We start from the raw sequence: 72,089 nt of genomic DNA, 5'->3' as shown, positions 1-72,089 counted from the left end.
TCATAATGTCACTGGGGGTTCTCTATAGCATCTCATATCAATGTGGTCTCTTAAACCTCCTGTCTGTTTTTCACAGTTCCTTATTGCTTGGCAAAGTCTTCTCAGCTGCAATTCTTTCTTTCAAGTTGGGCCACCATGTGTATAGCATTAATTTCTCTGTCTGCATGTAATCTATTCAGGGTCTCACACCAGCTGAGAACCACATATGGGAGTCCAGATTTAAAGGGCCTTTATATTTTGTGCCTTACCAGCCCAGAGGAAACCATTTTCCATTTGAATTTTGAGTGTTTTCCCTGGTTGCATAGTCCACTAGAGATGGTTGTTTAGGAAACCACATTCAATAAGAGGCCCATCTGGCACCAGGTTGAGCCAATCAGTAATTCTCTATTGCCTCTCTTTTGCCCTTGCTTTCAGCATCACTGTAACGTTCCTTATCCATTCCCCTATAGGTTTAAGCCACATTTCTACATCCTACTGTCATGGGCCCAGCTATCTAACTTTTGTATTTGCCAGAGACATAAAAAAAAAAATCCCCCACTTTTCCCAACTGTCCCTTCAACTTTGTGACCTAGCCAAATAATTTCCTCTTTCTGGGTTTCTGTTTCCTCACTGGTAAAGTGGAAATGATTGATTAAATGAGATTCTTACATTTCTAAGTTGTTGCTGTTTTTTTTAAATTTCAAGACCACCATCTGACCTCCCCACCCATGGAGAGTTTTGTTTTGTTTTGTTTTGTTTTGTTTTGTTTTGTTTTGTTTTAGGAGGTACCAGGGATTGAACTATGTGGGAAACAGGAACTCAACCACTTGAGCTACACCTGCTCCCCTGCAGAGTTTTTAACAACAGAAAATGGGACCCAGCATTTCAAACAAGCTATAGGTCTCAGAGCTGAGATGGACATCGTTCATATTGACATACCACCTATTTCTGTCTTCTAAACAATCTCATTCTTAACTCTGCCCAGAACCTCGACATTCTTCCCTTTATCACAATTCATTGCTAGAAGAAAAGGAAAATGAGACTGTAATTGAAAGGATATGAGCAACTTCAAACACATCTTTAATAAAATGCTTTGTGCAGACTCTCCAAATATAAAGAGCTTTTGCAAGCACAAGGTAAGCATCTCAACAAACTCTATTTGATTTTCAGCTGAAATCTAGATTTTTCACCTATATTTTTCTACTTGGCCTTCTTGAAGGATGTATTTCTTCTCTGTTCAATCCATTCACAAACTTTTTCTTCCAAAAATAAGAAGCCATATTACAAAGCAATCTAAAAAATTACAAGTTTGTCTTTGAATTGGAACAGGAGCCTTCTGTTAAAGGTATTTATATTCATCATTTATCATGAGTGTGCAGGGAAGTTACAAAACTGTAATGCACAAAGCTGCAATGTCCCTGGTCTAAAATTAGGAAGCTAATTGAGCAAATGTGACCAAGGAGAGCAGCAAGGTAAGGGGTACAATTAAAGAAATAATAACCTACAGAGGTGCTTGAGAAGTAGAACATGGCCATCAAATTGCAAGGGGGTGGAGGGATTAGCAATAAATCACGAGCTCTGGATCAAGTAAAATGGGGCCAATGGAAATTACAAGCAAGTTCCCAGAAGCACAGCAAAGGCAACACTCACTTCAATTAAGCAAGGGTAAGAATTGTGAGTCCAGGCACGCCCTATTTTGCTTAAGATTCTAACTGAGACCTACATCCTAACTGCAAAGCCATTTTTACTTTAAAATCCTCATGTAGGTTAAAATAATTCATTAGACTTTAGTTAGCCATTGACCTGCAAATGCATTTACCTGGTAATTGTTACTGGTCCACTTAATTTAATCATTTGATTGTGTCTCTAAGCTTCAGAAGAGTGCACTGACTTTTGCCATCTTAAAAAAAAAAAACAGAACAGCTTTATGTTATATGGTGTAATTGACATAAAATAGATTTCACATATTTTAAGTATACAAGTCATGTGTTTTGACCTATGTATACATCTATGAAAAATAACAATCAAGATAATGAACACATCCATCTCCTCCAAAAGTTTCTTTATGTCCCTTTGTAATTTTTCCCGACCATCTTCCACCTGACTTGCTTTCTGACCCTCGATAATTTTTTCATTTCCTAGATTATTACATAAGTAGAACTGTGCATTATGTAGTATGTTTTAGTCTTGATTCTTTGAATGTATCTATGATGTTTCATGACCTAATAGTTCCTTCTCTTTTATTGTTGGGCAGTATCTCATTGTGTGTGTGTGTGTGTATATACACACACACACACAATTTGTTTATCCATTTACCTGTTGATGGACATTGGGGTTATTCTTAGGTTGGGGCTTTTTTTAGTTTCCAGCTGATAAAACAAAACCATCCAATGAGTTGTCTTACAACAGGAATTTATTGATTTATGGTATCAGAGGCTAGAAGGCTTGCTTCTTCCTGGGGTCAGTCTTTTGGCTGGCCAGTAATCCTTGAGTTCCTTACCTTTTCATCATATAACAATGCACGTGGCAGAATCTTGTCCTTTTTCATCTAGGTTCCTTTGACTTCCAGTTTCTGGCTTCTCCATGTGGCTTCTTTCTGTGTTCAATTATAAGGACACATATAAGGATTTCAGTCATATGGAATTAAAGCTCACCCTCATTCAGTATGGGCACAGATTAACTAATAACACCTTCAAAGGTCCTATTTACAAAAGAATTCACACACACAGGACCAGAGTTTAGGACCTGAAACTGCCTTTTGTGGGGGGCATGATACAATCTCCAACACGGCTATTACCAATAAAGTTGCTATATACATTCTTTGCATGGACATATCATTCCTCTTCTCTTGAATAAACATTTACGAATAGAATGACTAAATATTATGAAAGATGCCTCTTTAACATTTTAGGAATTTCCAAACTATTTTCCAAAGTAGTTGTGATATTTTATATTCTCAGCAGCAGCATATGAGAGTCCCAGATTCTCCATATCTGGACCAATACCTGGTGGTCTTTCCTTTTTTTAAAAAAGATTCATTTATTTATTTCTCCCCCACCCCCACCCCCGGTTGTCTGTTCTCTGTGTTTATTTGCTGTGTCTTTCTTCTTTGTCTGCTTCCGTTGTTGTTAGCAGAATGGGAATCTGTGTTTCTTTTTGTTGCATCATCTTGTTGTGTCAGCTCTCTGTGTGTGCGGCACCATTCTTAGGCAGGCTGCACTTCCTTTCGCGCTGGGCGGCTCTCCTTACGGGATGCACTCCTTGTGCGTGGGGCTTCCCTATGTGGGGGACACCCCTGCGTGGCACGGCACTCCTTGCGCGCATCAGCACTGCGCATGGGCCAGTTGCACACGGGTCAAGGAGGCCCGGGGTTTGAACCGCCGACCTCCCATGTGGTAGATGGACGCCTTAACCACTGGGCCAAGTCCGCCGCCTCTTTCCATCTTTATTGAGGAAAGAAAACATAAAAAACTTCAGAGATGCCAGCTATGCACAAATTGAATGCTTACTACATGTCGTATATACGACTAGTGCATATGATCTCTCATGACACTGCTATAAAATAGGAAGAATCAATTCTATAAACCAGGGAAGCAAATCTGTTTGCTCTGATCAAAGATAAAATCTGTGAAGGTAGGACAGAATTTGGGTTCTCAGACTCAAAGAGCCATCTTCTAAGATGCATTCGATCTTCAGAATATCTGAGATGGGGAGGGGGAGACAAAAGCCCTGAAACACTAGAGCACCTAGATTTTATTTGAATCCACAGTCTTAAAGGCCCTACAATAAGTCAGTTATTGTTTTAGATGCTTACATGAATATTATCTGCTTTAAGGCTCATGAGAAGCTTATGAAACTGGTGATTTATTTATTTATTTATTGTTCATGTAGATAAGAAAATAGAGGATCAGGGAGATTGAAGGACTTGCCCCCAGGGTTACACAGCTAGTAAGAAGATGCATATGACATAAATAATTATATTGTCTACTTCTAGAGCAGTTTTTTGCATTATGGACTTGGAATTCATGCTTCAAGCTGACTAAATATTTCCCATAAAACCATCTGTTTCATTTCCCCATGTAGAGATTAAAATTGATATGCATTAAAGCAACTACTATATGATGATTACATCATACTGGTAGATCTAGTTAAGGAGAAAAGGAGTTGACAACTCAATGGTCTTCCCCCAGCAGATGCCTATTTCCTCCTGTCTGCAGAACCTGCACCCTTATAGAGAGGTTGAAAATATTGGGAACTTGCTTTTCCAGTCTACCTTGCTGCTGTAATCCAGTATTGACCAATGGGATCTGAGGAAAAATAGAGTAAGGGCTTCTGAAAAAATATTCCTCCTTAATAAGAAGACATGCACAGGAGGAGATGACTTATTTGCTGGATGTAGTCATGTCTAAAACCAACCATGTGGCAGCCAACCTGCTAACCTTGAATGGAGAAGTTGCCAACACACAGGGGATGGTGGATCAGAAACAGAGAGCACAATGATAAGCATTGTTGAGCCATTGAATTTACTAACCTTGATTATGCCCTAATGAAATTTCTCATAATACAAGATGAATTTTTCGTACAGCTAATCCACTTTTAGCTGGCTTTGAGTTCCTTGCTGTAAAGCATCCTAATTGATACAATTTAAAAATTACATGCCAGGCACCAGACTAAGCATCTTCACATAAGTGATCCCCTTTAATCCACAAGACAGGGCCATGAGATAATTATTGTTATTCTGAATGAGAAGACAGAAGCTCAGAGAGGTTAGTGACCTACCCAACTTTACACAGATAACGAGTGGTGAAAAGTCAAACCAAAGACTGTTTGAATCTAAAGCCCATGTATTTTTTATTACACTATGACAACCCATTGGAGAGATTGTGGTATAAATGCAAATTTAATTAGAAAATACATTAACTTAATTAATTATGAAGACAGAAGCATGCTGGCTATTTTATTAAGGTGACACAGTTCAACTGTACTTTTATATATATCTTGAGTCTTATAATAGCAATATTAAAAAAGTTCCATATGACCACATTCTTACCGTTATGTTTTCCAAAACTATATCCTTAGTCACTGCTGTATGTCCAACACCAAGCTAGGCTCTGAAGGATACAGAAACCTGGGAAACACATCACTAAAAGACAATTTCTGCCCAGTCTTTAAGTCAGTAATCCATATATGAAATGTGCTTCAGTAACATTATTGTATTAATAGTGAGTACACAGTCTTTATATTCACATTGTATTTAGAAGTTCAAAATATTTTACCACACTTTATTACTCCGAGTAGAATGACTAGTTTATGGTTAAGTGTAGTTTCTGTGTGTAAGTGGGGGATAGCATAGGAGGAAGGGAACAACCTGATGGATCAGCTAGGATACCTCCAGGTGCAGGTGGAAATCGTTTCTGATGGCTACTGTGATTCCCTCCCCAGGGTGTTTCACCTGAGCATCCAGGGACTGGATAGAATTGTTACAGCAGGCTATGAGGCCAGTAATCTGATTGAATTTTTATGAGTATAGAGACTTACACTGAAATGAATAGAATAAAAAATCAGCATGTGGTAGTGTAATTCTCCCCAATACAGCAGGGTCTTGGTGGAAAATAACAAAACAAATAAATTCAAAAGGGAAATTTTTGTACCAAATCAGCCAATTCAAAACAGTGATGTGTATCAGACCACAGAATACTCTCTCCAAGTGGATGTTGTAAAAACCTTTTCCACCTGAGTCATTTTAAAAGTAGCCTGGTTTAAAATAATTAGAAATTTACTCCAGGGAAAAATCCATTAGTGGCCACGGAGGTACAAGATGAATTGATGGTCACTTAAAGTATACTTTCCAAAGCACAACTTTCTGGGAATTAGGTTTTTGTTGATACCTTAATTTTTTAAAGTTATTAGTTCCTAGGCTCTGACATTCTCTGGCTGAATATTAACACAGAAAAATGCTTTCTAGAGTTAAAACAGATCTCTCCATGGCCAAAATAAAAGCCTTTTCTCTGATCTCTCTCCAATATTACAGATATCACTTATTTGTGGCAGGTGGGGAGGGGAAGACAGTTTCAGTATCTTCATCAGCTCCCCTGGAAGAAGCTTGAAGGGATTGGAGGTGTGAATTGATGGCTTCTGTCACCCATTAGTTGACACTTCAGGAGGTCAGGCTCTCCTGGTTTATCCATGTTCTGGAACAGCTTTTCTCACAGGCAGGAGAAAAATGTAAGTTTTATGGGGAGCAGATGCCTTTTTTGTGATATTCAGGTGGTTTAAAATGATGCCAATTACAATACTCTTAACAACTAACTATAAACGCATCCTTATATTAAAAGATAGGATTCAAATCCAGGATCAGGGCCAGGCTAAATATCTGAAACTTTAAGACTGGAGAATGTCTCAACAACAAAAAACCCTGTGACTAGTGCAGCTAACTATGGAGTCTAAATTGTGGCAAGTAGAAGAGAAAGATGAAAGGTGCTGTGGAACTGTTCCCCTAAAAACAGCTTTAATTATCACTAACTAGTAATTCTGTGATTTTGCTCACCACATATGATTTTCCTTTCCTGTCCTTCCTATCCTTTCCCTCTTTCACTTTTTTTCCTTATTCACCCATCATTTATTGAACATATATCATGCTCTAGACATTCCAGAGTACAAAGATGGACCATGTACACTCCCTGTCAACTTGGAAATCTTTCATTTTTATTTGTACTTGTTAGATAAAATTTAAGGTGCTGTAACAAAAGACCCCCAAATACAGTGACTTATGTAAGCTAGAAGTTTATTTATTTCTCATGCAACAGTTTGAAGATAAGTGGTCCAGGGCTGTTTGGGGAGCCTCTGCCCCACAAAGTCATACAGGAATACAGGTTTTTTTCTAACTATGCCATCTACAAGGAAGTTGTATCCCTTATCAAAGATCAAGATGACTAAGAAAAAAATAGTGGATGACAGTTAATTTCTTTTTAGAGGAAGGATGCAAAAGTTGCACATTTATCATTTTCCTAAGCTAGGAAATATAGACTCTTCAGACCATGTGACCTGCTGAAATCCAGAAGATTTTATGCCTAAAGGGAACAATGGATGCTGAGCAAAATTAGCATCTTTATCATAATGACAAAGTGGAAAATCCACTGAAAGAAACTAGAATACCTCAGTAACTTACATGGTCAGTAAGGAAGACACTTGGTCCTTGATTTCTTCAATTATAAATTAAAGATTAATCAAGATATTTCTAAGGTCTGTGAAGTAGTCTATGAATCACCCTCATTCATCCACATTTTTACTATGGCTTGTATTTCAAAAATCAAAGAAAAAGGAAGTGAATTTCAATTTATTTACCAATAATGAGCAGTGCATTCTCTTTTTTTCATTTCTTAAATTTTTCACTTTTTAAAATTGAAATGTTGTCACTTTTACCTTCATAAATTGTAAAATACCTTTTCCATCATTCCCCTTGAGCTCAGCCTCCTCTCATATTAGTAGGTAAACTGGTTGTTCCTTACAAATGAGTCAGTTCAGAGAATATTTTTGAGGAAAAATTTATAAAAGCAAAGTAGGATGGGTTTTTAAATGACAATTATATGCTATGACCTCCATAGGGTGCTTTGAAAAGCTCTAACATATACCTTGGAATCTAGAAGGCCACATTCATATGCAGGAACTGTGTAAAAGCCCTGGAAAGAACTTAGAAGGTCATAATCTCTCATCTCCTACTGACCTTGAGGCTTTGCCCAAGCAGAGAATCAAGACTAAGGGAGAGTTGTATACTGCCTACTAGAGCATAGAAGATATGCTCAATACACAGACAGAGCTGGTTGGCAAAGACTGATAGACTTCTAAGTATTCAAGGTAACCTTTGTCTAATCTTAGCTGACCACTAAGCTAACCAAAAAGACACCTCAGTGCTAGCACATGTACTGGTGGTTCTACCCAAACAATTAGATAGAAAAGGAATAAAAGACATCAAGACTGGAAAAGAACAAATGAAATTATCTCTATTCATATAACATGATTTTTCATATAGAAAATGATAATGAATCCACACACCCACACAAGAAAAACTATTATAAGTAATAAAAGAGTTCAGCAAGGATGCAAGATACAAGATCAATATACATAAATCAATGGTATTTCTATACAATGGTAGTGAAAATTTAGAAACTGAAATTAATAAACCAATTCCACTTACTGTAGCATCAAAAAAGTTAAGAAAAATTTAACCAAATAAGTGGAGCCAAATTCACTTAAAACTACAAACAATTATTGAAATAAATTAAATAAACTTTATATAAATGGGAAGAATATCTTATGTTTGTAGATCATAGACTTAATTGATCTACAGAGTATAATATCTATCAAGATCACTGCTGCCTTTCTGCAGAAATTTTACAAGCTGATGCTAAAATTCATATAGGAATGCAATGGACCCAGAATAATCTTGAAAAGGGAAAAATCTGGAGGACTCATCATGTCCCAACTTCAAAACTTACAAAATCAGTAATCAGGAGCATGATATTGGTCTAAAGATAGATATATGGAATAATAGAATAGAACTGAGAGTGCAGAAATAAATCCACATATTGTATGATTCCTTGTATATGAAATGCCAAGAATGGCACAATCATAGAAACAGAATGTGGATTAGGGACTGGGGAAGCACCCTACTGATGTTTCATTCCCCAGTCTTCATTTCAAGTTGTTTTGGCCAGCCTCTTGGTAGTTACAACTGATATCACCAAGTAGGGAACAGACATTAGAATGGGAAACAACTTACCACCTTTATTAATAGAGAAATTGATAACTCTTTTTTTGGCATAGATTTGTAGTAAAACTGGATTGGAGAATTAAAGAGTTACCTGAAGCTGGAAAGAGCAACACTTACCATCTTACCCCAAATGTAGACCTTAAAACCTCGGGGAGAATTGATTCTTCAAGGAATACTAAGTAAACTTGCCCTACCAAAGGTACAGCTGTGGCAGTAAGGGAGTGTGACTTGACTTAGAAACACAGTCTTGGCACCAATAGAGACTCTCAGAGAGTTCAAGAGAGAGAGTGAGGGAAGTGGATTTAGCTCAACAGAGCATCTGCCTATCACATGGGAGGTCCAGGGTTCAAACCCAGGGCCTCCTGATCCATGTGGTGAGCTGACCCATGGGGCGCAGTGCTGAAGCCCACAAGGAGTGCCATGCCATGCAGGGGTGTATCCGCATAGGGAAGCCCCATGCACAAGGAGTGCACCCCATAAGGAGAGCCACCCAGCACAAGAAAAGTGCAGCCTGCCCAGGAATGGCACCGCACACACGGAGAGTTGAAGGAGCAAGATGATGCAACAAAAAAGAGACATAGATTCCTGGTGCCACTGACAAGAATACAAGCAGACACAGAAGAACACACAGTGAATGGACACAGAGAGCAGACAACTGGGGCGGGGGGGGGCAGGAGGCAGGGAAGAGGGGAGAAATAAAGAATAAATCTTTTTAAAAAAAGAATTCATTAGCAAATCAGAATATTATTAAAAGAGAGAGAGAGTGAAAGTATATATCCTGCCATAAACTACAGAATTGGGTGGGAGAGAATGTAAACTACAATGTAAGCTATAATCCATGCTTAGTGGAAGTGCTCCAAGTGTGTTCATCAATTGCAATGAATATGCAACACTAATGAAAGAAGTTGTTAATGTGGGGGATGGTGGGAGGTGTGGCGAGTGGGACATATGGGAATCCCTTACATTTTTTGTGTGTAACAAGTTGTATAATCTAAGTATCTTTTAAAAAAATAGATTAATTAAAAGAGAGAGAGAATGAAAGAGGGTCTATGTTGCCTTTCAATGCATTGATCTCAATGTACCCAAAGGATGACATGCTCTTGTAGTTTATATGTCTGATTTATTTCTTCTCCTATATTGGAGAGAAGCTAATGAGAGGTACAGAGCTGTAGCTTAAGAAATGTAGTCCTCCAATGTTTCCTGTTACCACTAATTTTCTAGTTTTATAAAGGTCAGTGCAAATAACCCAATGACTCCCTCTTCCTCCTTTGAATTTGTATAATGCTAAAGTCAGTGTGACTAATTTGGATATTGCTTTATACCAATATTTACCACAGGGTCTGGTACAAAACCAGAAAGAGAACAGAAAGGGAATTAAATATATTCACTAAAAATATTATTCAAAATGAAGGGAATAATAAAGCCATTTGGAGATAAACAAAAGTGGAAAGAATCTGTCTCCACTAAATTCTGTACTAAAAGAAATGTTAAAAAGAAGTTTAACAGGCTGAGGGAAAATAATACCAGACAGATATCCCAAACTTCAGGAAGGAAGAAAGGAAGAGCAATATATTTTAACTTTCTATAAAAGAAATTGGACTTTTAAAAGTAATAATACAACAGAAATATATGATAACAAAACCACAAATGGCAGGACAAGATTGTATATGAATGACATTATACTGCTGTAAGTATTAAATTAATTGTGAAGAATAATATTATTTGAATGTAGACAGAGAAGATGAGTTAAAATTTCATACTCTAAGCTCTAGAGCATGACTAAAAATAACACAAAGAGTTATAGCTAGAAAGGCAAGATAAGAGATAAAAAGAAATATTGAAAGTATTTGATTCACCCCCAAAAAAGGCAGGGAAATAAAAATAGACATAGAAAATATAAAGAAACTAAAAAAATTTTTTCCAAGGCACTAGACTCAAACCCATCTATATAAAAAATTGCATTAAATGTAAATAGACTAAATATTCCATCTGAAAGGAGATTGACAGACTGGATATAAAACAAAACCCAACTGTATGCTGTGCAAGACAAAAACTGGTTGAAAATAAAAGGTTAAGGGAAAGATATACAGTGAAAAAATTATGAACATGAAAACTGAGGTGGCTATATTAATGTCAGCCAAAGAAAGCTGTAAGGGAAAGAGTACTCACAGAGATTTGTTTTCAAAAGTGACACTTATATTGATAAAAGGATCAATCTGTCAAGAAGATATAGAAATTCCAAATGTATATCCATTTAAAAACAGAGTTTTAAAATATATGAAACAGAAACTGATGAAATAAATCAAATAAATAAATCCACAATCTGGGGATTTAAAAGCCCTTTCTCCATAATTAATATAAGAAATTGGGGGAAATTTGTATATAAGCAACATTCATCAGGAAAGATCGTATCTTGATCATAAATTGAGTCTCAATTCCTTTTAAGGGACTGAAATTCTAAAGATATGCTCTCTGACCACAACAGTATTAAGTTAGAAATTAGTTACAAGAAGATATCTAACAATTAAAAATATTTAAAAATTAAGGAAAAACTTCTAAACAATACATGGGTCAAAGAAACAAATCAAAAGAGAAAATATAAAATGTTTTTATAAAATGGAATTAAAAGCATAACATACTGGAATTTGTGAAGGAAGTAGGTCTCTCATATATTCATATATTGCTGATGATAATGTATTTAATAACTTTTCAGAACTACTTAGAGATTTCTTATAAAATTAAGTGCACAAGTCTTAACCTAAAAATTATACTCCCAGATACCTAACCAAGATAAATGAAGATATATCCTCTCAAGAAGATGTCTACACAAATATTCATAGCAGTCTTATTCCTGATAACTATAAATTTTAAACAGCCTTCATGATCATTAACAGAAAACAGATTTTTAAAATATATGCTATGTACCTAAAATGGAAAACAAGTCGACTATAACAATGCATGAACCAATGAAATGCACACCATCATGTATGACTCTCAAAAACATTGAACAAAAAATGCCAGATAAAAAAGATGATTCCATTTATATGAAGTTCTTTTATAGGAAAATTAATCTATAGTGACAAAAATCAGAAAGTAGCTGCCTCTTGAGTAGGTTGGTGGGGATTTTGGGGAAAGGTCATGAAGGAACTTTCTGTGATAAGGTAAATGTTCTCTATTTTGTTTTGGATGGAAATTACATGAATATATGCAATGACCAAAACTCTACAAACTGAATGCTTAAGATGTTCATTTTATTGTATTTAAAATTGAATCTTAAATAAAAGTCAAGCATTTTTAAAAAATAACCCAGCTATTAAAATCAAGACAGTAGAAGACAAACAATTGTCCAAACATAGTGAAATGCAAAATAATAAAGATGACTGCTGAAGCCTAGACCTTATTGCTGAATTCTTCATTATATCTTTTTCGCCTGGTCTAGGAATAGTTTGTCTTCATGAAGTTGAGTGTTGTAGATTGCTATCAATATAATTTTCTGTAATCTGAGGCATCAAGACATGGGTAATGGACATTTCAGTTGTGGGTGAAAGCTGTCCTTGCTCAGGAATTTCAATTCTCTTTTGTCTTTGGAGATCCCATTTAATATGTTTTACTAGGGATTCTTCTATTCAGTATATCTCTCTTGTGGGCTTGAGTTTAAAACAGGTCCTACTGGTCCTAATTGATTCTCTATTACTGCACCATTTAATCTAGTATTTACTGACCAGCCACATGGAATCCTTGAAATGTGACTAGTTCTAATTGATTTGTGCTGTGAGTGGAAAATATAAGGAAGATTGAAAAAAATAATGTGAAATCTAATTTTATATCTATCATATGTTGAAATGACAGTATTTAGAACATATTAGGTTAATAAAATATATTATTAAATTTTTGCCTGTTTTTTTTTACTCTTAATGTGACTTCTAGAAAATTTAAAACTACATGATTCTCATATTATACTTCTGCTAGATAGAGAAATTCTAAGGTTCTGTGGTGGTATTTAGGGACATCTACCATAAAGATGATTTTTCTGACTTTCCAGAGCTGACCCCTCACCAGATCCCCTTAAGTCTGCTTCTTATAATTTAGAGAGAACACAGTGTGAATTCTCAAGACTGTATCTGCTTAACTTCTTTCTTCATTACTGCTTCTACGGTTTAGGGGCAGGTAAGAAGTCGCACCATTAAGCATGATGCACTGACCCTTCTGTATCTGCCCTTGCCCACCACTTTTTAATTTTCAGCTTCAGTTTCTTTTCTTATTTCCTGATTTCTGCTACTCTGCCGCTGCTGCTGCTGATTTCTTTAGCTATTTTTAAATGTGCTTCTGTTTTTGTTTTGTGGTGATTATTTTTAAATTCTATTTATTAGGTATTCTGGGAGGAAAAATTCCTGATCTAGCTTTATTCTGCTTTCATATCATGGAAATCTCTGAGTATTTAATTTCAAATGTTCTTATTATAATAAAACCATTCTTCTTGGCTATCTTCCCCATGTGTCTTAAAAAATATATATATTCTGAGCACTCCTTATTGTTTAGGTAGGTATCTGATTATTTGAAAATATTACATAAAGAAGTAACTATTTAATTTATCTTATATGTTGAAGAGTATCAAATAAGATATTGTAAATGGAAGTGTTTTATATATTCTCAAACATTACACTGATTAAAGGAATTGTGACAATGATACGGATGATGATGATAAAAAACAGGATGATTGTCTTTCAGTAATAAGGAAGTGAAAAATCTCAAGAGATAATATAAAATTGCCCCTCTCTTGTTGAAATTTATGGTAACATTTGTGACCCTATGGATTTTCATGGAGGGAAATGTGTTCAGATGCTTCCTCTCAGCAAGATAAGGACAAGGCCTGGTAGAAATATAAGAAACCAATGAACAACCCAAGGTGGCTGAATTTGCAAAATGCAAAGCCACAGTTCATTTTCAGTTAAACGATCCTCAGTCATAATCAATTACTAAATGAAGTTAGGTTGGTCATCACAGAAAGAAAAAAATGCAGAATCATTTGTGTTATTTTTAGCAGCAGTGAAATAACAATATAGAGCACCATGTAATTTTTCTTTAGTTTTTGTTTGTATGAGTTAATTTTCATAGATCAAAATAAATAATTCCTTCTTTTATGTAGGTTATATTTTCCCAAGTTTCTAGGCTTTTACTGGAGCATAGTTCCATTCATCTTTCATGACATTACAACTTTACTACTCTGACAGCAAAATCTTGGGTAATCCTGAAAATAAAGAAGGCAATTTCTTGGGAAAATGAAGACTGGATTTTAATAGCGTTGTTGAAATTTCAAAGAACAGTGGATAAATGTCAACTTTCCAGAATGCCATAGGAGGCAAATTCTTTTCAGCCACACTCTTGATTTCCAAATTCCTACACTCCCACTGACTGAGTGACCTTAGCAAGTTTCCTAAATTCCCTAAGCTTCAGTTTCTTTACATATAATGGTAATATAATAGAACCCCAACCCCTCCTTTGAGAATTGATCATGTCCCCAAAAAAGATATATTCAAGTCCTAACTGCAAGTCCTGTGGGTATGAATCCATTTGTAAATAGGACTTTTGAAGATTCTATTACCAGTTAAGGTATGGTCAAACTGAATGAAGGTGAGCCTTAATTCATTATGGCCAAAGTCAATATAAGCAAAGGCAACTGGATATGGAAGTAGAAGGCAGAGGTAGCAGAATCCAGAGAAAAAGTGATAGTCATATAACACAGGATTGCCATCACCAAACTTTGGGTAGAACATAGTCTTGCCAACACTTTGATTTTGAACTTCTTGTCTCTAAAACTGTGAGCCAATAAATTCATGTTGTTTTAGCCAACCCCTGTGTGGTATTTGCTATATTCAGCCCTAAAAATCTACACACCCTCTCATTGGATTATTGTGAGTATTCAATATGTTAATAAATCTAAAATAGTCTTTAAAGTGGCTGGCACCTAGTAGACATTCATTCAATGATGTGATATAATGAGGTAATGATAATGTTTAGCCTTCATTTACTTTTCTACTCATTCTACAAACTTCTGGTTGAGTGATATCTGTGTGTCAATCATTAGTTTAGATCTTGAAATGGAAATGGAATTATTCATTTTCCCTCCCAACCTTCTACCACCACATCCAAGGTATATCAGCTCTATTTCTTAAGTATCTTGAAATTCTCTTCATCTCCTTTTTAATCACTACCCCAAACCTTATTCTGCCTAAGTTTGAGAACTAATTTTTTATCTTACTTGATGTGCTTCCAGGGACTCTGAGTCAGTCCATTTTATTCCAGTCTGACCCCTTCCAATACATCCTGCACTCTAATGCAAAAGAGATTATTCTAAAACCTGTCATTCTCCTACTTCTATTTTCGGTGGATTGACCCCATCTATGATAAAGCACAAACTCTTGGCATGGCATCTTTATCTGTTAATAATCTGACAGTTGACTTTATCTTCGGTCGTATCTCTGGCCACATTTTCTAACATGCATTCTACCTCTTTAGCTCTACTGAAACACTTAAACTTTCTGAAATGAGCTACATATTCTCATCTCCAAATCTTATATGTTGACCAGGCCTCTTGTGAACTCTTCTTGAGCATTATCCATCTTCAGATAGTTAGCTTTTTCTCCTGCACGCTCTCTCCTGCATGCTCTCTCCTCCATGTGTAGCACTAATCTGAGCATGAATCACCTTGTATTGGGTCTGTTTACCTATAGCATCTCCCACTAGACAACAAATTATTTGAAGTATGCAACTTTGCCTTACACAGAGAAGCTTTATTAAATTAGTTAGCTTTATTAAATGAGTTAATGAATGAATGAATAAATAAATAAAATATAGTATTTATTCAGCATTTAGAATATAATATGCATTTCCCAGGTATAATGTATTAATGTTAAATACAAAAAGGTAAAGGAGAGTAGTCTTTAGAAAAAGAACATATTTTAGGAAAGCTAGTCTCAGCAATGTCAGATTTGAGACTTACACTAGAAAGTCTCTGATTCTGCACCATAGTATCTGACACATTACCAAATCTGGCTTTGAATGTCTTTTGAGGGTCCAACTCATTTCTTCACCTTCCCAGGCAGCAGAGTAATACATTATTTCAATGAAGAGCCTGCTAACTTATAAAATTCCACTGCACAAGTATTGCTAACAATGACAATAATATTTAATTCAAATGTGAAATTGGTCAGTCTCTGTTCTGTTAAAAAGATTAGATGGCTAGTCTAAAATCATTTGGATATCACTAAATGATAGATTGATGTATAATAGAGAAAATGACATACAGACATACATGACTGAAAGTTTTATTTGCCAGATGAGTAATAGGCTTAAAATAAAATCATAATTCATTAGATAATTTTGGTGGGATTCTCTGCTAACTGCCAAATTGCTCATTAATTCCTACTGGAATCAATTACTTAATATGCTATTTTGAGAAGCAGCAAGATGGCATCAGTTTAAGGGTGCACTCACCAGCTCTCAGGCAAAAAAAATGGCTGAATGGGGGCAAGATCCTGTCTGAGTGAGCTGTTTTGGGAACCCACAGAGCAGGAGGCTTCAGCACATCAATCTGGAGGGAAGTGGACAAAGAGATAAAAAGCCCAAGGGAAAACCACGAGTTTCTCATGCCAGTGGCTGGAAACAGTGGGTGGCTAAGCCCCACCCTCAAGGCAAAAGGCCACTGCAAACTCCCTGACACCCACCAACCACCAACTGGGAGGGAGCGTTCTCTGGGAGTAAGAAGGCTCTAGTGAAGGGTAGAAAAGGTTTTCCTTTCTGTGAGTTTGGTGACCTGGACCTCCTTTGACCTTTACAGAGCATACCAGCTGGCAAAAGCTGGCCCTGGGAAGAGGGGAGACGTGAATCTGCTTAGGCATCCTGATTTACCTAGCTAACCTGGGAGAGAAGGACTTAGGTTGGAAGAGGGCAGTGTCAGGCAATTGACTGGCCCAGTGCTGAAAACTATCAAGATTCCAACTCTTCTAAGAGAGGTGGGCAGTAAAAGTGCTTAATAACTTTCCAAGAGCCTATTTAGTGTCCCTTGGGAGGAGGGGAAGGTCTGGAAGAAGGCTGAGAATTATTCATCTGCGGTGAGTTTGGATACCAGGGTCCCATTTGAATTTCAGAAGGGAACTCAGTCTGACCAGGAGAGGTGAGGCGGGATCCAATCACATAGCCTATCAGGTCCTGCTACCCTGGGAGAGAAAGCAATAAGAATAGAAAGTGGGTAGGGACAGACAGGCTCCTATCAACAGGAATCTACCCAACTGCAAAGAGTCAAACCTGCCCTAGGGAAGGTGACTGGATAGCGCTCTAGCTAACAGACCTAATGTGAAAGTTTAGCTAAGTGGAGGAGTATCACTTTGAATATACAAAGTTCAATTCCTGGTTCTTCTTAGAGCAGTGATCTACCAGCTTGTCAAACATCCAGCTGATACTTTAGGACAGGGAACACATGGACAGTATTTGTGTATTAGCTTCTCTTGGGTCTCTTATTTTTCTTATAAAAGGTCCTTTGTTTAAAATTAAACTTAGTTTACTCACTAAAACCCAATTCAAAACTTCCAGTGGGCAGGCTACATGGTAAGTGATTGATGAATACTGGCAGTCTGAGAAACTTCTCAGGGTCCTAAGAGAGAAGACTGTTTTTCCTAAGTTTTTGTTTGATTGCTTGCTTGAGTGTTTGTTTTTTGTTCTTTTATTTTTTTCCCTCTTTCTTCCCCTCCATATATATATTTATATAAATAAGGTGCTACTGGCTTCTTTCTTATTTTCTGTGTTTCCACCTTCCTTTGTCCCCCCCCCCCTTTCTTGTATACCCATTTTGTCTACCTATGCTATTTCTTTTCCTTCCCTCATTTTCCTATCTTCTGCTGTCTGTTTTTGTTCTTACATTCCAGCTTTCTGTGTTTAGTCTTCAATTTTTCTTGTTTTTATTTATTTCTCCTCTATTATCCTTTTACTTTCTTTTTTAAACTTTTCTTCTTATTGTCTTTTCTTTTCACTTTCCTTCTCTTCTTATCATTCTGGGCTTTTAATTCATTGTAGATATTTTTCTCTATTCAGTTTTTCATTTCATTGTTTGTACCCCACTTTTTTATTATTTTCCTTTGTGCTTCTTACATGAGTTAACTATTCATTTTCCTAGGTCTTATATGGTTCCTCTTATACATTTTACTATTATTATTATTATTATTATCCTTTTCTTACCACTTTCACTTTCTCTGGCCCTAATTTTTTTCTTTCAAGGGAACATAGACAACAGCAAGAAAATAGAATAAGAACAAAGTGTCAAAGACAAAACTTACCACACACACAAAAAAGGCAACTAAATAAAATCCTAGAGTAGAGAGAGAAAGTAATCAACTGAACAAGCCCATCAAAATAAAGAGATGCCTAAACACCAATAAAAAATTATAAACCAACCAAGAAACAGGAAGATGGCCCAGTCCAATGAACAAACTAAAAACCAGGAAAATATGCAGAACATGGAACAACTAATCAGAGTTGTCCAAACAAATATCATGAACCAATTTAATGAAGTGAAGAAAAATATTAAGGATATTAAGAAGACACTGGGAGAACCTACTGAGGAAATTATAAACATAATTTTAAAAATTACAGATATGATGGTGATGAAAGGAACAATCCAAGAAATAAAAAATACACTGACAACACATAACAACAGATTTGAACAGGCAGAGGAAAGAATTAGCAATGTGGAAGACAGTATATCTGAAATCAAATTTATATTAGAACAGATAGATAAAAAGATAGAAAAAGTCCAACAGAGACTTAAGGATCTGAACCATAATACAAAAAGCACAAACATATGCATTATATGCATTCCAGATGGAGAAGAGAAGGGAAAGGGGAAAGAAGGAGTATTGGAGGGAATAATGGCTGAAAACCTCGCAACCCTATTGAGGGAGAAGGATGTTCATGGCCAGGAAGTGCAGCATATCCCAAACAATATAAACCCCAACAGGCCTACTCTGATACATCTACTTGTCAAATGTTTCAGTGCTCACAACAGAGAATACTGAAAGCAGCAAGAGAAAAGAGAACCATCATATACAAGGGAAGCCCAATAAGATAAAGTGCTAAACTCTCATGTGAAACCATGGAGGCAAGAAGGCAGTGGTGTAATATAATAAAGGTGCTAAAAGAAAAAACTTCCATCCAACAATTTTCTATTCAACAAAGCTGGGCATTCAAAAGTGATGGAAAATTCAAAATTTTCACAGATAAATGAAATTAAGAGATTATGCCAATAAGAAATATGCTTTTCAAGAAATACTAAAGGGAGTGCTACAGACTGAAAGGAAAAGCATGAGAAAGAGAGAGTTGGAAGAGAGTGTAAGAAAAAATTTTAAAAATAACAAAAAGAAAAATAAAAACAACATATGACATACTTAAACACAAAGAAAATATGGCTCATGTAAGTAATTCCTTTACAGTATTAACACTGAATGTTAATGGATTGAATTCACCAGTCAGGAGACACAGATTGGCAGAATGGAAAGGGAAATATGACTATGACCCATCTATATGATGTCTACAAGAAACCCATCTTAAATGCAGGGATTCAAGGAGGCTGAAAGTGAATGGCTGGAAAACAATTTTATAAGCAAACAGCAATCAAAAAGGTGAGGACCTTATATATTTTTAATGTAACATTAAAAATAAATATTTTTTAAAAAGGGTGGGAGTATCTATACTAATATTGGACAAAATAGACTTTAAATGCAAAACTTTTGTAAGAGACAAAGACAGACACTATATATTAGTAAAAGGTGTACTCTCTAAAGTAGAAAGAATAATCATAAACATGTATGTATCTAACCAGGGCACTTCAAAATACACAAGGCAAACTCTAGAAAACTAAATGGAGAAATAGATGCCTCTAAAATTATAGTGAGGGACTTTAATACACTATTATCACCATTAGACAGAACATCTTGACAGAGAATCAATAATGAAACAAGCACTTTGAATAATACATTAGAGGCTCTGGACCTAATAGACATATACAGAACACCTCACTCAAATACAGCAGGATATAATTTATTCTCAAGTGCACATGGATCATTCTCCAAGATAGACCACATGCTAAACTACAGAACAGCTCTCAATTAATTCTGAAGGATTGAAATTATACAAAGTAATTTCCCTGACCAAATGGAATGAAGCTGGAAATCAGTAAGGGCCAGAGAACCAGATTAGGCACAAAGATATGGGAGTTAAACAACACAATCTTAGACAAACAATGGGTAAAGAAGAAAAATTACAAAAGAAATAAGTAACTACCTTGAAATGAATGAAAATGACAAGACAACATATCAAAATCTATGGGATGCAGCAAATGCTGTACTGAGAGGGAAATTCATAGCCATAAATACATATATCAAAAAAAGAAGAAAGAGCGAAAATCAAAGACTTAACTGCACACCTAGAGGAATTAGAAAAAGAACAACAAACTAACCACAAAGCAAGGAGAAAGAAGGAAATAAAAATGATTAGAATATAACTAAATGAAATAGAAAATTAAAAAGCACTAGAAAAATAAAATCAGAAACTGTTTCTTTGAGAAGATCAATATAATCCACAAACCCTTAGCTATAATTACAAAGAAAATAAGAGAGATGATGCAAATACACAAAATAATAAACAAGGAAGGGGATATTACCACTTACCCCACAGAAATAAAATGTATCATAAGAGGATACTTTGAAAAATTATATGCTAACAAGAAGGATAATTTAAAGGAAATGGACAAATTCCTAGAAACACATAAGCAGCCTACATTGATGAAAGAAGAAATATATGAACTCAACAGTATAATCACAAGTAAGGAGATTGAAATAGTCATCAGAAACCTCCCAACTAAAAAGAGCCAAGAACCAGAGGACTTCACAAGTTAATTCTACCAAGTATTACAGAAAGAACTAACACCAATTCTGCTTAAACTCTTCCAAAAAATAGAAATAGAAGGAACATTCCTTACCTCATTCTATGATGCCAACATTACCCTAATACCAAATTCAAAGGAAGATGCCATAAAAAGGAAAATTACAGACTAATCTCTTGAATGAACCTAGATGCTAAAATCCTAAACAAATTACATACTAATCATATTCAACAACACATCAAATGAATTATACACCATGACCAAGTGAGTTTCATCCCTGGTATGCAAGAAAATCAATCAGTGTGTGTGATGGTTAGGCTATTGTGTCAATTCAACCAGTTAATTGTGCCCAGTTGTTTGGTCAAGCAAGCACTGGGCTAACTGTAATTTAAGGGAATTTATGGACTTTAGTCAACATTGGCTTTACTGCAGTGGTAAATCATAGATAGCTGGTTATAATTACATCAATCAGGGAGATTGCCATCGGCAGTAAGTGGTGCTTAACCCAATCAGTTGAATGCCTTAAAAGGGGAAGTGATTCCAGCATTGAGAGAGAATTTCCCAGATCTCCTTTGGACAGCCAACATCTCCCAGAACTCATCAAGAATCTTCACTGGATTTTCATTGGAGCTCCGTTGCAGCCTGCCTGCAGAAACGTGGACTTGTGCATCCCCATGGCTGTGTGAGAGACTCTGAGAACCCTCACTAATACAATGTGATACACCACAGAAACAGATCATAAACAGATCAAAAGAAAAAAATTACACCATCATCTCTATAGATGCAGAAAAAGCATTCGACAAAATACAGCACCCTTTTCTGATAAAAACACTGCAAAGTATAAAAAGAGAAGGAAACTTCCTCAACATGATAAGGGGTATATTTGAAAAATCCACAGCTAACATTATATCCAATGGTGAAATACTAAAGCTTTCCCTATAAGATCAGGAAGAAGACAAGGATGCCCACTATCACTGCTCCTACATAACACTGTGTTAGAAGTACTTTCTAGGCAAGAGAAAGATATAAAAGCCATCCAAATTAGAAAGAAAGAAGTAAAAATTTTCACTATTTGCAGATGACATGATCTTTTACATAGAAAGCCCTGAGAAATCCACAAAAAAACTTCTAGAGCTTACAAATGAGTTTAGTAAAGCCATAGGTTATAAGATCAATGCACAAAAATCAGTAGCATTTCTATACACCATTAATGATCAATCTGAGGCAGAAATCAAGAAAAAATTCCCATTTCCAATAGCAACTAAAAGAATCAAATATCTAGGAATAAGTTTAACTAAAGATGTAAATGACTCATACACAGAAAACTACACAACACTGTTAAAGGATATCAAAGATGACTTAAATAAGTGGAAGAATATTCCCTGTTCATGGATGGGAAGACAAAAGATCATTAAGATGTCTATCCTACCCAAACTCATCTACAGATTTAATGCAATCCCAATAAAAATCAACACAGCATTTTTTTTACTAAATTGGAAAAACTAACTATGAAATTTATTTGGAAGGGCAAGAGGCCCAGAATAGCCAAAGATATGAAAGAGAAAAATGAAATTGGAGGAATACACTACCTGACTTTAAAATATACTACAAAGATACAGTGGTCAAAACTGTATGGAACTGGCATAAGGATAGACATAATGATCAATGGAACCAAATTGAGAGTTTTGATATATATCATCACATATACAGTCGTCTGATATTTGACAAGGCCACCAAGCCCACTCAACTGGGAGAGAATGGCCTCTTCAACAAATGGTGCTAGGAGAACTGGACATTCATAGGCAAAAGAATGAGAGAGGATTACCATCTCACACCTTATATAAAAATCAACTCAATGTGGATCAAAGATCTAAATATAAGAGACAAGACCAGAAAGACCTTGGAAGATAATGTAGGGAAGCATTAATAGCATGTAATATGAAATGGTTTCATGAACTTCCCACCCAAAGCACAAGCAGTGAAAGAAAAAAATAGATAAATGGTACCACCTCAAAATTAAAAACTTTTGCACCTCAAAGGAGTTTGTCAAGAAATTGAAAAGACAGCCTACCCAATGGGAGAAATTATTTGGCAACCATATATTTGTTAGGAACTTAATATCCAGCATATACTTTAAAAAATCCTATACCTCAAAAGTAAAAAGACAAACAACTATTTTAAAAATGGGCAAGTGATTTGAACAGACTCTTCTCCAAAGAAGAAATACAAATAGCTAAAACCCATATGAAAAGATGCTCAATGTCACTAGCTGTTAGGGAAATGCAAATCAAAACTACAATGAAATATCATCTTACACTTATTAGACTGGACACCATTAAAAAAACAGAGGACTACAAGTGTTGAAGAGGATGTGGAGGAATGGGAACATTCATCCACTGCTGGTGGGAATGTAGAATGGTCCAATCATTGTGGAGGACAGTTTGGTGTTTCTTCAAAAAATTAACTATAGATCTTCCATATTATCCAGCAATTCCACTGCTGAGTATATACCCAGAAAAATTAAATTAAATGCAAGGATATGAACAGATATATGCACACCCATGTTCATAGTACCAATTAACTAATGCCAAAAATCGGAATCAACCCAAATGCCCATTAACAGATGAATGGATAAACAAAATGTGGTATATACATACAATGGAATATTATTCAGTTGTAAGAAGGAATACAGTACTAACACTTCTGCAGGACCTTATGTTGAGTGAAACAAACCAGGCATTGAAGGACAAATATTATATGACCTCACTGATATGAATTGAGCAAATCAAATAGACTCAGGTAGCTAGAATCTGGAAGATAGGTTTTCAGGAAGTAGAAAGGAGGGAGAAGAATGTGGTGAGCCAATGCCCATATGGGCAAAATCTGTGATAAGGAAGTGAGTAGTTGTGCAGTGAAAGGATATGACAGGGAAGCAGATGTGACTCAAGTGATAAGGCCACTGCCTACCATATGGGAGGACCCAGATTCAATCCCTAGGATCTCCTGGTGAAAAAGAAGAAAAGAAAGTGTGCATGTTCAGTGAGCCAGTGCCCACGTGGTGAGCCAAGTGCCCACTGAGAGCCTGCACTGTGAGACAGTGCCTGCACGGTGAGCCAATGCCTGTGTGGTGAACCAGTGCCCATTCAAGTGAATCATGCAGCAAGATGATGACACGACAAAGGGGAGAGTCAAGGTGAAATATAGCAGAGACCATGAGCTGAGGTGGCATAATTGACAAGGAACTTCTTTCCACATCAGAGGTCACCGAGATTGAATCCCAGGAAATCCTAGAGGAGAAAGATGAGAAGAGAAGACAAAAAAGAGAAACAGATTAAGAAGATCACACAGTGAATGGACACAGAGCAGGAAAAAAAAAAAAAAAACAGCAGGATGGGGCAGGGCAGGGAAAAATAAATAATAAATAAATCTTTTTTAAAAAATGATATGACAGGGGTATAGTGATACTATTGGGTTGGGCGGTGCAAGATTAACAGGAGTTAGGGTGAGGAGGATGGGTTGGACAGTCCATGGAACTGGGAGAGGGTTGGGGGAGGGAGCAGGTGAACACTGGGGATTAATGGATATGTGGTTGAAACTACAATGTTGGGAAAGCTCTTTTGGCAATATGACAAGGAAGGGTTACTGGTTTAGAGTGTTGGATGGGGGCCCATTTGAGACAGGGTGCACCTGGGGCAGTCTACTAGAGAATGTGCCAGTGATCATTTTCTCATAGTGTGTTGTATCAGTGGGTGGAGACCCAATAGTGAGTGGGAAGGCATTGGACTCCCATCCTGGTGAGGTCTGATATGTTCTCAAACAAAGAGGTGGGGTCTCTTGAGAGCATGGGAGGTTCCTAATAGGGAAGGACAGACCAGTGTGCCAAGCCCTCAGCATTGTTGCAAGTAACAATGAAACTTGTCCTTCAAGGAGTGAAGCCAGTGGTCCCATGGGCCCTGAGTAGATGAAAGAGGGGGTATTTAGGGGGCAATGGAAGTGTTCTGCATGATCTTGCAATGATGGATACAGGCCAAGATGAACTTCATCAAAAACTTTTTTTTTACTGTTTTTTTCTCTTTATTATTTTTTTAATGTAACATATACCCCATATACCACTCACCCCCCTCACCCCACTCCTCCGCCCATAACAACATATAGAGTGAGGGGTCTACAGTGTAGACCATAATGTAAACCATTGACCATGGTTAATGGCTATGTTTCAATATTTGTACATCAGTTATAACAAATGTATCATCCACATATAAAAAGATTTTTATATGGGAAGGGGGAAATGGGGGAGGATTCTGGGTCTATGAGAGTCCCTGGTGTTCTGTATGTGACTTTACTATGACCTAAAACTTCTTTGAAGGCAAAATGAAAAAAAAATAAGACACTGGGGAAGAAATGAAAGAAAATGTCACTGTACTTACAGAACAACTGATACATAGTTAATGATGAAAGGCAGAATGTCAAAAAAATTGTTTAAATATTATTCATTATTTACTAATATCCCAATACTTTTTATTTTTATTTTTTCTAAATCATTATGTATTTTATTTCTTCTGTTTAATCTTATCATTGTTATTTCATTTTCCTATTAATTGTATTTGGCCATATTCTTGGCTTCATTTTTGGAGGAGTTTTGGATCACAGAAGGGTTACAACTGTGGAAGGAAAGGATCTTTTGTGTAGGGTATCAGTGATGGGGGATACATAGGAGGAAGTTCACCTGGACATACATGTAAGGTATATAAATATTTTCAAATGTTCATGGGGCATTGTCCCAGTGGGTGGAGATTCACACAATAACTAAAAGAATATTGAATTCCCATCCTGGGAAGCTCTGCCACATTCCTAAATGGAACAACAACAATCCCCCAAGTGCAGGGGCAATGACTAGTGAAGAAGGATGGTCCATTGATGAAACCTTGGTATTGAAAACTATGCTCATGAACTTTTGCTCTTGAAATTGCAACTTAGTCTAGTGCTGTAGGATTCCGAAGAGTTACCTTCTGAGATCCTCCATGTTGCTCAAATGTAGCCTGTCTATAAGCCAAACTCAGCATATAAATGTGTTACCTCCCCCTAGCATGGGTCATGACTCCCAGGTATGAGCCTCCCTGGCACCAAGGGATTACTACCAAGCACCAACTACCAATGCAACTGGAAAAAGACCTTGAATAAATGGGGGAAAAGGTATAGACAAATGAGTTCATATGACTAAGAGATATCAAAGTAAGTCAGGAAGTCTTCCCAGAGGTAACACTTATGCTCATCTCAGCAGTATCTCATAGACAGCCAAAGTAGATACTACCCCAAATAGCGGGGCTCCTGAGGGCTCTAGAGACACCCAGGTCCTATGGTCATGGCAGATAGCTTTGGAATTTGGTGCTTTGCCAATGGACCCTTCTTTGGAGTTTGTTCTCCTAAGTATGACAGAGTTAGACTCAGTTGTGACTTCTCTCCACATGCCTCTCTGTCCCTTCTATTTGAACCTATAGTTAGTGCTCAAGTTGGTAGGTATAAGTCCATGAGACTTGAATATTTGGGCCGTCCCTGTACCAGTTGACCCTTGAGCCTCCTCAGTGTTGCAACACCTATTCTCCACTTCTTTGGACTCACCCAGATCAACTAACAAGGAGGTGAGAATATACAACCATCATACCAAGGAACCAAGAAAGTCTGCAACTGCAAGCAAGAGAGTCCCATCCATCAGCTGTATGGGCTTGAGGCCTCCTCTCAATTAAAGTTGGAGTGAGCATCACCATCCCAGAATCCTCAAGACTGGGATAAAATATGGACTAGAGTAGAATTGCTGGTATTCTACTACAGACTTATTATGATTATAGCAATGGAAGAAATTATATCATTGATGTGGAGACAGTGGCCACTGGAGGTGCTGAAGACAGGGAGATGCAAAAAGAGGCATAATATGGGGATATTTTCAGGACTTGGAATTGTCCTGAATGACTTTGCAATAACAGATACAGGCCATTATATATCCTTCCATAACCTAAATAATTGAGGGGGAGAATGTGTAAACTACAATGTAAACTATAATCCATGCTTTATGGCAATGCTTGAAATATGTTCATCAATTGCAGTGAGTGTACTCCACTAATGAAAGAAGTTGTTAATATGGGGAAGGGTGGGAGGTGTGGGGAGTGGGACATATGGGAATCTCTTATATTTTTGTGTGTAACATTTTGTGTAATCTAAGTATCTTTAAAAAAAATTAAAAATGAATTAAAAAAAAAGACTTCCTTAGCTAGAGCAGCACCTACTACCTCCTATTTTATTAGGAATCCTGAAGAATGTTTCATGCTAATAATATCATGCAGACAATTCAAATGCTTTTTCCTTTCATCTGCCAGTAGTGCATTTTATCATTGAATACAATTTTGATGATGCTACCAACCACAAAACTAATAAAAATTTTATATGCCCCCAAATATATATATACACTCTTCTATATAGACTAAAGAATTTCTAATCCTTTCCAAACCATTAATACTTGTTTCTAAATAAAATCCTTCAAAAAAAAGGGAAGTTCAAGTTTACCTCTGATCATCTGTGGTTAACATATATATCCTAGTAATAATTTCCTAAATTTATATTAGATCTTAACATGTTACAAAGTGCTTTAACATTAAATCTCATTTGAATTTCACAAGGCAGACATCTTGCCTCCCCAACTTAAGTCTCAATGGCTAGAATGAACTGATTGAAAGATTTTGTCAAACTGTTTTGCATTTCTCTGCTTCATCAAAGGGCAGTTTCTATCACATTCATAAATTACATTTTCCTTAAAGTAGGCCTCTGAACTCTTATGCTAGATTTTGCATGATAAATGAATGTGTACTTTATAAGTAGTTGGTTGATTAATTTCTAATTCTTTTACTTCAATTTAAAAGGACTAGAGTTCCATAATTCTTTAACAAAATCCCTAAAGTACCAGTTGTGCTCCAACAGTAAGTCATATAAATCTTAAAATGGGTAAATGGTATACCACATAGTGTTGATTTTAAGATTTAATGAGACAATCCATGTGAACCGGTCAGTAGAGTGCTGATTATGATCAAGGAAGAAGAAAAAAATGGAGACTACTGTTATTATTAACCTGAAAGGATGATTCCAAACATTTCAATCATTATGCTGTTACATGGGAGAAATTGTCTAAATGAAGAAAAGGATATATTTACATCTCAAAATTAAACATAGGTAGATTCCAGGGGATAGTTTAGTGATTTTCTACTAAACGTTTTCACTTTGTCATCAGAAGGACTGCCTATTGGGCCGGCAGCTCATTCATCAAAAGACATGGTTAGGAGTGGGGCGAGCAACGGCAAGTAGATAGGCTGCAGGGTGACTCTCAGGAAGAGAGTTACCATGTGTGTTTATGAACATTTCGTCAACCAAAATATTTATGGCTACCTGTAGAGATTGTTTACTCAGGGTGATAAAAGAGACAAGACATGAAATTTAGAGTCAGAATCACTTGTATGCCAATCCAATTTCCTTGCCATATTACATTTGACGTCAAGCAAGACAATGTCTATAATCCCAGTTTCCTCATCTAGGGTTAAAAACACAAGTCGATTTCATGAAGTGTTGTTGGATAAAATATGCATTGTCTGTTGCATATAGTGACCCCCAAATGTTAACTTCTTCCCTTTGTCCGACTAATTCTCATGGTTTCTCCCCTCCCACTGATCCATAGTCAAACAAATTGCCTTTGACCCAAATAATTAGGCTTCCCAGTAGCTCACCCTCCTTGCATGGTCCTATTGCCTCTGTTCCTATCTGGGCATTAGAAAAGAGAAAGCCAAACCCTATGTAAACAATGAAACTGGTGTGAAGTTAGGGAAGTTTGTAGTCAGATATTTGGGTTCAAATTCTGGCACCAACAATACCAGCTTCAGATTCCTAAGAAAATGTTGTTAGATGGGTGAGTCCCAGGTTCCTTATCTATAAAAGATATTTAATAAGAATCTACTTTCCTGTGTTGTTGGGAAAACTAGAACTAGAATATGTAAGTAATCTGGAATAAAGTCGCAACTATAATAGCTATCTTTGACCTTCTTACATTGTCAGTTCTGCCTGTGACAGGAATTTTTATACAGAGATATCAAAACAGTATATTCTTAAATGGCAAAACAGATCCAAAGGTGGAGGGCAGCTTGGACTAGTTGGACAGGATTCAGCAGAGGACAGAGTTTTGGCTTAAAGCAGAGAATGGTGATGGTTCAAGTCAGTTAGTTTAACATGTGCTAATGCCTTGATTCTTTGATGGTGCATTAAAACAGCAGCAAAAGTGAAATATTGTTTTAGATATCAACTGATATTATTTAGTCAGATAAAATGCTTGCAATGATCAAAAAGCAGCTTTGCCTGCAGAGTTATTACTATTAATTGGATTAGAGGCAATTTATCCACCAAACTCTGATTTATTATACATATGAGTGAATCAAATATCAGGGCAGAGAGATATTGTGACAAAAAATGGGTAGATTCAAACTGAAAAATACTTAAGCCTCTAAACTTGGAAGGCTTAGTTGTAGACTGTTTTTTCATCCATATATTAATATATTAACCTCTGAAATGGTTTCTGGAAGCCCAAAGACAAAGAAGATAGAATACCTGCCCTGAAGGATCCCGAAGTCTTGTCAGAATGTCAGATAATATAAATATGCATTTATAGTACAAATAATTGGGACATGTGCTTTGGATGTACAAGAAGCACCTGATCCATCCTTAGAGAATAGGAGATGGTTCCAAAAAATATTTTGAGTCTTTGAGGAAAGTTAAGAGTTCATGCAAAAAAGCAGAGAAAGAAGGCATTCTGGACAGAGGGATCTCTATGAGAAAAATCACAGTGGCATGTAGTGTGCGTGTGTGTGTGGATAGTGTTAATGTGGGAACATAAAATGCAAAGTAGAGTGATAGGAGCAGAAGCAATTATATTAGGAAGCCTTGGAAAGCCTTGCAAACTGGATAAAGGAGCTTGGAATTTATACTCTAGGAAAAGGGAGCCATTAGAAGTTTTCAAGCTGATTTTTTGCATGTCAAAAATATAATTTTTGTAATGGATATGTGAAAAACACGTTTGAGAGAGAAAACACCAGAGGCTGTTCTGTTTGTCCGAGTAAGAGATGATGTGAGAGAAAACTAGGGCAGTGGAAGTAGGAATGCAAAGGAAGATTCAAATGCAAAATAGATTTAGGTGATATAATCTGAAGGAACTTAGTGATTGTTTAGATATTAGGAATGAATGAGGACAGGGCAGAAGTGTACATGACTCTCAGTTTATAGCTTTTATGATCATTCTTGTAATTGCTTATTCATGTCTGTCTATTATACTTATTCATAAGCTTCTTGGGGGCAGGAAATAGATCTTTTCCTCCCTTGCTATATTTACAGCATTTTGTAGTGTTTCTAGCACATATTTGTCAAATTAGTGGCTAATAGAAAATGCAGGGTGATAAGATCGTTTAAAGACGGAAAGATCATGAATTTTTTATTGAACATGGATTGGAGTTTCCTGTGAAACATGCAGGTAAAGATGAACAGCAGGCAACTAAGTGCGTGTGTGTCTGCATATGTATGCATGTGTGTGTGTTTGATATCAGCAGATATTAGCAGATATCTGGTGAGTAAGCACTGAAATTCCCTGCCTAATAAGCAGGTACCTTTTATACAGGTAGATCTCTTCTTTACAAATTATCAGCTGAATGCATTCCCTGGTCAGTCAATTGATATTTTTCCACTTGATTCATTTCTGAACAGAAACGCTCCTTTAGCACTTGGGCTAAATGAGATTTTCAACTATACTGCATTAGGTTTCTGCTCTGTGAAAAAACTATACTATCTGGGGAATAGGTCTGAGTTACAGAGGTTTTGATACGAATTTTAATTTAGTTCACAAAATCTATTGGTTAAACCTGAAGGGAAAAAAAGATAACCTCTGCAAATAGGTGAGGTTAACATGTTAAAGAGTAGATACCTGATTTATACTGACCAAGACCAATGAGTGGATGGTAGATGTTAATTTGAGATGTACACAGGGAAAGCTGGAAATGGAGGTATTTCAGGATGTAGAAATCTGACAAATATTGACCACATAACCAAATCCTGTCTGTTAGGCAATGAGGCTATAGAATCAGATATGAACTTAGGTCTGAAGTTACTATCAGATCAGTTTAGTCAACAGTGCCAACTTCAGTCTACTAGTGGCTATTCAATGGAAAAGAAGGTTGTACTTGATTAGTGAGGTCTGTCACAGGTATTCAGAGGAAGGAGATTACTAATACTTGGACTAGGTATTCGCCATTACTGATCAAAATGAAAACTGTATGAATATGGATGAAAAGAAAATGATTAACTGAAGTGAAGGAAGGACTTAAAAGTACACTTAAAAGTAATCTGATGCTGGGATTCTCTTCAAAGCTACCAAGCCAAGTGGCCATCAATTAGAGTTCTTTGAAGATTGAGATACTACTTTTAAAATGCTAATTCATCTTTTAAGAGCTCTAATATAGAAAGTCTTTAAATTAAACAAAAGCAGATCTATTTTTAAATAAAATTTTATTGAATGGTATCATTCATAATGAACATTCATAAACATGTATAGTAAAATTTTGAACTTATAAAACAAACATGCATATAATTATACAGGGCTCCAATACATCACTCCACCATCAACACCTTGCATTGTTGTGAAACGTTTGTTGCAAACTATGAAGGAGTATAATAAAAGTACTACTCCTAACTATAGCCCAAATCTTATATTTGGTGTGTTTTTCCCTCAATCCACCTAATTTGCACCCTTATAAGCATTATACATTTGTTATAGTTCATGGGAAAACATTCTCATATTTGTCCTCTTAATGCCAGTCCATCTTCCACCATTGGATTCCCTGTGTTATACAGCCCCATGTTTTGTACAATCCATTCAAAGTATACACTAAGTGGCTCTCCTTTTCATTCCAGAGGCTGTCATTACCTCAGTCAATTTTAGAATGTTTTCATTACTCCAAAGGAAAAATCTCATATCCCTTTATATACTCCTATGGTTGTTCCTTAGAACTGAGAAAACTTCTTTGCCAATGCTGCAAAAATATTACAATATTACTGTTAAATATGGACCATAAGTTACATTAGTTGTGATTTTCCCATGTATCACCATATTCTTAATACTTTCTAACAGAAGAACATCCTTACATTTATACTATTAACCACAATCTTCATCCACAAATGAAATCACTATGTTATACATACCCTAGATTATTCTCTAGTTTTCTTTCAATTGATATTTACATCCACAGACTACCCCCTTTCAACCACAATCACATCTATAAATCAGCAGTGTTAGTTACACTATGTGTTACCATCAACTGTATTCACTTCCACACTTTTACAATAAACCTTATTAAAAACTCTACATTCATTAAGAATCAGCTCCCATTATCAAGCCATATTCTGTTTCCTAGTAACCTATACTATAGAGTTTACCTCCATATGTTTACTCATAGTTTAACTCACTTTAGTCGGACCACGCAATATTTGTCCTTTTGCATCTAGCTTATTTCATTCAATATAATATCTTCAAGTTTCATCCATGTTGTCATACACACCCAACTTCATTTCTTCTTACAGTTGAATAGTATTCCATTGTATGTATGTACCACATTTTATTTAGCTATTCATCAGTTCATGGACACTTGGCCTTGTTCCATATTTTAGCAATTGCGAATAATGCTGCTATGAACATCAGTGTGCAACTGTTAGTTCGTGTACTTGCTTCCACTTCTTCTGAATATATTCCTAGTAAAAGGATTGCTGGATCACATGGCAGTTCTACATTCAGCTTCTTGAGGTACTGCCAAACTGTCTTCCACAGACGCTGCACCATTCTACATTCCCACCTATATTAGAGGAGTGTTCCTATTTCTCCACATCTTTTCCACTTATAATTTTCTGGATTTTTTGATAATGGCCATTCTAAAGAATAACAGTGTTGATAGTGGGCATCCTCTTCTTGTTTCTTATCCCAGCAGGAAAGGTTTCAGTCCATCCCACTGAGAACATTGCTAACTGTGGATTTTTCACATATACACTTAAAAGCAGACTTTTAACTTCATCCATTGTGTCAAGTTGCACTTTTCAGGACAATAGAAAGTAAGCTTAATCTTTTCAGATGAAATGATATCCACAAATTTGTCTAGAGCTCTGAATTATCAGACTTTTCCCTCTGTAAAATATTAAATAATTATTTAAATAAATGATGCTATATTGGCTAAGTAACCAGTCGTCTTTAAGTTTTGTTTTTTTTAAATATTTATTTATTTTGTTAACCCCCCTCCCCTTTGTCTTGAAGTTTAGTCTTCTGCTTTCTATTCACCCAAAGCCAATAATTTCTAGGGGAAATAGGTTTCTCTTTTCAATGATCTCTAGTTAAAGCAATTCCAGGGTCTCTCTGTTGTTCAAGTGTTTTTCACAAATTCAAAAGCATTTCTTGAGATCTACAATGGGCTCAGTATTGGGCTTAGTTTGTAAGTAAGTTTATCTTATTGTCCCTGACAATGAGGTTTTCCAATAGAGTTACCTGTTCTTCCCTTACCTGTTACTTCATAACCAATAGCCCTTCTTAAGAGAGGAAAGTTCCTAAGGGAACTCTCCTCTGAAGAGTTGCCCTATCCTGCTTAGAGACAATGACTTGATCCACTTGAATAATATGGCTCACTTTCCCTTAATACCAAAGAGGAATCCATAAAAATATTGGTACAACAGTGGCCAGAGCTCTTGATAAGATGAAAACTATGGGCATTTCTTTATTGAAAGGAAGCCTCAAACATATGCACCCATACTTTCCTTACCATACCAAATTGACCCAGGGGATGTCATCAGACCCAAAGAAGACAATTGATAGTATTCAGAGTAATCTATGATATACACTGTTATAAAACACAGAAAAGGATGATTATATGGACAAAATATTCTTTCAGGAATTTGATCTGTAAATATGAGGAAGCAGTTCTTTAGTTGATTCTGGCAGTCAAAGTAAAAGAGAACCACGATGAAAAGCAGAGATTGTAGAAAAAATAAATTATATTAATGGCATGGCAGAATCCCAAAGTAAAAATGACTTAATGCCTGCTTTTAAAAAGAGAACTACTGAAGGGCCCTTCAAGTTAGCAGAGGTGTCATCTGACTACTGCATTCATTACTCTGCCTTAAAGGAGATGCAGTTTTTATGAGGTGTGGCCATATAACTGATATTCCTATTACCCATATTTCCATTAGTATACTTCCCTACAATATGCATACATGCTCACACCCACTTTTGAGACAAATGAGTGAGTTTACTTCTTCCCATTTGGGCACAAAAATTTATCGAAAGCACATTTACTCCTACTTTGTCTAAGGCATATTTACTCCATGTGTGATAGGAACTAACTCATCATGCAACATATTGTGCAATTCCAGTAATAGAAGATTCACACATGCAGCACTATGCACTAAAGAGTGACAGTGACAAATGCCTGTTTCCAAAGGAGAGCAATAAAAACTGTGATACATCTCATAGAAGAAAGACACTTGACATGATGAACTTAAGAAAATAAATGGAAGTTAACTTCAAATGTGTGAAGAACAAATACAAAAAGGGTTTTAGCCTTGTTCTTTGTGTTCAAAAAGAGCAGATATAAAATTAATGCATGGGAGGCACATGAAGATACATTTTGGTTCAATATAAGTATTGTGACATTTTAAACCATTTCAACATTATGATCTATCTCCAAACCCCTTTACCCTCCACAAAAGAATGTATTTAGATCTATAAGGTAGTAAGTGCTCTATCACTGGAAGAGTTCTAAAGAGACTGGATATCTATTTCTTTCTCATGTTAAAGAGGTTATTTCTGCATGAATGAGAGTTTGAAAAAGATATTTGACAGGGCTGCTTCCAATCCATGATTCCATGCCAAAAGTCTTCTGGCTTTAAAAACTGAGAAATGACTTAAGGGAGAGATTTTTAGTTTTAAAGCTCAGGGGGAAAAAAAAGCAGTGATTCTACCTGTAAAGGTAGACAATAATGGTAATTGATAGTCAAGAAAACCAAGCACCACCTAAAGGAAAATGTCACTAATATAAAAACATTTATCCCTATGGTTATAAATTTCACAGCTGTTATTAATTTTAACAGACTCCAAGATTAAAAGGTCTACATTAGGGTCAAGAAAGTGCCAGAAAAGAAAATTTTTATAAAATGAATGAAGAGTTCAAAGGACATATCTCAGGCAGCAACAGAATACAGCAAGAGGCATGAATCAAAGCATCCACCTTGATACTGGTATCTGGATCTGTCACCTTCTTTGGAGATAGAAAGGGATTAAATTCTATGAGCTTGGGATCTTTTCCTATTTCAAAATTATAATATTCCCAACAGTATTATGCTCAATGTATTACAAAAAGCTACAGGGTTCAAAGTGCTTTAATGAATACAATCTTATGAAACAAAAAAATGTATTACATCAGAAAGGACAACTTTAGTTGCAGGAGTTGTGGGCTGATCTTACTGTAATAATTCAATTGATGAATAAAAAAGTAACCAGGTTTATTAAAGAAATGGTTATTGAAAAACAGAGTAGCATAATAAAGAATAAAGATTTCATTCATCTTCATTTGGATAGAGAATATAAAATAACAGACAAAGAGATAAGCAGGACCCAGTTCATGAGGATCTTTATTGATCATACAGAGATGTTTAGGATTTACTCTGCTGGTTCCCAAACCCTCCCAGCGAACATGACTAGTCTATTTTCTAGTAGCAAGAATAGATATTTGGTCCTAACTCTTGCTATGTCATGTGGCTTCCATTGAAGTGTCTAGGAAGTGGAGAAGATACCAATACTTAAGCTCTCAAAGTTCACTAACTTTCCTCCTGTTGTTCCTTGTCTTCCTCCTCTTTCTTCCTCAGTCTATCTAGTTTCTCCAAGAGAAATTTTAATTTAAATATTGTAGTGGAATCCTTTAGAGCTATGCACAGTATCATGGCTGCTATCACTCCTGGCACAAGATAGAATTATATTTCTAGTCCCACTTGAAATATGTGTGACCATATGATTTGCTCTGACCAATGAATTTGAATGCAAATGATGTATGAACCTCTTTTGGACTAGAGTATTTGTGTTTTTGCTACTATACCCTCCAGAACTCTCTTTACCCTCTGTCACAGCACCATCAACATTTCCATTCAGACTGGGTGATGGAATAAGTACAGAAGAAAGTAGCGTCCATAGTTAACTAATAATGTACACGCAGAATGAATGTTTGTTTTATCCAACTGAGAGTCTAGAGATGTTTCTATGGAAGCATAACCTAAAAATCCTGGTTGACACAATTGTGTTTATTAAAATTCGTTTCTGTAGGAAATGTTCTTAAGTATGAAGAACATAAGGGAGGCTCGCGAGGAGAGGAATCTCCTCCCCAGAGAACTGAGAGTTGTGGACTATAAAGAAAATTAGAGACGAAGTTTTTGACCCGTGGCTGTGTTAGTCTCAGATGAAAGGAGAGTGGAGAGAAGCACAGTTAGGTTTGAACCTGAAAGAAATGTAAACACTTAGAAGAGATTTTCAGCATGCTGGTGACACTAGCCCTAGTCCTCTGGGCTGGAAAAACACCGACTTGAATATGTGAGCAACATTGGGTGATATTATTCCTGGACAGTAAACTGTGAGACAAGGTTTCTTAAACTGCGATGACAGGAAAATTCCCAAGTAGTCACTGATGGAGAAGGCTTTTTGTAATAAAATCTAGACTGTGGGAAAACAAGTTTTTTAATGTCAATCCCCCTTTCCAACCATGGATACTAGACATTTGAATTTAAAACAAGAAGACAATATTGCATTAAAATTAGTTAGGAATATGTTTTCTGTATACAGCAACTGATTTCAACAAAGAAGAAAATATTTATAATTACAGCTGCCCCTGAGTCCCAGGATCCTACATTTTGAAAAGATAATGGTTCTCAGAGACAGCAAGGAAGTAAAAAAGATTTTACAAGTCACTTGGGAAAATGCATTGAACTACCTCAGGTTAGTTTCAATAATTATCCAACACTTTTTTAATGAATGAAAAAGGCAGAAGCAGTTTAATGTAGTGGAAATAGCACTGGAAAGGATTTAGAAAGTTTATGTGTTTGTTTTAGGTCTGCCACAGATTAGCAATATGACCTTGGGCATGTCATTAAATCTCAAAGACACTCAGTTTCCTCAATTATAAAATGAGCAGGTTGGATCCAGATGATCTCTGAAATCCTTACAATTTCTGAGAGCTGTGATTCTCTGACCCTCTGATACAGAATTTATTCCCCAGTCTCACATTAACTAACTTGAGCACATCATTTAATACTTCTGGACTTCATTTTCCTTATGAGGATAATAATAGTTTACCTGCCTGAAGGAAGGGTCTGGAACACATTATTTATCAAAGTTCCTTCCAGGCTTAACATATTGACATCTTTTCCTATGAAATGCATATTTCAGTAGCTCATTATTATGTTTCGCACTTTGCCTACCAGTAGTGTTGATAGGAGCCATATGAACCTAGGGAAAGAAAAAGGCAGGGGAAATGGGAAAGAAATGAGAAGAGGGAAACGGACTTTGGCCCAGTGGTTAGGGTGTCCGTCTACCATATGGGAGGTCCGCGGTTCAAACCCCGGGCCTCCTTGACCCGTGTGGAGCTGGCCATGTGCAGTGCTGATGCATGCAAGGAGTGCCGTGCCACGCAAGGGTGTCCCCCGCGTGAGGGAGCCCCACGCAAGGAGTGCGCCCATGAGGAAAGCCGCCCAGCGTGAAAAGAAAGAGCAGCCTGCCCAGGAATGGCGCCGCCCACACTTCCCGTGCCGCTGACGACAACAGAAGCGGACAAAGAAACAAGACGCAGCAAATAGACACCAAGAACAGACAACGGGGGGGGGGGGGGTTAAATAAATAAATAAATCTTTAAAAAAAAAAAAAAGAAATGAGAAGAGAATAAAGGAAGTAAAAATACAAGGATAAGTATAGATATAATAAAATGATATGGAAGTAACAGAAGTAACAAGTATGGGCAAGGAGAATTGGCACTGACACTTGCTTTATCTATCATTTAGTATGCTTTCATTTACAAAACAGCAAAACAATAGTAAAATCACAGACAACCCAAACTTAAAGGTAAAGGGAATTTATTAACTTGTAACTCTCACAAGTCCAGAAATATGGCAACTTCAGGAACAATTTGAGCCAGAGCTTCATTATGATTATGGAAATCTACCTTATTTTCTATATAATTATTTTGGCTCAGCCTTACTTGGTCAGTTGACTCCATTCTCTTGCTGGCCTTCCTCGCTGAGGCAAAAAGAGGCTGCAGGATGTCCAGACTTAATATGCAAATTTGCTATCCATAGAAATAGTACTTTGCTCCCTGCATTTCAAGAAAAGATACTGGGATTCACTCTGATTTGACCAGCTTAGATCACATTCCTACCCCTGAAACAATCTCGTGGTATGCAGAGTTAGTCATAGAGTGTTTACCTTAAATTAGATCACATGCTCCTTCCCTGGAGCTAGGACAGAATCAGCTTTCTCAGAACATGTGAATGTCCAAATTAAAAATGGAGAATGCTGGGAAGGGGAAAAAAGGAAAGAGAAACTGAAGGAAAACCCAAAAATCTTGATGACACCTTGAAAAAGTGGCTGTGCGTGTGATTTAGAATCAGGTAGCCTTGAGTCTGATTGCTACTTCTTCCACTCTGTGAATTGCACAAGATTCAGATACTTACCTCATAAGATTTTTTTAATAATTATTTTTATCTAATTGTCTTTTTTTAAAGATACATAGCTCAAAAAAATGTTACGTTAAAAAATATAAGAGGTTCCCATATACTCCCCACACACCTCCCATTTCTCCCACATCAACGTCTTTCATCATTGTGGCTCATTCACTGCATTTGGGAATACATTTTGGAGCACTTCTGCACTGCATGGACTATAGTTTATCTTGTAGTTTACACTCTCTCCCAGTCCATTCAGTGGGTTATGGCAGGATATATAATGTTCTGCATCTTTCCCTGCAATATCACTTACGAGAACTCCAAGTCCCGAAAATGCCCCCACATCATATCTCTTTTTCCCTTTCCCTGCCTTCAGCAATTCCTATGGCCACTATCTCCACATCGATGATACAATTTTTTCCATTACTAGAGTCATAATAGTTCTATAATAGAATACCAGTGAGTCCACTCTAATCCATTTTTTATTCCTCCATTCTGTGGACCTGGGATGGTGATATCCACTCCACCTCTAAATTGAGAGGGGACTTAGATCCCACATTGCTGATGGATGTGATTCTCCTGCTGGCAGTTGTAGGCACTCTTGCTTCCCTGTTGTGTTGGTTGGCCATGTTCACCTTCCAGTTAGCTAACCTGAATAAGTCCTACAAACTGGAGAGAAGGTGTTGCAACTCTGCTGTGGATCATGACCCAGCTGGCATAAGGTCAGTGCAGAGATTCAAGTCCCGTGAATATAAACCAACCCCAGTGCCATCTTTAAGATTTTTTTTTCATTAGTATTTACCTTCTTAATACATGGAACACACAGTTAGGAAGTTCAGTGAAAAAAAAGCCTGCACACAGACAAAATATGAAAACCTTGGGAATTAACATTTGAGAAGTGGTGTGCTATAGTGGTGAAGGGAGTCAGGCTCTAGGGCTCCAGAGTTAGAGTGCTTGGTTCAAATCCCAGCACTAACACTCAGTAGTAACTTTTTTTGTAACCTTGGTCAAGTTATTTAATCTCCTTATGTTTGGGTTTCCTCATCTGTTAAGTGGGGACAATGAGTATACTTGTTAAATGTTAGTTATTCTTATTTTTTAAATTAATTTATTGAAGTATATCACTTATACATAAACAATAAGTATATAATAATGGTTGTGAACTTACAAAACAAACATATCTAACATCATACAGGACTCTCATAACTCACCCTACCACCAAAAACTTGCATTGTTGTTAAACCTTTTTAACTAACATTTTTTTTTTTTTTTTGGTCCACAGGGCATTTTTTTTCTTTTTTTTTTTTATTGACTTTGTAATAATATTACATTAAAAATATATATGTGAGGTCCCATTCAACCCCACCCCCCCACCCCACCTCTCCCCCCCCCCCCCCAGCAACACTCATTCCCATCATCATGACACATCCATTGGATTTGGTAAGTACATCTTTGGGCACCTCTGCACCTCATAGTCAATGGTCCACATCATGGCCCATACTCTCCTCCATTCCATCCAGTAGGCCCTGTGAGGATTTACAATGTCCGGTGATTGCCTCTGAAGCACCATCCAGGGCAGCTCCATGTCCCAAAGACGCCTCCACCTCTCATCTCTTCCTGCCTTTCCCCATACCCATCAGCCACCATGTCCACTTTTCCCAATCCAATGCCACCTCTTCTATGTGGACATTGGATTGGTTGTGTCCATTGCACCTCTATGTCAAGAGGAGGCTCAGATTCCACATGGATGCTGGATGCAATCCTCCCACTTTCAGTTGTAATCACTCTAGGCTCCATGGTGTGGTGATTGTCCTTCTTCAACTCCATCTTAGCTGAGTGTGGTAAGTCCAATAAATCAGATTGTAGGTGCTGGAGTCTGTTGAGGCTCAGGACCTGGCTATCACATTGTCAGTCCAGAGATTCAAATCCCCTAAATATATCTTAAACCCCAACATTAACTGCACCTCCAGCACATTAGCGTGAAAGTCTTATGAAGGAAGATCCCATCTGAGTCCAGATTCATCACACATAAACACCATTTCCAAAGAGGGGCCATCTGACCTGGTAGTTAACCCCATCGGCCATGACCATAACTCCCATGGGTCTCTTTAGCCCTCAAAGGAATCAATATCTGGGGGTTGCATCTGCTTTATCTGTCTCTCTGACTCTGCTCAGTTGTGCATGAGGGCAATCCTTCTGCCAGCCTCCAGACTCTTTTTTTAGAAACTCGTAGCCATATAAACTCATTTCTCCTTTCCATTTCCCCCTTACTTTAGGTCAAACAGCATTTTAAAGTCATGTTATTTTATGTAGACAGGGATATTCTGCTGATCCGCATTGAACCTTCCATTTAAGGTCATTTTCCAGTTGCATCATCAGTTGGTAGTTGATAGTGGTCCCTCGGTGCCAGGGAGGCTCATCCCCGTGTTTTTAAAGAGCATTGTCAAAATATTACTACTAACCAAAGTATTTTCCCCCAACCAACCCTATTATTATTATCCTTATATCATTTATATATGAACATACATAAACAATTAAGTGTATAGTATAAGTTGTGAACTTACAAAGAAAACATGCATAACATCATACAGAGGTCTCATACATCAACCAACCCTTCATCAACACCTGGCATTGTCGTGAGATGTTTGTTACCAATTATGAAAGAAATCTGTCAAATATTACTATTAATCATAGTCCTTATCTTACATTTGGTGTGCTTTTCTCCCAATGCACCCTATTATTATTTTTTAAATATATTTTTTATGACAGAAGTTATAAACTTATAAAGCAATCATGCACATGTGTGCAGAATTCCCAAACAGCACCCCTCCATCAACACACCACACTGTGGTGGAACATTCGCCACAGATAAGATAATATCCTCTGATTGTTACCAAGTCCATAGTGTACATTTGGCTCACATTTTCCATACTGTCTCATTGTCAGCACAGTACATCTTTGGCATAGATGCAAACATATTACATTATTACTACTAACCACAGTGCATAGGTCACTCCAACTGTAATTTTCCCATGCTTGTTCACATTCCCAACACCCTACAGTAGTGATAAACATTTGCTCTAGCTCACAAAGGACACTCTTGCATCCGTACCATCAACCACATTTCTCATCCACCTCTTGGTTTACTGTGCTATTCAGTTCCTAGATTATTTTCTAGCATTCTGTCAAATAGCATTTATATACCTATACTACCATTCTCAGGTCACATCCCCATTTATAAACTAGCTATTACTCACTGTGTGTTACATCCACTCTACATTTCCACACTTTTACAGTAAAGCTAATTAAAACTGCTACATATATTAAACATCAGTAGTCCATATCTCCTTTAAGAATCCACCACCTACCACCAGATCTTGAAGATATTTTACTACAATTTCTTCTAGAACTTTTATGGTTCTTGCTTTTATTTTTAGGTTTTTACCCATTTCAAGTTAATTTTTGGATAAAGTGTGAGACAGGGATCCTCTTGCCTTATTTCAACTATGGATATCCAATTCTTTCAGCACTATTTGTTGAATGGATTGTTCTGCCCAAGCTATGTGAGTTTTGACAGGCTAGTCAAAAATCACTTGACCATCCATATGAAGGTGTGTTTCTGAGCCAAAAATTTAGCTCCATTGGTCTATTGTGTCTGGTTTTATGCCAGTACCATGCTGTTTTTACCACTATAGCTAGGTAGTATGATTTAAAGTTTGGAGATGAGGATTCACTTTTCCTCTTTATGATGTTTCTAGATATTCAGGACCCCTTACTCTTCCAAATAAATTTTGTGATCATATTTTCATTTTTTTCTTTAATGCTGGTGGAAATTTATCGGGATTGCATTGGATCTGTATATCAATTTGAGTAGAATTGACATCTTAATGATATTTAGTCTTCCAATCCATGAGCATGGAATGTTCTTCCAGTTATTTAGGCCTTTTTTGATTTTTTAACCTTGAGTTGCAGTTTTCAGAATACAAGTGCTTTGCATCATTGGTTAAGTTTATTTCTGACTATTTGAGTTTTATCTGTCATATTTTATTTTCACCACTCTTTTGACATTTTTAGTTACTTTTATTGATATAATCTTCAATTCTGGACTCTCTTCTAGGCCTCCCTCTCCTGTCTTGTCTTTTCAGGCTCTAGCACACCCTTTAGTATTTCCTGAAAATCTGGTCTCTTGCTTAGAAATTCTCTCAGTTTTTGTTTATCTGTGAATATTCTAATCTCGCCATCATTTTTGAAAGATAATCTTGCTGGATATAAGATTCTTGGCTGAAAGTTTTTTTCTTGTACTATCTTAAATATATCAGACCACTGCCTTGTTGCCTCCATGGTTTCTGGTGAGAAATCAGTGCTTAATCTTATTGGGTATCCCTTATATATTATGCAGTGCTTTTCTCTTGCTGTTCTCAGAATTCTCTTTGTCTTTTTCATTTGACATTCTGATGAGTATGTATCTTGAAGTTGGTCTATTCAGAGTTTTTCAGATTGGAATATGTTGTTCTTCTTGGACATGGGTATCTATGTCCTTCAGTAGAGTTGGGAAATTTTCTACCTTTATTTCTTCAAATATTCTTTCTGGACTTTTTCCCTTCTTTTTTCCTTCTGGGATACCCGTGACACATATGTTTCCACATCTTTTGCTGTCATTTAGTTCCCTGAGACCTTGTTCAATTTTTTCTATTCTTTTCTTCATCTGTTCTTTTATATCTTCACTTTCAGAGGCCATTTCTCCAAGCTCGCCAATCTTTTCTTCTGCCTCCTCAAATCTGCTATTATATGATTCCAATGTTTTTTAAATTTGATTGATTGCACCTTTCATTCCCATAAGATCTGCTACTTTTCTATGTATGTTTTCACATTCTTCTTTGTGCTCATCTAGTGTCCTCTTAATATCCTTAATCTCTTTAGCCATCTCATCAAATTTATTAAGGTGACTTATTTGAACATCTATGATTAGTTGCCCCAACTCCTTTATGTCATCTGGAGGCTGATCTTGTTCCTTTAACTGGGCCATATCATCCTGTTTCTTGGTGTGGGTTGTAATTTTTTGTTGGTGTTTTGGCATCTGTTTTATTAGAGTATTTATTTTGAGTGCAGTTTTTCTCTTTAGTTTAGGGCTTCCTGCCCTTTCTCCCTTGCTGGTTGTGCAGTAGGAGCCAAGCATGTAGTTGGTGCTGTAAGCTGTGGAGGTTTATGCTGCCCTTACTGTGCCAGAGACCAATGAGGCTTCTTCCAACTTTCTCCTTTGCCAGGGGTGAGGACAGAATCACAGCTGTGTGGAATAATCCAAATTGTGCAGGCCTAGACTGTAGTTGCCCAGAGAGACTGATGAAGCTTCATACCCCTTTCTCCCCTGCCTGGGGTGGGGATAGAGCTGCAGTTGTGGGCAGCAATCTATGCAGTGTGGGTCCAAGATGACTGCAGTTGCCCCAGTAGTCCTCCGATTTTCAATCTGTGCCATCCAAAGTTACCTGCAATTACCTGGATAGGCTGGTGCAGGGCCTGCCAGCCTCCTCCCTGAAAGAGGCATGGCTGACGCCTACTCTAGGCTGCTGGCTGATCTGGGTGAAAGAAGCTGGTTCCTCCCATCATTATTATTTTCAGTCAGCCCTGCTTCGCCTCAGGCTGGGTGCAGAGTCAAAATGGCAATCACAGGCCTCTTTCTGACCTAGGCTAATTATACACCCCAGCTGTTCCCAGGGTTATATCTTAGCCAGCTGAGTCTACCAATCGGTAGTCGACATCAGCAGGCAACAGTCTCCTCCTCCGCTGTTTTTGGGAAATGGAGCTTCCAATTACAGTCCAGAATAACTCCTGGGGTGGCTCCTTTTGCCAGAGTTTGATAATCACTGGCCTCCATGACTTGGCTGGTAATTTCCCGGAGAGGCTGGCACAAGTTCCTGCAGCTTCCTCCCTGCTGGAGGTGTCACTGGGGCTTAGGCTAGAGCTGCAATCTGATCTTGATGTAAAGAATCCGGTCCCCACCAGCACTGGGATTTTCAGTCTGCCCACTTCCCCTTGTGCTGAGTTAAGATGGCAGCTTGCGGCCTCTTTCTGACTTGGACAGCCTCAAACTTTAGCTGTTCTCAGGATTATGCTTTAGTTGACTGAATTTACTCATCAGTAGCTGAAATTGGTGCCCAACTGTTGCTTCCTCCCCTGTTTTTGAGAAGTGGAGCTTTCAATTCCAGCCATGGAAGAGCTCCTGAGGTAGCCAGTGCCTCCAGTGGAGGATGGGCACTGGCCTCCATGGCATGGAGCACTCTACTTACAAGTCTTCTCTGCAGGTGGGCAGTCTCCTCCTTCCACTCCTTCAAGGATGTTGCAAGATGCTCTTCTGGTGTCCTGGATACCCCAAACAGGTACTTCAGTTAGCTCCAGATACTGCTGGGTATTTACTAATTGCCCTGTAGCAGGAGCTTACTCTAGGAGCTCCTTACTCAGCCACCAACTTGCTGGTTCTTCCCATCTTAAGTTTTTTATAAGATATAAAGTACACAATGCATTTGAAGCTCTTGGCACACTGCCTGACATAAAATAAGCTCTCAAGAAATAGTAGCCAGCAGCAGTTGCACTGGTTGTAGTAGTAGAGATAACAGTAGGGGAGCAAAGAGCAGTTTTAGAAGGATTTATTATTCTGTAAAAAAAAATTAAAAGTATAGAAAAGATACAAAGTTAAAGAAAAGGAAATTTCTATCATGAATATGAAGAATTAATTTAAAGAAGCCTTTTCTGAAAAAAAAGCCTATTCTTTTCTAAGTTTAAAAATAATTCACATGTTAAAATAAAATGTCAATTATAGACTAGCATTAAAGAAAGAATCAAAAGAACTATAATTAGTTTGCTTTGGCTTGAACCCAGAGTACTAGGTGAGGAAGCTTGTAATTACTACCAGAGAGAAAATAAAAATAGTCCGTACTTATCATTTATTATGTCAGACACTGTCCTAAGACCTTAAATAAATGAAATCATTTAATCCTCAAACAAGCTCTTGGGTAACACTGTTATTATTTCCATTATACAGAAGAGAATACTGAGCTGCAGAAAGTTTACAAGACCTTGCCATTTCCAGAGTTCATTCTTCACCAATAGAATCTACTTTCTTTCTATCATAAGGGCCATTCATAGGAGCTGAACCTCTCTAAGGAGCTTAGACTTTATTCAGAAAACAATGGAAGGTCTTTGGAAGTTCCTTATCCTTCTTAAGGAAGGTATATAAATAACAACATATGAATTCACCAGTTGATACTTTATGATAAGACAGAAGTAATAATCTTTCTCAAAACACATAAAACATAGCAAGTCCCATTATCATGAAATTCTTAGGCAAAATATAATCTATTTGAAGATCAGCATATGTTTTACATCTAAGCCTAAATTTTGTTAGAAATTCTGTAGTGTAGGGGTCTGCAACTTTCAGGGGTGATGTGGCAAATTTAGGTTTCTTCACTCATTGCTCTGCAGATTATCTCCTCCCTGTCCCCTTCCTTTGTGAAACCTTTGACAGAGAACCTTTGGAGAAGTAATTAACTACATTTATTATGCTTAATTGCCCTCAACTCCACAAATGTTGGTGCAGAAAAAATATTGACTTGGGATATAGACTGGACCTCAAATCCACACTTACTAGCGGTGTAGATTTGCAGTGCATTAAATTGTAAAAGGGGAGCTTAACTTTTCCCACTTTTATTTTTTCAGCCCTCATTTTAAAGAGACCTTCATCAAGTGAAAACTTACCAAACCACAGATCTTGAATTGAAAGGAAATGAAAACAGAAATGATCTTTTCCTGGTCAAGGTGAGCCATGGAGGGAAGGTCTATAGTTTCCATTGACAAAGGAAGGGGACATATTGACCCTTTGAAGAAATGGGTTGATTCTGTGGGGCAATAATGTGACTTGATCTAAGATCAAGATTTTAATCCAAGACTAAAATGAGGGTGGTGATTTACAAGGGTCTATAAGCATTAAAAGCAGCAATTTCCTCTAATGTAGCATATTGCTGTATGCCAAATGACTCTGGGCAAGAGTTCGTTAGAGACACATCAAACTGATTTAGAGAAAGTGGGCCGTTCTGACTCAATATGAGCTTATTTCAAAACCTTAAGCCAAATGTAGCAGCAATGGTTCTGAAGGAGTCTAGCCGGAATGTGAGTGATATAGGTTTATCACTATATCTGGTTTGTCTCTAAGAATGTTTTTTGAGGACAACATCCCAAGATACTGGTGAGCTACTCTCCCTGAAACAGCAATAGTCATCTCCAAGTTCAGCACCATTATCTCAAATGTCCAACCTAGTGCCTGGTACAAGGTAGCCTTGATGGATCAGGGCCACTACACCTATTTAACTTACTCAAGAAAGGGAGCATAAGCTTCTGCCCAACCTATTCCGACACACATACTACCCTGTTCTCACCATTATGCAGGTATGATGAGGAGCTCTCTCAAGAGTCCTACCAGTTTACAGTCCTACCAACTAAAAGGGAAACCCAATGTTATTTAAAATTTCCCCTGGAAGTTCTGCACAGGGAACCAAGTTAGGATGAGTCCACTTTGTATTTTGAGTTCTAAACACTTAGGGCTCAGCAAATCCCCAAATGCATTTTCCCAGTGCATTTCCCACTTTTTCCCTTGAATTTTTCTAACCTTTTGCTGTAATGGGGAAATTTAATCCATATGTTTCTGGTTCATTTACACTTAACTCTCAAAATGTGTTCTGTAAGAGCGACTTGATGTCGTAGAAACCCTGTGGGCCTCATTTATACACATCTTTTCTTTGAACCAGGAAGTTAAGGTTTGCCAGAAAAAGCAGAAATCAACCCTTTAAATACTCCTTCTTTTTTCCAAAGTGAAACTTTAGAACTTCTTACAATGTGAGAACTTCTAAGCCCAGAATGCCAGGGTTTTATTGCTTAGACATCAGGGTACCCTCTAATCCTTTTCCTTTCTCTCCTTATCCCTCCCAGACATTATGTCGCCATTCTTAAAGAAATTCTTGAGAAACAAATAGTTAATTGGGGAAATAAGGGTAAAGCAGGGGACAAAAAAAAAGTGACATAGAATTTCACAAACCTGAAACCCAAATCATATAACCAACTATGAAAAATTTCCATGTCATCCATGATACACACATCTCCTTACAACTTACTAATAAATGCACCATTATGTGGCTTATCCTTTGGACATAAATGAAGCATGTTTTATTTAGGATATCTTGGTTGGTTGCCCTAGACCAGCACTGTCCAATGAGATTGTCAGTGATGATGGAAATGTTCCATATATGTGCTGTCCAATACAGTAGCCACTAGCCAAATGTAGCTGAGAATACTTGAAATGTGATTACTGTGGCTGAGAAAATGAATTTTTAAACTCATTTCTTTTTAACTAAATTAAATTTAAATTTAAATAGCCAATTTGGCCAGTGGCTACCCTATGGGAAAGTACAGATCTAGACTCTATGATGATGAAAGAACCTGTCTTTTAGATGATTGTAAATCTCTAAGTTATGAACCCATAATATGCACAGGACCCTTGCAATATAGCATGAAGTAACTCTTCATATAAAGGAGGTTAGCCAATAGGATTTTTTAAAAGGATGAGAAAGCCTAACCGACTCGATAATATATCTCAAAATTCAGTAGCAGAAGCTAATTCAGAATTTCGGCAGTCTTAGTTGAATATTCTCTTGAAAATTATTACTGTCTATTGTAACGAATATAATTAGAACCACATATTTTTAATGATTAGTGTGATTACACTTGAAAGAAAACACAATTCTTTGAGAGTTAGCACCCATGGGATAGCCTGCACTGAAGTTCTATAGCATGTACCTTTAGCCATGTTTAAAGTATTTGCAAGACAGATAGATTATACATTGCAAGGAATATGAATTTCACTTTCATAAGTAAAAGTCAATGTTCCCACAGATGCTTGAAGATAACTTGAAATGTTCATGACCACTTTTAATAGCTGAAAGAACGCCATGTCTTAAAGACAGCCTAATCTCTGTAGGATGAAACTCCAATCTCCAAAACAACTGAAAACTAAAAGGGGAAACAACAATTGGTCAAAAAGAATTGATCTATTTCATATAAGGAAATTTCTTTAGGGCACAACAAGCAGGAATTAGGCAAATCCCTATAGCTAATATGAGAACCAAAAGATAAATATCCTTATTTTCAACTTTAAACATCTGTACACTGCTGAATGACTAAAAGTCAAGAACTATTGGTGTGATCCAATCCCCCACAGGTGTCTTATCTCACCCTATTAAAACATAAGCCTGCTCTCCTTTCTACATATTGTAATTTTGACCAAGTTTTAGAAAATATGCTGATATTTTGGCCATAAGAAATTTGAAAAATCACAAAATTATTCATTAGTAAAAGCAGAGATTATTTGAACAATCATTTGAGATGTGGCAGAATACAGTTACACCTGAGTCACTGGGGCTTACGAGTCAATTACTCCTTACTATCTCCAAATTCATAAATTAATTAATCAACCATGTCTTGAGCTCCTACCTTATGATGGGAACTATTTCTGTATTAGTCAGGTTCTCCAGAGGAACAAAACTAAAGGTATGTGTATATGTAGGTACATACTACACAAATACAAATTTAAGAGATTTATATTAAGGAGTTAGCTTATCATGCAATTGTGGGAGCTGGCACATCTAAAATCTGTAGAGTAGGCCAGAAGGCAATAATTTCTGGTTAGGTTGATGTTGAACTCTTAAATCCAAATTCTGAAGGGTTGTCCAGCAGGTTGGAGACTCAGAGAGGATTAGATGGTGTAGTGTTGAGGCAGAATTACTCTTTTTTTCTGGAACCCTCAGATCTTTGCTCTTAAGTCTTCCAATGGATAGGATGTAGCCTGCCCACATTACTGAGGGTAAACTCCTTTGCTGAAGTCAACTGATTGTAAATGCTCATTACAGCCACACAGTACCTCTACAATGACAAGGCCAGTTTTTCCCCAAACAACTAGTCAACAAAACCAAGCGAAGATGATGCATAAAATTAACCACAAAATCTTCAAACTTTATTTACTCATTCATCTATCAATTCAACAGGAGTTTTTGAGACTGTGAGATTTGTCCTCTGCTATACTAAGTTGAAGAAGAGATCATCTGTGTACTCAAAAGACTCAGTCATTAGTCTCACTAGATTAAAAACCCAAACTACTTACTCCCAGTGTCATTACTCATTTACATCAAAGAGCCTCAACTAGGCAATTTTTTTTTTTATTTATGCCTGGAAAATACCTCCTGTTAATTTCTACAGTTCAGTTTTCATTTCTTTCTCAGTCAGCAGTGGTCATGGAAATCAGATGACTACAGTCTGAGCTGTGCTGCCTCACTTTCCCTCTGGTTGATCACAATTAGAGAAGCTGTGGATGAAAAATGTCTTGAAGAGGTCATGTATTGTCCTATGCATCAGTTTCTTGGACAACTTTCAAATAGCACTTCCCCCTAACACTTTGAAATGACCCTAAAAATTTGTTACTATTTCCTATAGATCCCTACTTACTGCTAAGAAAGTATTTTATATTGTGTATCTCTCTGCGTACTAGATTTTGGACACTTTCACGTCAAGACTGCTACTGGGAAAGGTGGTTGCATTCATTAGGTGCTAACTCTGTGAGACACTCCACAAGTGTGTTATTTGCAGGTGTTCCTTCAATCCATTTTCACAAAATTCCTGTGAAGTGGGAACATTTTGTTATTCTCATTCTACAAAAAATAAAAAATAAAAACAATGGAAACTGAACCTTAGAGAGGTTAGTTGGCTTAAAGTCCCACAGTATATAATTAAAGGATCCAATGCATAGCCATATTGCATGTCTAGCTATATCTTAAACTCATTTTCAATCTCTTCTTAATCCTGCTGCATTTTGGGAAAAGTTCAAAGCCCTGTTAGTAGGAAATTATTAAGATGACATGCTTTTTCAGATAATATGGCCAAATGAGCCATTTCCAGGAAACATGTATGTTTGGAAAAAATACTAAAATCATGCCAAAATATAATAAATGTTTTCCTGAAATCCCAATGTGCATGTTTTTGGAGCACTGTGGGTGAAATAACCTTCAGAGAAGGTTAAATTGTTAAATTATTGTGGCATGCCCTAAGGATTAATATATTATTATTGATAGCCAAAAGAGAAGTTACTAGCCAAAAATAATGAAATGCATGTAAATAAATAAATTATAAAAATAATATCTAATATTTATTGCTATGAGCACATATATGCACCAAATATAGCACTTTATCGCCATTATCTTTGAGGAGTACAGAGGTCAAGTAACCCTCCCAAGGTCAAGCATTTTGTAAGTAGCAAGAATCAAATCCAGCTCTGTCTAGCAGCCTCTCAAGAATGCATGTGGGACCACCTCATAGAATGTCAACAACTGTAAGAATATGGAAGTTCTTGCAATGCAAACTTACATACCTTAGTTCCTGAGTATTAGACAAATATCCACTTCAGAGTGTAATGTGGATTGCCCTTCTCATATAAGGATTTCTCAACAGAATTCATAACTAATTGGAGCCCCAAATCACTACTCCTAGATAGAACAGGAATAAAAATATATGACTATAGAGTCAGTTTCTGACTCAGCAAAGAATAAATACCTTCTTGACAGATCTTTAACTTCTTTACAGCAGCAGAACATGACAGTGGAAAAGAAAAGAAACTTAAAGAGAAGGGGAGAGGAGGTTGGGGGGGAGATCAACCTGATTTAGCATCACTATTTGTATTCCCTGTGAAGAGCTTAAGGCCTGAGCTACACATTAGAAGGTGCAAGGGTTCTCATCATCTGTGGTTTGAAGTTTAATACTGTTGCCAAGAACCAGCTGGCATTGGTAACTGTTACCTACAAAACTCTGATGGAAAGTGTGTACTAAGAGGGATTATCCATTCAGCAGGACCATAATTTCATGAAACGTGGTTAGCATTGGCAGGTGAGCCATAATATATCTGAACTTCAATTGTGAATCAAATAGCAGGTAGAAAAACCACTGGACAATACATCTCCTGCCACTAGGTTCCCCATAAAATATAGCACATTTCCTTGGGTGATCACAGATGGATAAAACGATGTGCCATTTAGATCATCCCTGAGCCTGCAGCTTGGACTGAAATGAAAAGCTTTGGTAATCTGCCCACCCAAAAAAGGTCTCCTTCTTGGGCGTCTTGACATGCCAGCATCTGTATTAATGCCACAGCTGCAGACCGACATCTGAAACTACTGACTGCCCTGAAAAATAGAAGACAGCATTCAATAGAAAGAGCTTCTCTAAAGCCCCAGATGAAATGGCTAAGTTTAATGGCCAAAAGAGACTGACTTGGTTCTTATCATATCAAAAGCAAACAAATCTTTTACAACTTATAGTTCTGTGCCCTCACTCATTGAAACTACTCATCCATGTAGCAGAGTTCATAATTTCAAAAGATGGGCTCCATTCTTTCATCAAAATTTTGTTGGCCATGTGCTATGTGCAGGTGCTGCTTTTACAAAGACAAATAAGACTACTCAAGCCCAGCCATTTAAAAGCTCACAAGCAAGAAACAAATGTTTATATTACAGAATTATGTACCTGACTTTCAAAGTTTGTGCAGCATATTGGGGAGCCTAAAAATTAGAATAGTCAGTTCTTACTGAGGGCGGGGCAAGAAAAACCTTCATAAAGGAAGCAGAGTTTATCTGAATCTTGTAAAATGTGTACAGGTTACTGGGTAGAAAAGAGAGATAGGAAAGTCATCCCATCAGTGGAAGTTACATGAACAAGGACATATACACAGCATGTTAGGAAAGCTGACAGCAGTTGGTATGGTTGCAGCTAGCCCATGATGTAGGGAAATGTGAGAGGACTGGAGGCAAAAGAAATGAAATTGGGTCAGTTAAAACTATTAAGATAACAAGCACAGGCTATCACAGAGCATGTGTGCATGTACACACATACATACACACACACACGAGTTAGAAATATGCTCTTGCTAATCATAATTCAAGCCCCAACCTTCCTGTTACTCAAATAAAACATAGTTAAAACTCATTTAACTGACATCACATTCCATCAGATAATTAGAAAAGTAGTAAATAATTCATATGCATTATCCTCCTACTGGCATGACAGACAGATGAATCAAGCAAACAAAGGCTGCTAGAAATTACTGATCATTTAGCCTTTCACAGCACTAAGCTCTAAATTTTTATGATCTTATGTAATTCTCACAAGAGCCTTATGAGGTTTTGTGATATGAACCCTATTTTTCAACTTATAACAAAGGAAAGCCCAGAGAAGATTAATAACTGGCTCAAGAACACACAGCAATAGTTGTAGCAACCTAGGTCTGTCTGACTCTAAAGCCTATTCTCTCTCCACTTGTTTATATTCATTTCATTGCCCAAAAGTCTTAGATGTGGAGCATTACCTATGTAGCCTGCCCCCTCTCCCTCCATGGAAAGTCTCAGGGAGAGAGTGGGACCTATAGAATGAAACTCCATCCATTTCCTTCCCCATGTCAGTGTTTAGAAAATGATTGGTGGCAAGAGTGTAGAAATTTGTTTTCTACTAGATTCTCCCAGAATATAGACTCTGGGACAGAGAGAAGGTGCAGGAAGCTTATTAGGGAGCACTTGGGATCAACACCTGTATGAAAAGGGAAGAAATGATTCAGTCACAGAAAAGCCTTAGTCACATCTCTGGGGAACTCTGAGTTGGGAAGGCCCTTGAAAGTTGTTCAAAAATTGGGGCAAGGCCTTTTTATAACCCCTCACAATCAGCTTGTCACTGGGTGCAGACCTCTGGGAAGGGCCATGGCTTCAGGCAAGGCTTCTCTCTTTAGCTGAGGGAGATCTTATGGAAATCCTGAAGAAGTCCTTCTCTAAAAGGGGACCTGGGAGGCACAGGACACTGTTTACTTCAAGGTCATATTGTCTTCTTGGTCCTCATGTTCTCTCTTTTCTCCCTTGCTGTTGTAGCAGGAATTCCTTCATCTGGGTAGGGACTTCCAGTTCTTGAAGCTAAGAAATACCATAGTTGTGGCACATTGGCCACAAACTGATGGGTGATATAAACTGAGGATCTCAAGGAAAGAGATGGAGCCAAGCTGGCAAAGCCACTTTTCTGTTTCATGCGTGAACATAAACACAAGAAATGTAGTATATCTAGTCTCATCACACATGGTTTGATAACCTTCTATTTATCCATTCATTTATTCATTTTAACAAATTACAAATTGCCCTGGTGATTCACTCTTACTCATAAACACCAATATAGAAAGAAATAAAAGAGCAAGCCTATAATAGTTTTTTAATCTGCTTGTGTTGGATGTGTTGGGGAGTGAGCTAGAGTAGGAGTATATCACCGTTTATGCATCACAGGAGGTCCTAATAGCTTTCACAGGCATTTGAATTATTGAGAAATCTGTGGATCTGTAAGTAGGATAACCTTCTGAAGGAAACTAAGACTTAAAGTAAATACTAGCCCTTAAAGTCATGGAAAGGGGCCAAGTCACTATCATGGTTATGGGAGTAGGGAGCGTATGGATGGGAAGATGAAATATAAGAACGAAATGAAGCCAGATGAAAGAGAAATTATAAATAGGGACAAGATAGCTATCATCACAGAGTTGACACTAAAGATTCTTGGTGAGAGTGGGAGGCTGCCCAGCAGAGGATTGTGGGTCAGCAAGAAAGTTGCACTAAAGTTTTGGAGATTGAGATATTAAGGATCTATCCCACTTTGGTGATTACTCAGGAGACTATGAGCACCAAAATATTTGGACTTAAATAATACCTGTAACTTTTATGTTGTCACACATTGGGACACTTTCCTGTTAATCCCGTTTTATTTTTCTATTTATATTAAGGGTGATAGTAAGGGTAGTAGGACATACCACCTGTAATATATAGTAATATATTCCTAGGACCAGGTGGAAAGAGGATATGTCACTCCTAAAATCATCACTTGAATGTCTTCATAGAAAGGGATACCTATTCAAGTCCACAAGGTAAGACAAATTTGCCTTGGCTAAACTGATAAATCTTCACACTAGAATTACAACTTTCACAAAGTCCAAGAAGTTCTAACAGATTTCAACCTTGGTGCCAACTGCATTCAATTTCTTCATGCAACAACTATGTATTGAAGGACTATTTTAACCCATGCCCAAGAAAAACACTAAACAAGACAGAGAATCTGCTGCTAAAGAGTTTCATTCTAGTAACTGCTTGGCCCAGGCTCAGCACCAAGAGGACAAGCAGTCTTACCTATTTGTGTGTATTGATAAGAAGGGCATGGGGACAACATATTTGTCATCTTTAACCCAGGTTACATCCTCTTTCAGGAAAGAGAACTGATGCCGTTAGATTTTGCTTCTTGGTTCTCAACAGAGCCAGGCACACAAGTTAGTCAGTGAACATTTGCTGAATAAATGAGTTGCCCAGATGGACTTATGCATATTTTTCATAAATAACTTTCCCTACCATCAACCAGCAAACCACTTTTCCTGAAATCTGGCTGGGTGAATTTTGAGCTTTTCATTCACAGGGTCTTCTACAGGGAAACAACATGAGCTAATTACATAAAGCATGTTTTCCTCTGAAGGTTCCTATACCCATGTCTTTCACATTCCCAGTAAATTCCTGGGCACATGCTCTTGAGGGCCAATATAGACAAGTGGTAAAGAGACTAACTGCTTGGGTTCAAACTTTGCTTCAGCCACTTGGCACTGTATGTAATCTCTGTTGCTGATGTTATGAGATAAATGAGATGCTCAAAATATGTAGACACCAACTTAGTAAGTGCCAAATAAATGTCAGGCTTAGTTATTAGAGCAATGGTTTTTTCACAACTCTGAAACTGGTTTGTTTGATGGCCTATTTGCAGTGGTGAAAACCAGAAAAGCAAGGATGGTTTCTTTCCTCTAGTCAGGGAGATGAATTACTAATCCTTCCTAAATGTAAAAGTATCATCGGACTCAGGATATTCAGTCAGAGAAGAGAAGAATTTAGTGCTGTCCCCAGCATTTTATGCCTTAAACCTGGCTTGCTCATCTTGGAACCAACCTTCCCATGCCTCTGCTGAATTTCTCATAAAGTAACATGTATGCAAAATGCTGAGATGATACCCAGAGCAGAAAATATTTTCTAAGGAAAAGTCAAAGCACTTTAACAGCTTGTGTACTATTACAGAAAACTGGGGAATAGTCAATTCACATTAAGGCTTTTAAAATTCCAGGAAACATAGTTTAAAGAATTCTAATTTAGTTTATTTATAAACTACTGCTCAGTGTTTTTTTTTTTTAATTGGAAGCATTTATTTGTTTTCTCCGTGTCATTCATTGAGTTTCCACTCCTCTGTGGGACTAAATGAAAAAAGTAATCAACCTAAAGCAGGTACCAGCAAAACAAATAAACAAATTTCACTCAGGAAGCTGAGTAGAGACTTTTAGCGTAGGCAGAGAGAGAAGAATCTTTACAACCTTCAGACTGGAAAAAGTAAACTGTCCTTCATCATTAATGCCCTGATCAAAGAAAAACATGTGTGAGTACATAAGTGTATGTGTGTGCATGTGCACATCTTTATGCGTGTTCATGTGCGTGGGTGCATGTGTGCATCTGTATGTATATGCGATTGTGCATAAGTGTGTATACATCCATTTACAACAGTTAACTTGGTCAGAGAGCCTTTTGTTTATCTGGAAGAAGGAGAGGAAACAGACACTAGGGAAGTGCTTACCAGCACTGTGATCCTCAAGAGACTGGGTTAGTGAGTTAGATGGGATTTCCTGAAGCAATAATCAAACTTGCTGTCTTTTACAGGGCATTCACTCAGCTACATGCATTGCATATAAATGTCTTAAAATCCTCTCTAAAACCTCATGATATAGTCACTAATTTCCCCATTTTACAGATGAGAAAATGAGTCTCAAAATGTTCAAAAAGATTTGAAATAACATTCAATGGCTCTAAAGCCTCACTCTTTCTACAAAACTTCACAGAAGAAGGCAGTCTCAGTTTCCATAACAACTAAATGGCATGTGGTACCTGGAAATTCCTCTGGCAGTGGGTTTTTGCAAGTTTGATATATAGGAGAGAAAAACATTTTTAATTAGGTATATAATATCTGATAAGCAATTGCTAAATACTTAAAGGCAGACATACTCATCAAAAGTGCTTTGAAAATTCAGCAGGTTTCCATGAAGGGTGTTATAATAAACACATGATCTAAAACTTGCCTTAAGTACTACTTATTTCTATCTATTTTTAAAATATATTTTCCTTAGTCCTTCTCTCCCAAATAAGGTGCTCAATAAGTATTTGCTGAATGAATGTTGAATGGAGGTAGGAAAAAAGTAATTCAAGAATCACGGAATAGCCTCACAAATTTTAGTTTTATTTGATTGATCTTTCAAAAAAATACTCACATAAAGGCAATATAAATGACATTGGATTCAAATGAATGAGATTTGACAGTCCATGAAGAAACAGCAATAAACCCCAAGATGGCATGATTTGTGTTTTTCAATGAAATCCCAAGAAAAGAGTCTTATTACATGTTGTATTAGTTAGGGTAATTCTTGCTGCCATTATCAATAAATCCCAAATTTTAAAGGCTTAGCATATAAAAATGTATTTCTCAGTCATATAAGAGCCAAGATTGCTGTTCCTTGTTGGCATGCAGTTTTCTTCCATGTAGTAATTCAGAGACTTGGTCCCCAGAATCTAGTAACTTCAAAGTGCATTGGAGTCTTTTGTTTCTATCCAGACAAGAAGAGAAATAAATAAACATATACCTGTTTCTTAAGAATATTGGCCCAGGATGATAGATGTGCCTTCCACTCATATTCCATTAATGGTCATTTCACATAAATGAGGTTGAAAAATACAATCTCTTCCAACAATATCTCCACACTATGGAAGAGAAAATACTGTTTTCTGGTAGATTTTGCCATTCATGAATTCCCTACATATGACTCCATTCCAAAGGAGAATGGAATTTATCATGTATGAGCTTATTCTCAGATATCATCCGATTTAATCTTTCCAATAGCTCTATATAGTACTATCCTGACTTACAGCAAAAGAAACTGAGACTTAAAAAAGGCAAGTGATTAGTCAAGGTGATGTAATGTGTTTAAACCATGGGTTTAAATCGAGTGCAGTTTGATTTGAAAGCCATCTTCTACAAATTGAACCAAAGATTCACATTGCTGAAGATTTGCACATTTCTTAAAAAGAATCTGAGTATTAGCTAAATTGGTGCTTTAATTTATTAGATTGGACTAAACTTTAAGCTGTAATGGACAGTTTTTTCTCTTATTAGCAAGGTGGAAGACTGGTTAGGATACATATTTAAATTACTAATAGACCAAACAACTTTGTCTATCTAAGTGAAATGAGTTACTCTTATGCTCTGCATTGCAATCGAAGGAATGTTTGAACTATAAAATCTCAGAAAGTACAGAGGTATGAGTGAGCTTCAGAACAAAGGAAATTAAGACTACAAATGATTTAAGATATTCTCTTTCTCTCTGTCCCCCCTCTCTCTCTCTCACTTGGTCTCCTTTTATTTTTTTTTTTCCTTTTTTTTTAATTGACTTTGTAATAATATTACATCAAAAATATATATGTGAGGTCCCATTCAACCCCGCTCCCCCACCCCCCCTCTCCCCCAACAACACTCGTTCCCATCATCATGACACATCCATTGGATTTGGTAAGTACATCTTTGGGCACCTCTGCACCTCATAGTCAATGGTCCACATCATGGCCCATACTCTCCTCCATTCCATCCAGTGGGCCCTGTGAGGATTTACAATGTCCGGTGATTGCCTCTGAAGCACCATCCAGGGCAGCTCCATGTCCCAAAGACACCTCCACCTCTCATCTCTTCCTGCCTTTCCCCATACCCATCGTCCACCATGTCCACTTTTCTCAATCCAATACCACCTCTTCTATGTGGACATTGGATTGGTTGTGTCCATTGCACCTCTATGTCAAGAGGAGGCTCAGATTCCACATGGATGCTGGATGCAATCCTCCCACTTTCAGTTGTAATCACTCTAGGCTCCATGGTGTGGTGATTGTCCTTCTTCAACTCCATCTTAGCTGAGTGTGGTAAGTCCAATAAATCAGATTGTAGGTGCTGGAGTCTGTTGAGGCTCAGGACCTGGCTATCACATTGTCAGTCCAGAGATTCAAATCCCCTAAATATATCTTAAATCCCAACGTTAACTGCACCTCCAGCACATTAGCATGAAAGTCTTATGAAGGGAGATCCCATCTGAGTCCAGATTCATCACACATAAACACCATTTCCAAAGAGGGGCCATCTGCCCTGGTAGTTAACCCCATCGGCCATGGCCATAACTCTCATGGGTCTCTTTAGCCTTCAAAGGAACCAATATCTGGGGGTTGTATCTGCTTTATCTGTCTCTCTGACTCTGCTCAGTTGTGCATGAGGGCAATCCTTCTGCCAGCCTCCAGACTCTTTTTTAGAAACTCGTAGCCATATAAACTCATTTCTCCTTTCCATTTCCCCCTTACTTTAGGTCAAACAGCATTTTAAAGTCATGTTATTTTATGTAGACATGGATATTCTGCTGATCCGCATTGAACCTTCCGTATAAGGTCCTTTTCCAGTTGCATCATCAGTTGGTATTTGATAGTGGTCCCTCGTTGTCAGGGAGGCTCGTCCCCAGGTGTCATGTCCCATGCTGGAGGGAAGGCATTGCATTTACATGCTGAGTTTGGCTTCGAGACTGGCCACATTTGAGTAACATGAAGGCTGACAGGAGGAAATTCCCAGGCACAATGTTGCTCTAGGCCTTGTTCTTATTTTAGGTTTATCAGCTCACAAGCATAGTCATTAGCATCAGGGGCTCACTGTTGAACCCTCACTCCCTCCAGGTCCCCGCCGCTGTACCTGGGAGACTGTTGCTGCTCCCCTAGGGACCACGACAGAGCACCACTGGCCAGGAACCTAGTACCCCCCCTGCTGTGGTTTTTAATTGTTGCCACTATGAGTATATCCAATCATTACCATGCCCCCTGGACATATGTTCTGTACAGCTCCCTGTCAGCCATATATCACCTGTCATTGGTATCCCATACCAGTATCCCTCCATTGCCATTGTTGAAACACTCTGTGGTCCAGAACTCCCCGAAATTTGAAGCCCAATATAATGTCATGGTCCCTTACTAGGGAATGGTATATAGCGATGGGTTTAAAGGATGGATAAAGAACTTGGATAAAGTTAGATAAAGAACTTAGATAAAGAATGTTGACTTGAAAAAATTCCACATCCTATCCTTTTTTCCCCCCCCCCCCCCCTAATTATTCAGCATTTCTTCACAGGAGTCCTAGACCACAGCAATGCATATATATATAATATACAGCACTCCCATACATCCACCACAAAACCTTTTTCCTTCCACAGCGATACTCTTACACCCTTTTCACATCATATTTACTTAAGGTGATGTACAGAGTCTGAGATATTAGCTTTCTAACAAGGTAATATCTGTGCTTACATTATGTTGCATACTTTAGGATACACAGTTCTTTACATTTTTAGTTATCCTATGTTTTACATTATGGTTTACATTATCAGTCTGTCATCTCCTATATGTTATGGTGTAATATTACATGTTTTATATCCATCCTTGTGTACTCTCAAAAAACTCCTCTCTTGCCCCCCTTTTACTTTGGTTCCACACATTTAACGTCCATTTTCCCTTCCACCTTGGTGCCCACAGTGACAGCCAACCTTCGTTTCCTGAGGAGCCACTTCCAGAAATAGATGGAATAGTGTTCAGGGCCTAACTTGCTCAACTGCCCCAATGCCCTGGGAGCCACCCTTTCTCTCGAGGGATACAGTTCCCTCTATTTGGTGGCATTAGTCCTCCCCAGGATGTGGGTCCACCCCCACTCTCACTACTTGGGATTTTACCCCATGGTGTCACCCACTCTGGCAGAATGAACATTTAGGCATTCCCCAGGAGCCCGTCCTGCATCAGACCCTCCCCTCCGAGCATTCTAAACAGGTAACCCTCTTTATTATATTTTGATATGATTTTCTCGGCATTTTACTCTCCACCACCTCCTGACCCTCTCCTGTGTTCGTATGCTCCCCCTCCCTCCCCCCACTTTTGGGCAACGTTACCCTTTTATATGTCTGTTTCTTTTATATGTCTACTTTAGTCACCTCTACTAAATAATAGCCTCCTTATATGATTCCTTTTATATGAATTGTCTGTAAAAGGCAAAATCATAGAGAAAGAAAGTAGATTACTGATTGTCAGGAACTTGGGGAGGGAGGAATGGGGAGTGACTGCTGATGAGTGTGAGGTTTCTTTTTAGGATGATAAAAATATTCTGGTATCAGATAATGGTGATGGTTGAACAACTCAGAATATACTAAAACCACTGAACTGTAAATTTTAAAAGGGTGAATTTTATGGTATGTGAATTATATCTCAATAAAGTTGTTAACCTTCACAGGTTGGGATAAATGGCCACTGACAAATTCCAAGTTTCAAAAATTGTGTTTCTCAGCACCAGAGGCTGGCTGACACTTTCCCAGAACCAGTTCAAACGAACGGAACAAAACACAGAAGATGAAGTATTACTGGTCTAGGTTTTATCAGGTGTATATGCTGAACCTAGATCTGTCAGCTGGGAGCAAAGGATCAGGATCACATAGCGTAGATATGGCCACTGGGATCTGACCCTTGTGTATGGGAACCATTCTGTGAGAAACAGGGGAACACTGAAAACCAATAAGTCACCAAAGAGATATTTAATATTATCATACTATGATGGATATATCCATGTATGTTATTTGTTTATATACATGCAACATACATACATATGCATATACATACATATAAACATATATGTGATATTTATGTATACCCAATGTCTCAGGCCATAGTCACACATATGTTAAGGAATCACCAAGTTATGCTAGCTGCATAGGCACAGGAATCCCACCACTGGCTAATTCTAACCTGCAGACAAATCATATCAAGGTTCTGATTCCACTTTCTAACAGGAACAACAACTCATATCATTAGGTAATCGCAAGGGAAAAGATGATATAATGTAAGTGAAGCAGTTAGCACAGTGTCTGTGCACATAACCTATGCATACAGAAGATGCCTAATAAATGTTAAAGAAGCAATGGTGCTTTTACCAATTCCAGAATAATGTTATCATATGAACAATCAAGTAAGTAAGAAGAAAATAGAATGGCCAAAAGAGCTGGCTCTCCTTATTTTTGTTTCTGACCAATTTATTAATTACGATGGATTTACAGTCACTGCTGTCTGCAAAGTCTGGAGCAGCACAGTGTAAGTAATCTATCAAGATTGCATATTTTGTCAAATCTTTTTAATTTAATCTCTGTTTTGCTCATCCCTTTTCCATATAGGGAAATCCTGTTTATGCTTCAAGACTCAGAACATGTGTTATCTCCTCTCTGAAGACTTCAGTAACTCTACCACAACCGAGACCAGAATTAACTACTTTCTCCTTTATGTTTCCATAGCAATAAAGTCATACTTCTTGGTTAATATTTAACACAAAAATATTAACCTTCATGAACCATCCATTGAAGATTGTAACTTATATGACAATTTTCTAGGACCTAGCGTAATGTTTCGTAAATGGATATAGCTGAATATACACTTGTTGAATATAAGAATGAAAGAATGCATAAAGGAGCAGTGCCTGGCACCCAAATATTTGTTAAATGTTTGTCAAACTCAAATCTAGTTACCACAAAGGCCATATGAATTACACAGGGCAAGAAATTCTTTCTTATATTTATATTAGGAAAAAAAAAAAACAGTGAGAGGTTAAATGACTTGTCCAAAGTAACAACTTAAAGAAATAGTAATTCTGAGTCCAGCACAGAAGCATTCCTTCTGATTTCTTCTTGTCTAGTGGCTTTCGAATTTCACGATGCTGCCTCAAAAAAAAAATCAAATAGAATAAAAAGATGGAGTTAAATATGAAAATGAAATTTTAAAGTCAAATTATAGGTTGTCTAACATGGTCTTCTCCTGATGACAATTATTATCAAGTGAGCCTGATCACTATTCTCATAGCCTGTGCATCTCTTCTAACTTTGCTCCCTTGAGAGCTCTTAGGATATAGTAGGTGAGGAGGGATATTTCTTGTACAAGTCCTTGTGGATTTGAAGAGAAAAGCTTTCCTGGATTACTTGTCTAAGATACACAACTATTCAGAATAAGGCAAGAACCAGAACCCATATCCTATATTCCCAAAAGAGTGTTCTCTCTGATTTATATGCAAAAACAGCAATCATAAGCTGACAGCTGCACATGTATAACTAAAGGGCAGTCTGCTCTTTCATAAGAGTTAAGGAGAAGTTGGCATATGACATTCCAGAGACTGTTCCGCCACAGAACCTTGAACTACTAGTAAAAACTGGCAAGCCATTTTCCTCAAAATTATAAAAATCAATTAAAAGGCTCTAGTAACTGGGTGAGTACTGAGTTAAGGAAACACAACTTCAAAAAGGAGAAACTCATGGCACCCTGCCAGCCCCTTCTGCACCTCTCACTGGGGTGGTATGAAGCCAGCATGTATCCTCATTGTGCTTCCCTTGTCATATTTTGGAGACAGCAGAGAAACCCCTATGCACATACTTGGGTGCCTGCATGTTGGTACCAATCTACTGGGAAGCAACCTGAAAGACAACCAAGAAACTTGTCCCAGACTTGAACTTCCAGAACTTTCCCAGCAGACAGAAGTAGCTTGCAGACAGCTAAATCAGTGTAAGAATTAAGTCAAAGCCATCTGGGCAAATGATTACCAAATACAGCATCCAGGAAGGGGAGGAAATCTATTATCAGGAGGTAAAGAGGGTGTTAGAATCCCGATAAATGGTGGAATTTCTAATGCCATGAGCAAGCACAAGCTCAGGCCAAGATAAAGGCTCAGAGAAGGAGAGGACCCTGAATTTCACATTCATCTAAGGCTTATCAAGAATAAAGGGATAAAAATTCAGAGAGATAATATCTGAAGGAGACCACCAGCTAAAGCAGAGTCAATTTTCAAAGACAGTGAAAGGTACCTTTTCTTTAATTTGCTTGTGTTAGCTGCTGGCACTCAAGGAAAACTTTCATATCACTAGCTGGATACAAATTTAAGGTACAGAGAGCCCAGGGATTAAATCCCAGAATTAATAGTTTAAACTATTAAAACACATAATATGCAACACAAGATTACAAGACAAATAAAGAAACAGGAAATGATGACCAATCCAAAGGAACAAAATAAAAATCCAGAAATAATCACTGAAGAGCAGAAATTGAACATACTAAATAAAGACTTAAAAAATTATCTTCAATATATTCAAGGAGATAAAGGAAAACACAGAGAAAGAAGAAGGGGATATTAAGAATACAACAAAAAACATGAAGTCTCAATAAAGAGATAAAAGTTTTAAAAAGGAAGAAAGCAGAATTACAGGAGTGAAAGAACACAGCAAATAACAAAATAAAAATTCCCTAGAAGGTTTCAACAGCAGAGTGGGGTTGGCAGAAGAAAGAATCAGTGGTCTTATAGACCAGTGTTTTAATATTCCAAAGAGTTACTGAAGCAAACTACCAGAAATGGGTTGGTTTTTAAAGGGGATGTATTGGGAACAAAATCTTATAGTTTCATGGTGATGAAATATCCAAATCAAGGCACTATCAGAGTTGCTTTCTCACCAAAGTCAACTGCCATGAAATGAAGCAAGATGGCTGCCAATCTCTGCTGAGCTCATTTCTCCCTGGGCCTCTCAGGGGCTTCTCTCCTTACAGCTCACCTATGGGAAATTGGAGTCTTTTCTCTCGCATGACAGGATCAAATACGGCAGCTCTCTTGTCTGTGTCTCCATTTTTATTAGAACCAGCAAGTGGACAGAGACTTAATCTAAGCTATTACCTCACTGACTAGCCCAATTGAAAGGATTTCATACCCACAGGAATGAATTTAGTTCACAAGCATAATATTTCTCTTTTGGATTCACAAAAAAATTTCAAAACTGCCACAACCAGTCAATTAAAATGATTCATCCTTAGGAGCAGAAAGAAAACAGAATGAAAAAAGAACAGAACCTAAGAGGCTTTAAGAGAATTTGAAGGAATATTAAAAGAATAATGACAGACAACTTTCCAAACTTAACAGAAGACATAACTATGTGCATCCAAGATGCCCAGAAAACACCAAGCAGGATTAACTTGAAGGAAAATATGCATGGCCATATATTGATGACTCTATCAAATGCAAAGGACGAGGAGAGAGTTCTGAAAACTGCAATAGAAAAGCAATGTGTTACATACAAGGGAGTCCCAATTAAATTGAGTGCTGATTTTTTACTGGAAACCATGGAGGCAAGAAGGCAGTGGGCTGAAATATTTAAGGCTGAAAGAAAACAAACATCAAGCTAGAATTTCTTATCTGGTGAGATTTTCTTTCAAAAATGAGGGAGAAATCAAGATATTCTCAGATAAACAAAAACTGAGGGAGTTCAACATCACTAGTGCTACCCTTAAGTAATGCTTATAGAAGTTCTTTATTCTGAAAGGAAAGGACACTAGACAGTGGTACAAAACAGCATAAAGAAATAAAGACCTACAGTAAAGATAACCATATGGGTAATTATAAATACCATTGTTGTTGTGTTGTTTTGTTTGTTATGTAACTCCACTTATTACTTCCTATAGGTGCTAAAATGCACACAAATAATAATAAATCTAGGTTTTTGGATATGCAATGTATAAAGATGTAAATGATAACTACTACCAAAAAAAAGGTACAGTGACAGAGGAGTGTAGAAAAACTATATGTTCATGCTATTGAATTTAAGTTGGTATCAAACCTAATATGATTGTTATATATTTAGGATGTTAAATATTAACCCCATGAAAACCATGAGGAAAATAGATGAAAAATATATCCAGAAAGAAATGAGAAGGCATTCAATATGGTACAACACAGAAAAGCAAATAAGAATAAAAGAAGGCATTAACAGAAGTGAGGGACAAAAAGGGTATAATTTACAAACTCTAAATAGCAAAATGGCAGATGAAAGTGCTACATTATCAGTAATCATGTCAAATGTAAATGGATTAAACTCTCCCGTCTAAAGGCAGAGATTGGTAAAATGGACCCAAGTATATGCTGTTTGCAAAAGACCCACCTTAAAGTCAAAGATAAAAGTGGATTGAGGGAGAAATGATAGAAGAAAGATACATTGCAAGTAGCAACCAAAAGAGACATGGGCCAGCTATACTATTATCAGCTAAAATAGACTTTAACTCAAAATCAGTTATGAGGGACAACAATAACATTATATATTGATAAAGGGGGTAATTTAACAGGAAGATATAACAATTATTTATGCACTTAAAAGAGAAACCCCAGAATTTATGAAGCAAATACTGACAGGTCCAAAAGAAGAAATTGATGGTTCTACATTAATAGTAGAAGACGTTGACTAACACAATAATGGATAGAACATATAGTCAGATGCTCATATGGAAGGAAAGGACTTGAATGATACACTAAACCCACAAGATATAACAAAAATATAGAGCAAGCACCCAACAAAACAGAAAACACATTCTTCTCAAGTGTACATAGATCATTCTCCAGAATAGACCATAGGCTGGGGCGAAAAACAAGTCTCAATAAATTAAAAAATAATGAAATCACAATTTACATTCTCTGAGCTCCAAAGAATGAAGCCAGAAATCAATTACACAGGGAAAAAGGAAAAATAAGAAATGTATGGAAATTAAGCACTATTCTCTTAAACAACCAAAGGATTAAAGAGGAAATCAGAAGAAAAAGTAGGAAATATTTTGAAGCAAATGAAAATGAAACTACAACATACCAAAACTTATGGGATGCAGCAAAGGCAGTATTGAAATTCAAATGTATAGCTCTACACTAAAAAGGAAGAAAGATTTCAAATCAGGGGCCTAACCTCAAAATTTGAAGAACTTGAAAAAGAACTACCTAAACCCAGAACATACAGAAGGAAGGAAATTGCAAAGATTATAGTGGAGATAAATAAAATAGAAATAAAAAAACAATAGAGAGAATTTTTTAAAAATAACAAAAGTCATTATTTGAAACGATAAATGAAAGTGACAAACCTATAGCGAGACTAACAAGAAAGGATAAAAATAATGAAAATCAGGGAAACAGATTTGGCTCAATGGATAGAGCATCTGGCTACCACATGGGAGGTCCCAGGTTCAATCCCAGGGCCTCCTGACCCATGTGATGAAGCTGACCCATGCCCAGTGCTGATGCACGCAAGGAGTGCCATGCCATACAGGAGTGTCCCCCACGTGGAGGAGCCACATGAACAAGGAGTACACTCCATAAGGAGAGCTTCCCTGCACAAAAAAAGGTGCAGTCTGCCCAGGAGTGGGGCCACATGCATGGAGAGCTGACGCAGTAAGATGATGCAACAAAAAGAGACACAGATTCCCAGTGCCGCTGACAAGAATACAAGCAGACACAGAAGAACACATAGCAAATGGACACAGAGAGCAGACAACAGTTGGGGGGGAGGGAAGGGGAGAGAAATAAATAAAAATAAATAAATCTTTAAAAGAGAGAGAGAGAAGAATAGGTTACAATGATTAAACTCCCCCCCCCCAATAATGAAAATCAGAAACAAAAAGAAGTATATTACTCACTATACTGCAATAAAATGAACTGTAATGGGATACTATGAACAACAGGATACTATAAACAATAATTCTTTATTTATTAAGATATAAAAGGCATCCAAATTAGAAAGGAAGAAACAACACTTTCACTATTTGCAGATCCATGATCCTATATACAGAAAATCCTGAAAATCTACAACAAAGCTCCTAGAGCTAATATTATAATATTTTTCATCAATTGTAGCAATAATTGACTGCTACTAGCAAGAACTCGGTCAATTCTAAGGGTCAACAATAAGGAGGTATAGCAGGTATGGGATTTTTCTCTTTGGAATAATGAAAATGTTCTAAATTTGCTGTTGGCGATGAATGTACAACTTTGTGATTATACTGAGAACCAATGATAATAAATTAAAAAATTAATTCAGCAAAGTGGTAGGGTGCAAGATCAACACCCAAAAAATCAGTAGTGTTTCTATACAAAAGCAATGAACAATTCGAAAAAGAAATCAAGAGAAAAATTCCATTCACAATACCCACTAAAAGAATCAAATATCTAGGAATAAGTCTAACCAAGCATGTAAAGGATTTAAATACAGAAAACTATAAGAGAGTACTAAAAGAAATTAAAGAAGACCTAAATAAATTGAAGGATATTCTATGCTCATGGATTGGAAGACTAAATATTACTAAGATGCCAATACTAGCCAAAGCAATTTATAGATTCAGTGGAATATCAATCAAATTTCAGCAACTTCTTTGCATAAATGGAAAAGCCAACTATCAAATTTATATGAAAGTGTGAGGGGTCCCAAATAGCTTAAGTCATCTTAAAGAAAAGAATGAAGTTAGAAGACTCACACTTCCCAATCTTAAAATTTATTTCAAAGCCACTGTAATCAAAACAGCATGGTATTGGCACAAGGTTGAACATATTGACCAATGGAATCAAAACCAGAGTTCAGAAATAAACCCCCATATCTATGGGCAACTGATTTTTGACAAGGGTATCAAGTCCACTTAACGAGAAAGAACAGTTTCTTCAACAAATGGTGCTAAGAAAACTGGATAGCCATATATGCAATCAATAGAAAGGTGGATGACTAATTCACACACATACAAAAATCAACTTAAACTAGATCCCTGTCCTAAATATAAGAAACAAAACTTTAAAACTCCTAGAAGAAATCATAGGTATGCATCTTTAGGACTTTGTGTTAGGCAGTGGTTTCTTAGACTCTATACTAAAAGCACAAGCTACAAAAGAAATAAATAGGTAAATAGGATTTCATCAAAATTAAAAACTTTTGTGCATCAAAGGACTTCGTGAGAGTTAAAAGACAACCTACAGAATGGGAGACAATATTTGGAAACCACATGTCAAATAAAGGTTTAATATATAGAATATAGAAAGCAATCTTACAACACAGCTACAAAAAGACAACCAAGTTGAAAATGGGCAAAGGCTTGAATAGACATTTTTTCCAAAGAAAATATACAAATGGCAAAACAAACAAACAAACACATGAAAGATGCTCAACATATTAACCATTAGTGGAATACAAATCAAAATCACAATTGGAAATAATTTCACACCCATTAGAACAGTTATTCTTTAAAAAATAAAACCACAGAAAATAGCAAGTGTTGGAGAGGATGTAGAGAAATAGGAACACTTTTCATTGTTGGTGGAATGTAAAATTGTGCAACTGCTTGTGGTAAACAGTTTGGCAGTTCCTCAGAAAGTTATGTATAAAATTACCTTATGACCCAGAAATCCCACTTCCTGGTATATTCCCAAATAATTGAAGGTAGGGGCTTGAACAGATATTTGTACACCAATGTTCATAGTGACATTATTCATAATTACCAAAAAAATGAAAATCATTCAAGTATTCATCAATAGATGAATGGATAAACAAAATATGGATATTATTCAACCATGAAAAGGAATGAATTTTTGATACTTGCAACAACTTCTGGAAGAAATTTGAAGAATCATGTTGATTAAAATAAGTCAGACACAAAAGGACAAATAATGTGTAATCTCACTGGTATGAGATAATAGAAGTAAGCAAATTCATTGCGTTGGAAACTAGAATACAGGTTACCTTGGGCTGGGTGGCAGTAGAGAATGGGAGTTAATGCTTAATCTGAACAAAGTTTCTGTTTGGGGTGGTGGAAAAGTTTTGGTAATGGATGTTGGTGATGGTTGTACAACATTATGAATGTAATTAACACCAGTGAATTATATATTTGAATGTGGTTAAAAGGGGGGAATTTCAGGTTGTGTAAATGTTACTAGAATAAAAAAATAAAGCCATAGGACTATATAACATAATGTAATATAAAGTATGGTCTGCAGTTAATAGCACAATTAAAATAATATTCCTTCATCAATTGTCACATGTTACCACACTAATGCAAAGTGCTTACAACAGAGAACACTCTGTGTAAGGGGGGTATATGGGACTCTATTTTCTCATGATTAGTCTGTAAACCTACAATTCTCTAATAAAAATATTTTAAAAGAATTAAAAGGGAAATAGTTCAAAATGTAAAGCCTGTTTTAAATGCAGCACATTTAAGTTTTAATTCTTGCCTATATATTTGGTAGAAATGTCTACAGCTATATTGACCTTTCAGTAATTTGTTTCCAGTTGGTGTCCTCCAGTTTTGGACAAGTTTACAGATATTCTTTGGTCTATATATCTATGAGCCTTTCTTAATTTAAACAATACAACCAAACTACAATTAGAGAATGTTAGAGTGAGAATGAATTGTAAAGATCATTTTTTCCATCGCCATCATTTTCCACGGGGAAGAAACTGAGACCCAGAAAAAGCGTGTGATCTTATTCAATATCACAGAGCAAAGAAGTGTTAGTGAAGGGCTCAACTTCCAACTATTGGTCCAAAGCTCTAATACTTTGGAAATGCTTTCTGATCTTGGCATTAATTTTCCTTCTTAAAGTTGAACATTTTTAACTTGAAATCATTAAATATTCTCAGAGGAACAAAGAAGAACATTTCCCACTAAGTTGCTAATAACTATTTTCAGTGTTTCCATCTCACCATTCCCTTGTGAACATAAGAAACTGAAAAATATGAAAAACATGTTCCCATTTTGCCGATTGCTAACTAGAGAAAAGGAAAAAAAGGATCTTTTCAGACTCTACTCTGAAGTAGTATGTCAACTTAACTATAGTATTTAATTCTCCCAGCACCAAAAGAGGAATGTAATTATCCTAATTTTACAGATAAGAGATTGAGGATCACAGAAGCTTAAATGACCTCTATGACCCATATATAGAGAGCCCAGGGACATTTATACTATATCACAGTGAGAGCTGGCCTTTATAATATATAAGGAACAAAGACAACAAGAAGAACCCCACCATAGTGAATCTACTCTGTAGTCTCCAGTTGTTCTCCAATTGCAATTTTCCAGTATTTTTCTAGCAGTGAAATCTATGAACAACACAAAATTATCAAATTGTTTGCCCTATGCTATTCATTCATCCATTCAACAAATATTAATTGAGTGTCTTGTACTATGTGCCAACACTGTAGGGAAAGACAGTTTTTTAAAAATGTAAAGTCAACATACAATAAAAGGGAATATTCTGATGTGAATGCATTCCCAGATAGTCAGAAATGCTAGGCAAAAACTATTATCAATCCTGTTCCCTCTTAAAAATTCATGCCAGGAAATTGATTCTGACAGACCCCATTTTATCATTGTTGACAAGAGAAATTTGATAGTAAAACAAAAGTGAACCATGTTTTAGAGACATATTAAATGTCTAATGGATTTTTAAAAGGAAAAAGCATACCCCGCACTTTATTAGGGATAATAATCTGGAAACTTATTGCAAAATGTCAACTTAAAATGCATTCACTCATTCACCTCTTCATCCAACCAACCACTATTCAGTCATTGAACTGCTCAGAACAATAATCACTGTGAACCCTTTCTGAAGATTTCTGTGCCCCAAAGAATGTTCCAAGTGCTTAAAAGTATTAACCCATGTGATGGTCACGAGTTCCTTTGGGAAGAAATAACACAGGGGTTAAGTAAGTTACCCAAATTCACACACTGGCATAAATTGAGGGAGTTTTACTCCAGGATATATGTTCTAAACCACAATACCACACAGTTTTTTAAAAGTTTAATAGTATCTATTTTACATCAGACACTGTGCTAAATTAAAGAGAAACTATCATGAAAACGAGAGACATGATCCCTGTCTTCAGAAAGCTGCAGTCCAGTAGGGGAGGCAGAGAATCTACAAGCAACTACATACAACCCAAGATGACAAGTGGTATAGAGAGGAAATGCAGCATATAGTACAGAGGTAAATACATGGGGAAAGGAATTGTGGGAGAAGAGCTTTGGGAGACCAAAAGACTGTTGTGTAAGTAATGTGATTGTCTTTCCCATATGTGATGCATGATTGCAGTTAGATAATAAATAAGGTAATTACTTTGATCTGTACCTGGGTCCAGGCTGTACAAGTATAATCTACACACACACCACAGAGACAGAGAGAGAGAGAGAGAAGAGCGGTTTTGATGTTAAATGATGGGACAGGTCTTTGTCTTATAGCTGTCAATGGGAGAATTGTGCTCTTGGGGTCTGGTTTGTAGTGAATATTTGGATGGGGGTATGTATAGGAGAGAAATCTGCCATTATAGAATAAGGAGAAGGAGGCCAAAGAATGATAGGCAAATGAGAGTCAGGAACGCATCAGAGGGGACTCATTATCACTGAAATTGTGATACTAAACTTCTGTTAGTGTGTGTGTGTATATATATATATATATGCCAACCTAGGTAAGGTTTACTTAACGGTCTTGAAGAAAAAATACTAG

The 72,089-nt window shown here is 37.0% G+C and overlaps 1 long non-coding RNA gene across 1 annotated transcript; it reads left to right on the top strand.

Moving 5' to 3' along the window:
- The first annotated feature begins 44,681 nt into the window (after positions 1 to 44,681).
- LOC131279907 (uncharacterized) lies at positions 44,682 to 62,122 on the top strand. Its single transcript, XR_009187405.2, has 3 exons — positions 44,682 to 44,863; positions 46,200 to 46,298; positions 61,945 to 62,122. It is a non-coding gene; the product is annotated as an uncharacterized lncRNA (long non-coding RNA).
- Positions 62,123 to 72,089: the final 9,967 nt, after the last annotated feature.

Source organism: Dasypus novemcinctus, chromosome 9 (assembly GCF_030445035.2).
Source record: "Dasypus novemcinctus isolate mDasNov1 chromosome 9, mDasNov1.1.hap2, whole genome shotgun sequence".
In the NCBI taxonomy this organism is placed as follows: Eukaryota; Metazoa; Chordata; class Mammalia; order Cingulata; family Dasypodidae; genus Dasypus; species Dasypus novemcinctus.
This window is presented reverse-complemented; position numbering and strand designations above follow the sequence as displayed.